The 71,248-nt window shown below is 43.4% G+C and overlaps 2 protein-coding genes across 3 annotated transcripts in view; both read right to left on the bottom strand.

Moving 5' to 3' along the window:
- The window catches only part of LOC122544334 (polyunsaturated fatty acid 5-lipoxygenase-like), a 34,122-nt gene extending 22,293 nt beyond the window's left edge, over positions 1-11,829 (bottom strand). The window contains exons 1-2 of one of the 2 annotated variants that reach the window (XM_043683513.1): positions 11,633-11,829; positions 963-1,161 (exon numbers count right to left, since the gene is read on the bottom strand). In XM_043683513.1, the coding sequence (XP_043539448.1) occupies positions 963-1,161; positions 11,633-11,815 (382 nt within the window). In that variant the 5' untranslated portion in view covers positions 11,816-11,829. Of the gene's footprint in view, positions 1-962; positions 1,162-6,923; positions 7,245-11,632 lie in introns of those variants that run through there. The other variant, XM_043683515.1, reaches the window with a different exon arrangement.
- Positions 11,830-20,575: 8,746 nt separating this feature from the next.
- LOC122544391 (polyunsaturated fatty acid 5-lipoxygenase-like) lies at positions 20,576-66,059 on the bottom strand. Its single transcript, XM_043683637.1, has 7 exons — positions 65,870-66,059; positions 59,388-59,583; positions 56,771-56,855; positions 52,744-52,850; positions 45,918-46,078; positions 35,804-36,007; positions 20,576-20,683 (listed from the first exon to the last, which is right to left on the bottom strand). Exons 1-7 carry the CDS (start codon positions 66,017-66,019, stop codon positions 20,576-20,578), a joined length of 1,011 nt encoding a protein of 336 aa, XP_043539572.1. The 5' UTR covers positions 66,020-66,059.
- Positions 66,060-71,248: the final 5,189 nt, after the last annotated feature.

The following is a 71,248-nucleotide window of genomic DNA, read 5'->3' as shown; positions in this document are numbered from 1 at the left end:
ATTTCCCCCCACCACCTCCCACCCAGTGATCTGGCTATGTTCCTTCCCTCCCAGGTCTTGAGCCCTCCAAAGCTCATGTGTCAACTCACACCTTTGATTTTGAAGTGCTTACCCTTGTTTTCAAACCCCTTCATGTCCTCGTGAGGTGCCAAACCATTTCTATCACCTTCTGCTACCTTCCAAGATCTCTGGGCTCCTCCAATTTTGCCGTCATGAGCATTCACTGATCTCTATCAATCTACCATTGGTGGCTATGTCATCAACTGCCTGGGGCCCTAAGCTCTGCAATTACCTCCATAAACCCATCTACATCTCACTCCCTCTTGGTTAAAGCCCTATGACCAAGGTTTTGATCCTCAATCCCAGGGGGTCTCTCAATACCTTGATAACACTCCTGTGAAGGCACGTGAGAATGTTTTGAATTGGAATTTTTACAGATACATCATCGAAAGCATCCTATCTGGATGCATCACAGTTTGGTAAGGCAACTGCTCTGTCCAACACTGCAAGAACTTAGAGTTGTGAACACAGCCCAGTCCTTTACACAAACCAGCCTTCCATCCATTGGCTCCATCTACACTTTCCTCTGCATCGGGAAAGCAGCCAATATCATTAAAGACCCCTCCCACCCCAGTTATACTCTCTTCCCCCTCTTCCATTGGGCAAAACTTTGAAAACATAGATTCAAGAACAGCTTCTTCCTTGGTGTCATCAGACTTATGAAGGGAGCTCTCACATATTAGAGTCAGTCCTCCTCCACACCTTCTCTGTAGCTTCAACACTATATTCTGCATTCTGTTCCATTACCCTGACGTAATTATGTAAGGTAGGATCTGTCTGGTTAGCACGTAAAACCATACTTTTCACATCTCAGTGCATGTGACAATAATAAATCAAATCAAAAGTTATTGGGACATCACGTCAAGCTTCAAACCCTCCACTATGCGGGGTCACACACGAACCTTTTCCTTCCCGGACGTGGATGATGTCCTCTTCGCTCATCCACCGGTAGCAGGGGAACTGTAGGATATCTCCTGAGGGGGTGCATACCGTCAAATAACGGCAAAACCAGTCATCTTCCACCAGGAACTTCACTTTCTCCAACTGCACCCACCAGATGGAGCCCAGATCCCGCTCACTTTTCACCTCGTATTCATCCACCTGGCCAAACCAATGAGAAGATATGTTACAATGAACGTAGGAGGAGGCCATTCAGCCCTTCGAACCTGCTCTGCTATTCAATATGATCATGGCTGATCCTCTGTCTCAAAGCCATATTCACAGCCATGTCCTTTGATGCATTTAATATCTAAGACAAAATGACCGATCTCTTTCTCGAATATCCTCAACATCCCAGCTCCCCCACCGCCCCCCCCCCCACCCCCGCAACCTTCCGTAGTAGCAAATTCCACAAGTTGACCTCTGTCTGAGTGAAGAAAAGTTTCCCCGTCTCTGTCTTAATCGGCCGACCCCATTTCCTGAAACAATGACCCCCTGATTCTCGACTCCCTGACTAGGGGACACTAAAAGAATATAGAGGAGTCAGGACAGTGCAAAAGAAAAAAAAAATGTAGATTTACAGAGGAACCTCGATTATCCGAATATTAATTAAGCGAATTTTGGATTATCTGAAGATTTCAAGGTCCCGCAAAAATGTTACATCAAAGAGGTAAGTGTATTCGATCTACCTGTACTGAAGGACATGTGAAAACACTGGCAAGAACATAGAAACACAAGCAGTTCAAGCATCAGCAACTGGATATTTTTTAGGTCATGGTTGTTACACAGCCCTTTGAAAAAGTAAGTGTTTTAGAGTATTCCCATCACTTTACCGTTCATGAAAAAAACGTCCGAGAACGTAAATGCATGTGCGAGGCGGTGCTTCTATCTTTCTAATGCAAGACTGTGTTCCTGGAAACCGACAAATGCTCTTGCAAACGTAGAAGCTGTTCAGGACCTTCAGGCTGTCTTCACCATTCCTTGCCAAATGCTAACCACTGCTGCATTTTTTAAAAAGTTTTCTCGTGTTATCATTGCTTTATTTTGTTCATCATGTGAAACCTGTGTCCTCACACACAATACATTAATATTATAGATTTAAACAAACTCTCTGGTAGAGCACAGTGTTCGATCAGCATGGTTTCCCTTGTTTAAGGGAAAATTGATTATCTGAATTATCAATTATCTGAAGGAAATACAGCCCGCCCACCTCATTCAGATAATCGAGGTTCCTCAGTATATGGATGGTGCTACCACTCAGTGGGGATGTTAGTGGACCTTGGAACAGAGGGAACTTTGAAAGATGAAGTCGTAACAAGCAATTTAGTCTGTCAAACTAAACTGTTCATGGCTGTTCATCCACCTCATAGGCCATTTCATCTCACTATCTCCAAGACCCTCGATGTCCTCGGTCTCCCAAAATCTGTCGATTCCAGAATGCAATGATTGACCAGCTGCGGTAAAGGATTTCAAACATTCACCAACCTCCCAGTGAAGATGTTCCTCCTTGTTATAGTATAAATTGGCTTGCCTTTTATTCCTAGGCTACGTCCCCTTGGTCTCTACCCTACAATCAGGGGAAATATCTGACATGTCCCCTGGTGAGATGACGTTCTGGCACACTGTATTTAATTTTGGCCTCCTTACTTGCGAAATGTGGTTGTCTTAGAAGTGTTGCAAATGGTTAATGTTGGAGCGGCATTAAACGCCACAAAATCTGATTGTGTCTCAACAGCTTTGCTGGAGAGAGGCAGATCGTCTGGTGCTCTTGTAGGTTGAAGACCTACATTTATAGGTCTCTCAATAGTCTTAGCAACAATGGCCTGGATATTCTACTGGGTAGGTGATTGTTGGAGCAATGCAGATTAGAGTCATACATGTATATACCTACAGAAGTTGGACTGCAATGGTTAAAACAGGGAGCTCAGCACCAATTCTCCAGGCCAGTCAGGGTTGGGCCATAAATGCTGACATTCACACTCCTTGGGAGAGTGAGGAAATCTGTGAGGAAAATGCATCAGGCTGTGTTGAGATTGGATTAAACCATGTCCTGTGATTTAACCAAGCACTAAACCAAGAGGCTGTGTGTTGGTCACAGGATGGTAGGTTCCATTACTTTGCTCTTGGCGATAGCATGCACAGTTGGTTCCCACAGAGCACGGAATATTCTAGAAGTCGGATGAGGTTGTTTTATTTTCCCTCTCAGCACAGTATCTGCCTGTTCAGCCTGCTGAATGTTTGTTTCATATGCCAAGCCAAACATCCTCTGACAAGCCGGTCTCTGTGTGACAATAAGGTGCGGCTTTACACTGTGCATAAGGGTCAGATGCTTTTCCACATTCCATTGATAAAGTTGCCATGCTCATTCAAGAGCCTGACAGTCATGCAAGTGCAAATGGGGCAATCGCACTGCTCACCCCCAGTATTCCACATTTCTGTGGCAGCCTTCACGATCTCAAGATGTCTCTGAGTGGTTGGTAGGCAGCTACATGACCAAACAGTAATGAAATAATGAGTTCTGTTCACAAAAATGACCCCGAGCTTCCAGCTGCCTGCCACTTTGACACACTGCCATGTTCTTGTCTTAACATTTCTGTCTCAGGCCTCCCGCAGTGCTCCAGTAAGACACAATGCAGGCTGGAAGAACAACACTTCATCTTTCACTCGAGGACCTTACAACCTTCAGGATTCAATATTGAGTTTAATAATTTTAGGTCCTGAACATATCTATTACCCAGTCCACACACCAGGCCATGTTATGACATGGAGAAAGTGAGGACTGCAGATGATGGAGATCAGAGTGGAGAGTGGGGTATTGGAAAAGCACAGCAGGTCAGACAGCACCTGAGGAGTGGAGAATCGGTGTTTCGGGCATAAGCCGGTCATCATTCCTGATGAAGGACTTCTGCCTGAAACGTCGATTCTCCTGCCTCTCGGTTGCTGCCTAACCTACTGTGTTACAACATGGTGTGAGGCCAACTATTTTCGCCCACTCACAGTTCCCATTAGCACCAATCTAGCTTCTCATCTTTCCTGGCTTATTCCTTTTGTCTGCCTATCCTTTATATTTCTCTCTGGGCTCCCTCTCCACCTGTCCACTCACTCCTTTCCCCACTCCCCTGTAATCAGCATAAACCCTGCCCTTTCCAAGCTGCTGCTTTCAGTTCTGACGAACGGTCACTCGATTTGAAACCTTAACTGGAAATGTCAGAGAGAACAGGCATTATGCTCAACCTATCCATGCCAACCAGGTTTCCGAAACTGAACTAGTCCCATTGGCCTGTGTTTAGCGCACATCTCTCTAAACCTTTCTTATCTTTATACCTATCTTTTAAATGCTGTCATTGTACCAGCCTCCACTATTTCCTCTGGCAGCTCATTCCATACACACACCCCCCTCTTGTGTTCTATCAGGTCCCTTTTATACCTTTGCCCTCTCCCCTTAAATCCATGCCATCTTGCTCGGACTCCCCCACCCTGGGGAAGCAAATCACAGGGCTTGGCAGCTCACCAACATGACCTGATAATGGTGGAGTAAATAAAATCAGGATCAGATAGAGAAGCTGAATTCTATTATTGCAATTTTCAATTTGAAAACATATACCCTTGAGCAGTAAGCCTGAGGCGGGAGGTATTTGCATCATCAAACAAACAACGCGATATTTACATTCCTGAAAAAGACTACATTCAGAGAAACTATTATTGGAAACATGCAGTCCCAGGTAAAGTTCAAATTTCATTCTCAGAATTCATTCAGCTAAAATTGACATTTATTTTAAATCAGAGCCAATCTTTCTCCTGATGCATGTCTCTCTTAAAATTGTGAGTAATGCCACCGCCATGCTCACGAGTTGAGTTTGAAATTGCACATTGCCATCTGTAAGCAATCCTTACTGTTATTCTTTCTTGGACATTTGAAACAAGGATCGTGTCCGTTACATGTGAAATTTGTCACCAGTTCTGAAACCATACACGGTTTCAGAACTGGTGACAAGACTGGGGGGCATATTTTTAAGATGAGAGGAGAGAGACTTAAAAAAGACATAAGGGGCAAATTTGGGGGCGGTTCGCACGTGGAATGAACTTCCTGGGGAAGTGGTGGATGCAACCACAGTTATAACATTTAAAAGACACTTAGATAAGTAACATGCAAAAGAAAGGTTTGGATGGAGATGCACCAGGAGCACACAGCAGGGACTAGTTTAGTTGGGATTACATTTGGCATGGACTGAATCATAGAATCCCTGCAGTGAACAAGCAGGCCATTCAGCCCATCAAGCCCACATTGACCCCCTGAAGAGAATCCCACCCAGACTCCCGACCCAGTCCTTGTAACCCTGCAGCAGGCAGCTGGGACTAGTTTAGTTGGGATTACGTTCGGCATGGACTGCTTTAACCAAAGGCTCTGTTTCTGTGGTGTGTTACTTTAGGAGAATGGTAGGAGAAAGTGAAGACGACAGAGGCTGGAGATCAGAGTCGTGAGTGTGGTGCTGGAAAAGCACAGCATGTCAGGCAACATCCGAGGAGCGGGAGAATCGACATTTCAGGCATAAGCCCTTTATCCAGAATGAGATTGGTCTCAGGCCTAACTGGATGTGTTGTAACTGCAAGTATAGGCTTGGAATAGAAACACTGTGAAACAAGAACGAATGTCATTTAAGGCCACACCTAGCATTGTTCGTACATAACGGTGATCAATACTAATTGCACTATGATGAATCAGACGTTCGGTATTGACCCTTCCTGAGGTCCCTTCCAGCAACTGGAACTGACCACTGTGATAGAGTCTGACCAAGGAACCATCATTTTCTCCTTTCTGTAAGTTAAGATGCCTTTCCCCACACATCAAATCCCAGTTTAGATAAAAGGTGTGTTGGGCATGGGGCGTGAACGTGGCTGGTGTGAGTCTACAATAGTTGAGCAACACCAAATGTTAGCTGCCTTTGGGTATGCTTCTGCTTAATCTCAAGAACCTGCCGGTGTTCTGTGCCAAATTGGCATCAGTACAACAGTGGAAACAAACTAAATGCTGATATGTTTTACAACAATCTCAGTAAGCAAAATCTGGGGATAGAGCTCACCCTTCCCTACGAAATGGAGATTGTAGACTTTCTGCATAAGCAAGAATCAATGAGCAATTTGCGATTATAGGTCTTGCTGCAGGCTGTTAAGGGAGTATTATATATAATTCATTAATTGGGAAAATAGCTCCTGCCTCCACAGGTCTTATTTTATAAAAAAAACTTTCAGTTCTTAATTTTCTACAGGAGACACCCCTCTCTCAAATTGAGTTCTCGTACGGTTAGAATGCAGATTAAATGTTCAATACTAAAAAGTGATATCATTATACTCACCAGCTTTTATGGCCACCATACAGCGAATACTTACACACTCAGTAGTCACACAGCACACTTAACACACGTTACACTCGTCACTCACACACCCACTCTCACAAACAGACACGCATGCAAATGTCTCTCTCTCACTTTCAAACACACAAATAGGCACACATACACGCACACAAAGCCTGCACACAGATACACATCCATCGCAAACACATGGCCACTCTCTCACACAATCACTCTTGCACACATACAGAAACACAGCCATTCTCTTTTTCACCTACACACAGCCACTCTCTCTCTCTCTCACACACACACACACACACACACACACGTATATACACATACCCACTCGCAAAGACATAAACAAGACTTCTGTCACACTCACTCATGCAAAATTCATGCACGATGTGCAGTACACACACACTTTCTCTCTTGCATATTATCTAAAAAGTTTCACTGACTACACAAATTCAACCCACACATTTCCTCTCTCTCTCTCATACACATGCACACTCATGCAGACACATACACTCTCTCTCTCATGCACACACACAAAAAAAAACTCTCACAGGCACTTACACTTCCACGCTCCAGATTATTCTGAAGCCACTTGTCCAGGCTGGTCCTCTGGCTTTTCCCTTTCTCTCCTATCAGAGTGACATAGATGTAATTGTTTGTTCCTGAGTAATAAGTTGTGCCTGTAGCCACTGTGACCCTGTAGGTGATCATCTTTTCACAAAGGTTTGGAGGGGAACAGGAAAGAAAGAGTATTGCTGGTTGTGGGAGACGCAGCTTTGGAGTGAATCAGCCAGAGGGCAGGGCTAGTTCACGGGTCGTCAGCGCTGGATAATGTCACAGAGCTAGGTTTCCTTTAGCAAGGCTATTAAACACTGAACAAATACTAGGTGTGTTTCAAACTGCATACCTGTTGTTATAGGCGTGTGCTTAGTTCAGTAACATGAGACGCTCTCCCAAATTGCCTGAGCGCGGGATTAACCCTTGCGATTTAAAAGGCTACCAGCTGCCAGACAGCAGAGGGCCCCTTTGGATATATAGTGACATTTCTCTGTGTGTGGACCAACATCCTCATGTTTTCCCCTCTGTTAATGTCAATGCTTCAAATTTACAGGATGCGTATCTATTGCATGTCATTTTTAAGATGTGGCTGTCACTGGCAAGGCATTCATTTGTTGCCTGTCCTTAACAGCTTTGAGAAAGTGGCAGTCAGCAACACCCCCCTGGAAAGTCTGCAGTGTATCTGAATGGAATGGTTTGTGAGGTTCCTCTGGGTTAAGAGTCGGTTCTGCCTTAACGGAAATGCATACTTGTTGATTGCCTCACTCCAACATTGCAAATGAATGGTTATGCAAGTCGCACATTTGGGAAAGTGACACTTGGTTTGACCATTGTATTTCTTTCTTGTAATTAAGTTAAAGGGGGGGGTGGACTTGATTGGAAAATTGGAAACAGCCCTGGCGGAAATGCAAGTTGCAATAAACCACATTAAGAGTGACGGTGACCTGTTGCTGTAATAAATTCAGAATTGCAGTGAGAGTACGTAGCTTTTATATATATATATGTGTGTGTGTGTGTCGAGGCTAGCATTTGTTTTGCATCCCCAATTCCCTTCAGGAAGGATATTATTAAATTGGAGAAGGTGCAGAAAAGATTTACAAGGATATTACCAAGACTGGAGAATTTGAGTTAAAAGGAGAGGTTGCACTGGCTGGGACTTTTTTCAGTGGAGTGTAGGAGGTTAAGGGGTGACCTCATTGAATTGTATAAAATCATGCATGGGCTAAGATAAGGTTTCAAAACTAGAGGGTATAACTTTAAGGTAAAAGGGAAAGTTTTAAAAGGGGCAATTTTTTTTCACACAGAGGGTCTAGATTAGATTACTTACAGTGTGGAAACAGGCCCTTCAGCCCAATAAGTTCATACACACCCTCCGAAGAGCAACCCACCCAGACCCATTCCCCTACACCTAACACTACGGACAATTTAGCATAGCCAATTCACCTAACCTGCACATTTTTTTGGACTTTGGGAGGAAACTGGAGTACCCGGAGGAAACCCACACAGACACGGGGAGAATGTGCAAACTCCACACAGACAGTTGCCTGAGGCTGTGGAATGAACCGTCAGCGAAAGTGGCAGATCCAGATACAACATTTTAAAAGACATTGGTCAGATACATGAATTGGAAATGCTTAGAGGGATATGGGCCAAATGCAGGCAAAAGGGATTGGTTCCGTTTGGGAAACCTGGTAGGCGTGATTGAGTTGGACTACTCCTTTTATGTGTGCCTGCTGGACACACTTTCCTCATTCCTGAAGAAGGGCTTATGCCCAAAACGTTGATTCTCCTGTTCCTTGGATGCTGCCTGACCTGCTGCGCTTTTCCAGCAACATATTTTGAGCTCTGATCTCCAGCATCTGCCGTCCTCACTTTCTCCTTGGACTACTCTATAGCTGGATAATTTGAAAGGGTTACTTCAGAGTTAACCACATTGCAAAGAACTTGGAAAATTGTGGGATTGGATGCAGTTAGCAAGTAAGGGGAGGGATGAAATCATAAATAAATTCATAGAACTCGGTGTGACAGATTTTGGGGATCAAATGTCCTCAGTTTCTTGTGCTTGATATTTTTGTCAGAATCAAAGAAAATATTTGAGAACTGCACCTGAATTCAGAGTTCTCTGAGAAATGATGGTCACTGTCACAGCCACCTTAGATTCAGACAATACAGTTCTTGGAACATCGTTAATCCAACCTCTTGTGATCCATCCAGCTCTCACAATTCCCAGTGGAGCTCCTCACTAAGGTGGATATATCAATGTGACTCACTTAATCACTCAGAGAGGCCTGTCCTGTTAAAGGCCACAAAATCAAAAGCCCAGTGACAATTTTGGAAGATAAAGGACATGTAGCAGAAACCGAAAACTCGAGAGATCAACCAATCGTCATGACAACAATACTTTTTGTAATCCACCGGGGCTCCCTGTAGATGATGGTCAAATGGACAAAAACTGCTTCCCTCTCAGGATGGAGTTTGTGTTGTTAAAGATGAGGAGGTCAGAATTCAACATTGGATAGAATATTTTCATGAGGACACAGGAGCAGAAGAAGGCCATTCAGCCCATCAAGTCTGCATTATCATTCAGTGAGATCATAGCTGGCCTGATAATCCTCAATTCCACTTTCCTTCCTTTTCCCCATAACCCTTAATTGGCTTATCAATTAAAAATCTGTCTATCTCAGCCTTGAATATACATAGCAACCCAGCTTTGACAGCCCTCAGCTGTAAATAATTTCACAACCTTCTAAGAGGAGAAATTCTTCATCATTTCTGTTTTAAATGAACATACCAATTTTCTGAGACTATATTGTCTGGTCCAAGACTCTCCCATAAGGATTAAGTCCCCTAAAAATCTTGCATATTCCAACGAGGTCACCTCTCATTCTTCTAAACCTCAACACATACAGGCAAAGTCTACTAAACCTCTCCTCATAAGACAGTCTCTCCAAACCCAGGATCTCCCTTGTAATCCAACAACACTTCAACCTTAAAGCGATGGTAGCAGCTGACATTGGGTGAGTAATCCAGGAGCTTAGAGTCACAGAGTGTGGTGCTGGAAAAGCACAGCCAGTCAGGCAGCATCCGAGGAGCAGGAGAATCGACGTTTCGAGCATAAGCTCTTCCTCAGGAACCTCAGGCTACTATTAAATGGATATGAGTTAGAATCTCACCATGGCAGATGGTGAAATTTGAGTTCACTAAAATCTGAAGGGGAGAAATTGTGATTGCATATCTGTTGTTACTGTCATTAAAAAAAAACAACCCATCTGGTTCACCATTGTCCTCTTGAACAGGAAATCAGCCATCCTTACCTGGTCTTGCCTATATGAGACTGAGTCTGAACTACCCTCTGGGCAAATGTGGAAGGGCAATAAATAGCGCGAAATGCTCAAATCCCACATAACACAGTCACTCCAGACTATCAGAAACCAAAACAGAAAATGCTGGAAAAACTCAGCAGGTCTGCGAGCATCTGTGGAGAGAAAGCAGAATTAACATTTCTGGTTGAGCGCCACTTCTTCAAAACTCCAGGCAATACCCCAGCTCCCTGTGGCTCTACACTGATGACAGGGCTGTGAGCAGCGATCATGCAATCTGTGGCTCTCTCCCGGTGGACCAGCTGATGTCTTCCAAGCTGAAGGACCCCCTGCTCACTCCAAGCACTCATCCTACAGAAGTAAAGCATGCCCTTCCATGTTCATGGTGGAATATCCTGGGTCAAGCAGTCTCACTGCCAGAAGGAAGAAGATCTCTTTCCAAACCCTTCAGGTCAACCATCCAGAGCAGTTACAGGGTTTGGTGTGCTTGTCCATGTTACAGTCATACAGTCATGGAGTTGTTCAGCATGGAAACGGATCCTTCGCTCTGACCCGACCATGCCAACCAGTTATCCCAACGTAATCTAGTCCCACTTGCCAGCACCTGGCCCATATCCCTCCAAACCCTTCCATTTATATACCCATCCAGATGCCTTTTAAATGTAGTCATTGTACCAACCTCCACCGCTTCCTCTGGCAGCTCATTCCATCCACACATCATGCTCTGTGTGAAAAAGATGCCCCTTAGGTCCCTTTTAAGTCTTTCCCCTCTCACCTCAAAGCTATACCCTCTAGTTCTGGACTTCCTTATGCTGGGGGAAAAGACCTTGTCTATTTCCCCTATCCATGTCCCTCATGATTTTATAAGCCTCTATAACGTCACCCCTCAGCTTCCATTGCTCGAGGGAAAACAGCCCTAGCCTATTCAGCCTCTCCCTGCATCTCAAATCCTCCGACCCTGGCAACATCCTTGTAAATCTTTTCTGCACCCTTTCAAGTTTCACAACATCCTACCCATAGCAAGGCAACCAATAAGTATTCTAAAAGTAGCCTAATTAATGTCTTGTATAACTGCAATATCACCCCTCAGCTAGGGAAAACAGCCCCAACCTAGTCAACCTCTCCATATAGCTCAAACCCTCTAACAGCAGCAATGTCCTTGTAAGTCTTTTCTGCGCCCTCTTAAGTTTAACACACTTTCCCTGTAGCATTTAACAACATCTTTCCTATGTTGGCCATATGGACGACTTTGTTAGTTTATAGAAAGGGAAGTGGGTGAGTCCCTCACTTTACAGGAATTAACACAGGCTGACTTCAACCCAGACTTTTTTCACATGAACCGCCTCAGGTGTAGAATGCTCCACAATTGGTGCAAGGTTTATGATTTCATACCTTTTCTTGCGTGACTGAGCCTGTCCCTCCTCCTGTTGCTTTGCACTGTGTTTTGCTTTTGGATGTCGGGCTTTCCTCAGTTTTGCACCTTTCTCCAGCAGCCTCCATGTTAGAGAATCGATTGCTTAAGGCTGATAACCTCAGTACAGTGCCGCAGGAGCGCTGCGTAGTCAGAGGTGCCATCCTTTGATTAGATTAAATTCTCTACAGTGTGGAAACAGGTCCTTCGGCCCAACAAGTCCACACCAACCCTCCGAAGAGCAACCCACCCAGACCCATTCACCTACATTGACTCCTGACTAATGCACCTGACACTACGGGCAATTTAGCACGACCAATTCACCTAACCTGCACATCCTTGGACTGTGGGAGGAAACCGGAGCAGCAAGGCTCCACCCAGGAAGAAGTAAAAGATACCGCGGCAGCAAATATCGGAAGAAGAGGATGGACTAATCTCCTGAGTCCCAAGCCAGCATTTCTCAATCAACGGATGCCCATAACGAATGATTTTGTGATGAATTTAATCGAGGTTTAGAGGATCTTGCTATCAGTTACACTGCTTCTGACTTTACAGGAGGGACTAAACTTCAAAAATTACTTAATTGGACGCAAAGTATCCTGTCATTGTGGGAGGAGTTATTTAGATGAAGGTCATTTTCTCAGTCTCATCGCACCCCCCCCCCCTCTCCAAGAACACATGGACCTTTACAGCACCCCACCCTTTGAGCTTTCCATTGTGCTGTCGAAATAGCCTGTCCCGAACTCTACACCGAGAAGGACAAGGTCAGCAGGTGCAGACGAACAGCACTCCCATGCAAGTTCTCCTCCAAGCCCCTCACCATCGTGACTTGGAAATATATCCTTCAGTGTCACTGGGTCCCTAACCTACATGCATTGTGGCAGCTGTAATTGGCTTCTCCACAGACACTTTAAGGACACTGAGGGATGGTTAATAAATGTTGGCCTTGCCTGCGGTGCCCACATTCAGGTAAACAACAAAAGAACACAATGCTATCCCTCAATTACCTTGTATTCACCCTCAGACATCCTCTCTCTCTCTCTCTCTGCGCAGTTTCCTGGTTATGCTGAAGCAGTTACAAGCTGGAAGAACAGTGTAGTGATTGCAGTGAGGTTGATCTTGTAGAATATGAGTTCCCTGATTGGGACTGTTAATCTGGTCCAATCAGGGAGCCCTGGCTGACAGGTACAGGAAGGGAATAGAGGGATATGCATCCTGTAAGTGAAGACAGTTTTAATATAGAAGGGCAAAATATGGCGGCGCAGGCTTAGAAGACTGAAGGGCCTGCTTCCGTGCTGTATTGTTCTTTGTTCTTTTTTGTGTCAGGGGTTCTGCTCACTCTAGGAGCCAGCTCTGAACTAGCTGCGTCAGTGTCATAATAAAGAGTGACTTGGTGATGGGATACCGGCCTTAATGGAGTTATTTCAAACAGGATCTCATTTTTCGCCTGGGGGCTCAATATCGAGTTCAATAATTTTAGAACCAAAACATCTCCTTCCACGTCTTTTACCGACCCTGACACCCCTGGCCCTGTCACGATGTGGTCATTTTTCTCATTTCCCCTCCTCCCCACCACATCACAGATCCAACCATCCAACTCGGCACCGCCATCTTGACCTGTCCTACATGTCCACCTTCCTTCCCACCTATCCGCTCCATCCTCCTCTATGACCTATTACCTTTACCCCCACCTCCGTCTACCTATCGCATTCTCAGTTACCTTCCAACCAGCCCCACTCCCTCCCATTTATCTCTCAGCACTCTTGGCCCACAAGGCTCATTCATGATGATGGGCTTATGACCGAAACATCGATCCTCCTGCTCCTCGGATGCTGCCTGACCGGCTGTGCTTTTCCAGCACCACACTCTTGACTCTGATCTCCAGCATCTGCAGTTCATTTTCTCCCCATGATGCGGTCTGCTTTCAGCGCAGCCAGCCCATTTTCATCCACTTATGATCCCTGTTTTCTCCTTCCTTAGCTATTATCCATCCCTCTGTCTGCCTGACTTATACTCTCTCTCTGCACTCTGTGACCACCTATCTGAAATTTCCACCTGAAATCCCAGTAAGAAATACAAGGAGGAGGGTGGGAGGCTGCAAACCCTATTGCAGCCACAAGCCAGAACTGGAGGCTGGAGATCAATGAGAAGCTAACAGCCCCAGACTGGGCCACAGGCGCCCTCTGCTGCTCATCAGAAAACGTGCAATTTCCACCACAGCAACAATTGAATTCTCCCCCACCACACCTCCAGGCAGTCTTCCAGAACACAACTGCTCAACGCATGACAAAGTACTTTTATCCCTCCACATATCCTCTTTTGCAGGTTTTGTTAAATCTGCACCTATTCTTCTCAATACAAGTGGACATGATTCGGAGATGCCGGTGTTGGACTGGGGTGTACAAAGTTAAAAATCACACAACACCAGGTTATAGTCCAACAGGTTTAATTGGAAGCTAGTGTGCTTCCAATTAAACCTGTTGGACTATAACCTGGTGTTGTGTGATTTTTAACTTAATACAAGTGGAGACAGCCTTCATGATATCACAGCCTATCATCTATCTCAATTCCACTTTCTCATGTTACTTTCGTACTTTGTGATGATACTAGTCTCCAGAAACAACCAATTATCCATTTACGTCAAGAGCACACTCACTGACTGATGGTTGTCTAGGGAAGTGAATTCCAAAGTCACACCACATTCTGAAGTGAAGGAATTCTCATTCCAGCCATACCTGGCCTGATCTTTACCCTGAATCTTTGCCCCTAGTTCAATGCTCCAGCAGTCCCTGCACCAGCCTCCGCTCTGGGGTACGCTTTCTCACACTGGCCTCCGTGACTCCATTCCCCGCCCCAGCCTCCCCCCCCCAGGGACTCCAGACTCCATTCCCTGCCCCGGCCTTCCTCCGAGGATTGCATTCCCTGCCCCCGGTCTTCCTCCTGGGACTTATTCCCCGCCCGCCCATTCCCCCCAGGACTCCATTCCCCCCTCTGACCTTCCCCCGGGACTCCATTTTGAACATAAACTTTTCATTAGGAATCCTGATGGTTTACAATATAGGAAAATAATGTGTCCACTTTAATAGGAAGAATATCAAAGCAGCAGATTATTTAGAGAGGAGAGATATTGCAGTACTCAGGTTTGCAGAGAGAGGCCTGGTCCATGAATCCCATAAGGTGAGGTTCAGCTGGTGATTGAGATGATAGATGGTAGATATCAAAATATGGGAACAGTGGGGGTTTTTAGCTACATTTTATACTATTGGTGAGACTACCTTTTGAATATTGTGTACAGTATGTAAAAGGCTGAGATGCAGAACTAATTGGACAGCTCTTTCAAAGACCTGGCTCGTATATGATGGGCTGAATGGCCTCCTTTCTATGCTGTTAGATTCTATAATTTTACTGGGAGGAAATGTGTCCCAAGTTGGGTTGGTGTGTGAGCTGAAGGGGAACTCGGATGTGATAATGTTGAGACTCACCTGTGGTCCTTGTCCTCACTGTAGTCAAAATGTATTTTGTGACACTTAAGGAAAGTTCAAACTTAAAATTTGTTCAGGTGTGAGTCTAAATTCACTTACCGGTATTTTTATTATCTCCAAGTCCAACTTCAGTGAGGTCTTTAATCCAGGCCTGAAGTTCAGGGACATCTTGAATTTCACTTTCTGTCTTATAGTGGTACATGGCAATTTCGGTGACTAGCCTGAAATTTATATTTGAATGTGTTAAGGATCAGGAATGAAAAAGTGTTCAAAGACTTGACCTGTCAGGTTTTTAAAATTCATACTGAGGATGTGTACAAAAATGGCCCTCTACCTAGGTCCTACCGAGAAGCACATAAAGTTTCAAAGAGCAGGTGCTGTAGTGGACGATGAATACAACTTGTCTCACAAACACATGAGTTACAGTAGACCCTTGTTTGCAAATCCATACAGAAATTAAAAAGATAAATCTGATAGTGAACAGGGTAAGGATCACAATGAGGTTGTGTACTCGTCAGAATATTGAAAATGAGAGAGTGGAGGTTAAGTCAAACGATATCTTTTTCTTAACAGGTGACATGTGAAGGTGGATTGTTCAGAAAGTAACAATGTGTCCTTTGTGAGGGTGCATAGTGTGTCTTCAGAAAATGCCATACAAGTAAGAGGAGTTTATGATGAACCAATAGCTTCAAATGTATTTACGAATAAAAAAGATCAGGGCTTTGAAGGCTATAGAAAGTTTGTGATCACTGGTTTATATTTTTAATCAAGCAAAGAGAATAATACCCTTAGAGACATAGGGGAAGCTTAGTTTCCGATGATAGTCACTGACAGAGAACTCTTTAAAGAGTGTTTGTTATTTAAGAATGGCTGGGAGTTGGATGTTGGTGGTGTTTCCCTGCTCTGTTACATCAACACAAGTTAAGATGTGGTTCAATTTTCGATGTTATAGTTGTGGCAATTGTTTGCTATTGTAGTGTTCTCTATTTCATAACAGAAAGTGATCCACCTGGATAGAAAGGACTGACTTTTCACAAAGCTGTCTCAACTCTCCACACCCTGGGCAGGCAGGATGCAGAAATCCAAATCTATTTCCCAACTGACCCAATTTTGCCAATCGGGCACAGGCTACAGAGAGTTGATTCTGATTCTGATAGCTGTGATTCACAAGGCAGGGAGCCCACCCTCTCACTCAAACCAGCTATTTAAACTTAGCAATGAGTTAGGGTGGCATGGTGGCTCAGTGCCTCACAGCGCCAGGGATCCCGGTTCAATTCCATCCTTGAGCCACTGTCTGTATGGAGTTTGCACATTCTCCCTATGTCTGTGTGGGTTTCTTCTGGGTGCTCTGGTTTCCTCCCACAGTCCAAAGATGTGTGAGTTAATTCGATTGGCCATGCTAGACTGGCCTGTGGCGTCCAGGGACACGCAAGCTGGGTTGGTTAGCCATGGGAAAATGCAGAGTTACAGGCATAAGGTCAGGGGGTATCTCTGGATGGGATGCAGTTCAGAAAGATCAGTGTGGACTTGGAGGGTTGAATGGCCTGCTTCTACAATGTAGAGATTCTATGATCATCATTGTATGAGTTCAAACAGACTCCCTTTAGGTGGTATCAAGACATTTAATCCATAATTTGAGAGTCACAAATTGACTGGATAGACATAAATGCTATTGAAGGGTACAAAAGATCCATTTAAGCGTCAAAATCTGAAGCGTTTATAATTTTGTCCCATTAAAAGCTGAAAAGATACCTGCTGGATTTTTTTTTAACAAAAACCCTCTGCTAGCCAGCTTTGTTTGGAAGGTGTAGGTTATATTTTAAAAACTCTGCATCTATTCCATGACGTTGCAGTAAAAGATCCTTATTGATACTTCCCTACAAATATTATTGCAGCATTATAGACATCAAATCGCAATGTTTTTCAGCAGGGATTCTAGGTTCACAGTTGACTAATGGTTTAAAGAGAATCTTAAAGGATTTAATATGACACATTAACAGGAATTGGTTTATATAAGAGATTAACCATTTAAGATTTAGAGGCTCTGAGCAGGTTTTATGAATATTTTCACTGTCAAGAATGGATAAATAATGCTGTACTAGGTTTCTAGATGTTTTCCGTTTTTCATCTCCCCATAGCTTCTGAGGTCTGTCCATAGTGAATACTGGTTGTTCTTAGTAAAGCCTGCAAGTCAACTGTATTCTTTGAGTGACAGAGATAAGCAGCCAAGTCACGGTCAATTGCCTTCACAACTGTAGTGATCGGAACAAGGTTGGCCAGGTGGATCGCATTGAGCGTGAGTTCCCTGATTGGGGCTGTTATCCCTGACCAAAAAGGGAGCCCTTGCTGACAGATCAAAAACAGGAGTGTCAGGGATTCTCCTCACCCTGGGGATGGGCTCTAAGATAACTGGTCAAAGTCCATGTACTGTACATGTGAAAGTGAAGGGTGACTTTGTGACAGGATAACGACCTCCACGGTGTTGTTTCAACAACTCATGTGAAATTGCTGAGGAAGATTACATTCACTGTGCAATGAGTACAAGCCCAACCTGCTCAATCTCTTCAATTAGGAAAACCCCTCCACATTCATGATTAATTTGGTGAACTTTCTTTGGACTGCCTCCCATATTTCCTTAGATAAGGGGACCAAAACTATTCTCAGTATTCAAAATTTTGTCTGCCTTGTATCGCTTTCGCAAGACCTCCTTATTTTCATATTCCTTTCAATTTTTACAACTACAGAGGAACCTCGATTATCCGAAGGACACGGGCGGGCAATATTTCATTTGGTTGATTGAATTCCGGATAATCGAATGCCAGATAACATAGTTTAGCCGAGCAACGGGACCTTGCGATCTTGCCAAATAATCTGATATTTGGATAATTGAATGCAGGATAATCGAAGTTCCTCTGTGTACTAATTTACTTAGCTCTGCTAGTGTTTTTCTTTGTATAACCACCAAAATTCTATGTTTTCTTATATTATTCAATTTATATATTTACTCAAAATTTAGGCTGTCTCATCTTATCTTCTATATCAAACAGCAAATTATTCCCTTTGGGGGCAATATGTCTTAGGAGTTTCAGCTGGACTCTTAACAATATCCAGGAAAATTATAACCTAGTTTAAAAAGCCAGTTGTATTTTACACTATCTAGAAGAATATCCATGTCTGGCCTTCTTCCTTTAGGTGATGGTCTTTTTGGACTCTGTAGGTCCACATTCCATGTCCAGGAATCTAGCTCCCTCTAAAGTTGAGGGAAATTAGTCAAGATTTTTTAAAAATTCATTCACGGGGTGAGGACGTCACTGACTAGGCCAGCATTTATTGCCCAGGGGGCAGTTAAGAGTTAACTACACAGCTTTGGGTCTGGAGTCACACGTAGGCCAGACCAGGTAAGGATGGCAGCTTTCTTCCCTGAAGGGCATTAGTGATCCAGATGGGTTTTTCCTACAATTGTTAATGGATTCATGGTCATCATTAGACTCTTAATTCCAGATTTTTTACTGAATTCAAATTCCACTGCCTGCCATGGCAGGATTCGAACCCAGGTCCACCTGGACATTATCTGGGTCTCCGGATTACCAGTCCGGTGATAATCCCACTTAGGCCATCGCCTCCCCTGGCTGCAATAGCTTCAGGTCAGGAGTTAGAATTGAAAAGAAAATGTACCACACGGTCAGGTCGCCTGACATTCCACATGGGAGTTGAGCATAAGAGAACTGACTTTGTTGCGTTCAGCAGAATTAGTGATCATTGAGGGGATTTGAGTGTGCCAGAGTATTGACGAGAGTATTTCCCACACTGGAAGAACCTAAGTTATTACTTACTTGTGAATCACTCTCTCTCAGAGCAGGCCATCATTCTTGTAAATAGTACCCCTTCAGTTCTGTGACTCCACAGTCCTTCAGGTTTTCTGGCAGACACAGCGACCGGTAGGTCAGCCTTTGGAAGGATTTTGAACACAGCAAATGAAATAGTCTTCTTTGACACCAAACATCTTTAGAAAACAAGAGACAGATTAAATCCCATTTATTGGCAGCACCAGGAGTGATGAAGGATTGTTTGGATCATTTTCCTGGGAAATTGCAAGAATGAAGACAATAGCATGAGAAGATAAATGCAGAAGATATAGTGAAAGAGATGGGGCAGGCACGGTGGCACAGTGGCACAGTGGTTAGCATTGCTGCTTCACAGCGCCAGAGACCTGGGTTCAATTCCCACCTCAGGCGACTCTCTGTGTAGAGTTTGCACATTCTCCCAGTGTCTGTGTGGGTTTCCTGTGGGTGCTCCGGTTTCCTCTCACAATCCAAAAATGTGCAGGTTAGGTGAATTGGCCATGCTAAATTGCCCATAGCGTTAGGTGTGGGGGAATGGGTCTGGGTGGGTTGCGCGTCGGTGTGGACTTGTGGGCCGAAGGGCCTGTTTCCACACTGTAAGTAATCTAAAAAAAACGATTTAGCATGAAACAACCTTGTACCTATATCACACACTGTAGCCACGAAGGCAAACAGAAATGGTACAAGGCACTCACGCGTAACCCAATCGCTTATCATCTGCTTCGTCACAGGGTAACTTAACCTGATTACAAAGCTGAGAAATAAAGGGGCAGAAACCTGTGATGGTGAGTCAGCCATGGCTCAGTGGGTAGCACGAGCACCTGAATCAGACAGTGATGGGTTAAATCTCACTCCAGAGGTTTGGATATAAAATTCTAGGCAGACTCTCCCAGTTCCCAGAACTGAGGGAGTGCTGGAATGTCCGACATACCAGTACAATCTTTTAGATGAAATATTAAACTCAGGTTGCACCTGCCCTGTCAGGGGCTGTTGAAGATCCCATGACCATGATTTTTGAGAAGAGCAGGTGATTTAACCTTGGTGTTCGGGATAATGCTAATAACTCAGTCATTGACATGCACCCATGCTCAAACAGGCCTGAATTCCTAGGGCTATTCTAAGTCCTATTAAAACTCTGGACAAAGCCAGAATTATATGACGATTCTGCACAGCACTTTTACGTTGAGTTAATCATTTAGCTTGTGCTTTAGGCCAATACTGCTACCTCCATTTTGAGATCCCAGTGTGATGGGATGTGTCTGTACATTCATCATCCCTGAGTCTGCTTTCTCTTTTTTCGTCAATGAAGCACTTTATCACTTGATGTAACACTCCTTTATTTACATCTGCATTTAGTGGGTTTCTCAAATACAGCTGTCTAGTGTCTAAGACTTCCCCCCTCACAAGTTCATTCTAGACTTGAGTCTCTCACTTACTGATATCAGAGTGATATCATCAGTTATATCATCACGATTTACATAAATCTTATTATACCACAGGTTACACTTAAAGTCAAACATCATTGATTAGAAAATCATCTTAGTGAGCACTAAATGAATTTGAATACATTTGAAATACAATTAAGGAGTCATAAGGGAGATTATGTAAAGCAGAACTTACTTGGCAGATAAATCCACCATCGCCTTTCAGTTTCAATCTCACATGGGTTGTTGATGTGCATCATGTACTTCACATGAGGAGCCAGAAGCTGAAACATAATATTTATAATATTGAAATATTGTGATTAATCTTTGGAATTCCCAATCTGCCAGGTGTTTGGTCACTGAGTAAACCCAAGGCTGAGATCCATAGACCTTTGGGCTCTAGGACAATCAAGGGATATGGTGATAGAGTGGGAAGGTGGAATAGAAGATCGACCATGATCTTACTGAATGGCAGGGGAGGCTAAAGGGGCTGAATGGACTACTCCTACTCATGTTTCTTATGAACTTACATACACATTACCTCGTAAAATTGGTTTACTGGGATGATGGCAATTCATAATTGTATTTGGTGCATTCAGCTGATTGAAGGCATGGATCAGCTGACAACTAATTTTTTTATTCATTTACAGGAGATGGACATCACCAACTAGAAACCATGTACTGGCCATCCCTAATTGCCCCTCTAAAATGTTGTGAGATGCCTTGTGGAACTACTACATTCCATGTATCTCCATTAACTGGAAGTGTGTCATGATTCTATGGTCAAAATGCAAATGCGGTCTTGGCTGTAGTCAGAGGCACCATCCCCTCTGACTTTTCTTTGTTTACGAGCCCTCTGGACTGCATTGTACAGCACACCCTTGTGCATACTTGGCTCTGCCCCTCTGCAGTTTTAGAGAAAGAGGGAGAGATGGTGGCACAGTATTAATCTCACTGGAGTATTAATCCTGAACAACAGGCTAACAGTCTGGGATATGGGTTCGGATTCCATCATGATATCAATTTTTTATTTTAAATTAGCCTAATGGTGACCACATAACCACAGTCTATTGTTGGATAAAACCATCTGGTTCAGCATACTCATTTAGGGAAGGAGATCTGCACAGTCTGGTCTAATCTGACTCCAGATCTACAGCAATGTGGTTGACACTGAACTGGTCTTTGGGATGGGCAAGAAATGCTGAACTAGCCAGAAACACCCAAATTCTATGAATGAACGATGAAACATCTTGAGTTGATAAGTGGCGAGTATTATTACCGCCGCCCAAGTGTCAGGCAAAGAAAGTCTCCAAATGGCAGAATATGACCCCTTGCCATTCAGTGGCATTGCTGTCACTGAATCTCCCACTGTCAACATCCTGGGACATCACCATTGACCAGAAACTCAACTGGACCCCCCACATAAACACTGGCTTCGAAAGCAGGTCAGAGAATATGAGTGTTGCACAGAGTAACTTACCTCCTGACTCCCTAAAGACTGTCTATCATCTACAAGACACAAGTCAGGAGTGTGCCTGGATGATTGCAACCCCAACAACACACAAGAAACTCAACACTGTCTAGGATGAAGCAGCCCGCTTGATTGGCTGTACATCCACCAACCCTCAACATTCACTCCTGTTCCCACTGCCACGGCCCAGGACAGGAGGAATATATCAGAATTCAATAACCAGCAGCTGGAGTTATAGCGGGGCGTTGTGTGAGTTCAGTGGGACTGCTGTGTTCAGTTTAGATTTAGAGTCACTGTGCTTGGATTGGGTTTGGATCCTGATGTTCTCCAATCAAGACTGCTGTGTTCAGGGTAATTTCATTATAATTATTTTGAATCAATCTATTCAGACAGCTGGGACAGAAACCTGCATGTTCTGGCTCAGAGGTAGGGATGTCAGCACTGTGTCACAAGAATTACATAGTGAGTCATAGAGACACAGCACAGCACAGCACAGAAACAAACTTTTCAGTTCAACTCGTCCATGCCGACCAGATATCCTGGATAAATCTAGTCCCATTTCCCAGCACTTGGCCCATATCCCTCTAAACTCTTCCTATTCATATACAGATGCCTTTTAAATATTTTACTGGTACTAGCCTCCACCACTTCCTCTGGCAGCTCAATTCATACACGCATCACCCACTGTGCGAAAAAGTTGCCCCTTAGGTCCCTTTAAAATATTTCCACTCTCCCCTTAAACCTATGCCCTCTAGTTTTGGACTCCCCCACCCCAGAGAAAAGACCCTGTCTATTTATCCTATCCATACCCCTCATGATTTTATAAACCTCAATAAGATCACCCCTCAGCTTCTGAGACTGCAGAGAAAACAATCCCAGCCTGTTCAGCTTCTCGCTGTAGTTCAAATCCTCCAACCTTGGCTACATCCTTGTAAATCTCTTTCAAGTTTCACAACATCCTTTCTATCAGCAGGAGGCCAGAATTGCACACAGTATTCCAAAAATGGCCTAACCAATGTCCTATACAGCTGCTGGTGATTATTGAATTGTCTTTTCAAGCCAACATAGAATCTTACTTTAGGAGGCAATAGTCTAGTGGCATTATCTCTGGACTATTAATTCAGAAACTCGGCTAATGTTCTGGAGACCTGGGATTCAAGCCTGCCATGGCAGAAAGTGAATTCAATAAGGGGCAGGCATGGTGGCACAGTGGTTAGCACTGCTGCCTCACAGCGCCAGAGACCCGGGTTCAATTCCCGCCTCAGGCAACTGACTGTGTGGAGTTTGCACATCCCCCCCGTGTCTGCGTGGGTTTCCTCCGGGTGCTCCGGTTTCCTCCCACAGTCCAAAAACGTGCAGATTAGGTGAATTGGCCATGCTAAATTGCCCGTAATGTTAGGTGAAGGGGTAAATGTGGGGGAATGGGTCTGGGCGGGTTGCGCTTCGGCAGGTTGGTGTGGACTTGTTGGGCCGAAGGGCTGTTTCCACACTGTAAGTAATCTAATCTAATAAAAATAATCTGAATTAAGGGTCTAATGGTGACCACAGAGCCACTACTGATTGTCTGAAAAACCAATCTGGTTCATTAATGTCCTTTAGGGAAGGAACTCTGCTGCCCTGACCCGATCTGACCTACATATGACTCCAGGCCCACAGCAACGTGGTTGATTCGTAACTGCCCTCTGGGCAATTAGGGATGGGCAATAAATGCTGGATCAATGGTGCTGGAAGAGCACAGCAGTTCAGGCAGCATCCGAGGAGCTTCAGCAAAATCGACGTTTCGGGCAAAAGCCCTTCATCAGGATGCTGGGGCCTAGTTTGAGTCACCCAAATCCCGTAAGTGAATAAAAATATGCTCTGCAGCCAGATTGCAAATGATCCCTGGTAGGATAGAGCTGGGGGCTCAAAGCTGAAACCATTTATCACCTTAGCGAAAGAAACAAGCAGAAGCCCAACCAATCAACTGGACTAACTGACTGCCAGAGAAACACATTGCAGTTGTAACCACACCAGGCATTGGAAATCAGATGGGCAGTTAAAATTGCTAACATCCCACACTCTTCCCAGAAACAGCAAATCTGCTGTTGTAACTAAACTTTGGGGCAGCTGCTGCCAAGACGTAGTGGGGAAAGTCTGTCATCGAAGGTCTTTCTATCGAAATTAAATGGGGGTCCATTCAGTAGTTGGATCCTCCCAGTGCCTCCAGCATGTGTAAATGTAATCTTGCAAAGAAATATCTTGGGTTTGTTTGCTGGATAGAGTCAAACTCCAAGGTCTGTTTGTTTCCCCAGATGCTATTGTACAGAACTAATCTGCTTCAGTGACTGTGTGTATATAGGGGCCGCACGGCGGCTCAGTGTTTAGCACTGCTGCCTCACAGCACCAGGGACCCGGGTTCAATTCCCACCTCTGTGTGGAGTTTGCACATTCTCCCCGTGTCTGTGTGGGTTTCCTCCCACGATCCAAAGATGTGCAGGTTAGGTGAATTAACCATGCTAAATTGCCCATAGTGTCAGGTGCAGAGGTAAATGTAAATGTAAGGGAAGGGGTCTGGGTGGGTTGCTCTTCAGATGGCCGGTGTGGACTTGTTGGGCTGAAGGGCCTGTTTACACACTGTAGGGAATCTAAGAAAAAAAAATCTCTATGTATAATTTTGAGACTAAAAAAAATACTTGAAACAGCTGATCTTTTTCATGTATTTGCTGATCAAACAAAAATTGTTGGTCAGTTTCTTCATTCTTCAAATGCAGGGCTATTAATTTTATTCATTCATGGGATGTGGGTGCCATTGGCGAGGCCAGCTTTTATTGCCCATCCCTAATTGCCTAGGGGACAGTTAGAATCAACCACATTGCTGTGGGTCTGGAGTCCATGTAGGCCAGATTGGGTGAAGATGGTAGTTTCCTTTGGAAAGGAATGAAAGGACATTAATGAACCAGATGGGTTTTTTCTTGACAATTAACAATGGTTTCTTGGTCATGATTAGACTTTTAATTCCATATACTTGTTTGGTTGAATTCAAAAGAGGAGAAAGTGAGGACTGCAGATGCTGGAGATCAAAGCTGAAAATGTTTTGCTGGAAAAGCGCAGCAGGTCAGGCAGCATCCAAGGAGCAGGAAAATCGACGTTTCGGGCTGCTTGGATGCTGCCTGACCTGCTGCGCTTTTCCAGCAACACATTTTCAGCAGTGGTTGAATTTAAACTTGACTATCTACCATGGTGGGATTCCAAGCCAGGGTCTCAGAACATTACCTGGATTTCTGGATTAATGGTCTATCAATAATACCACTAGGCCAACTGATGTATGAAAAGGGATTGGATCGGTTAGGATTAGGTTTACTGGAGTTTAGAAGAATGTGGGGAGGGATCTCATAGAAGCCTATAAAATTCTAAATAAAAACAGAAGTTGCTGGAAAAGCTCAGCAGGTCTGGCAGCATCTGTGAAAAAAAGTTAGAGTTAACATTTCAGGTCTGTTGACTCTTCCTTAGAACTGATGGAAAATGTCAGTTTATATGCAGAAGATGGGGTGGAGGTAGGGGTAATAAGTAAACGATAAGTGGAGATAGAGCCCAAAGAGAGAGAACAGTTGGACACACAAAGGGGTTGATAATGATCTGGCTGGAAAGGTGAAAAGCTGTTAATGGAGACCGTTTGTGGTTACCAATAGATAGTGTGTAATGGCAGACTACACGATAACAAGGTCTGGTGTGTGAGGTTGGAGGCTAGGACATTTCAGGCCCTAAAATTATTGAACTCAACATTGAGTCCAGAGGGCTGCAGTGTTCCCATGTGGAAAATAAGGTGTTGTTCTTGCAACTTGCGCTGAGCTTTGCTGGAGCACTGCAGCAAGCCTGAGATAGAGATGTTGACCAGGGAACAGGGTGTTGTCTTAAAGTGGCAGGTAACTGGAAGTTCAGGGTCTTTTTTGCGGGCAAAAAGTGGGTGTTCTGCAAAGTGGTCACCCAGCCTCTGATTCATTTCAGTGTACAGGAGACCACATTATGAGCAGTGAATACAGGAGACTAGATTGTCTGAAATGTAGGTAAAGTGCTGCTTCACCTGAAAGGTGTGTTTGGGAGAAGGTAATTGGGCAGGTGCTATTCTTTGGTGGTTACAGGGGGAGATACCTTGCGGCTGTGGGGGGCTGTTGGGAGTGAAGGAAGAGCTGACCAGGGTGTCCTGGAAGGAACAGTCCCTGCGGAGTGTAAAATTCTAACCGGACTAAACAGGATATAAACAGGAAAGACGTTCTCAATGACCAGGGAGTCCAGAAATGTGGTTACATCTAAAGATTCAGGGAGTGAGATGAAGAGAAATGTCTTCACCCAGAGAGTAGGGAGCCTGTGGAATTCTCTGCCATAGAAAATAGTTGAGGCCAAAACATTGAATGTTTTCAAGAAAAAAATTAGATACAATCCTTAGGGCTAAAGGGGGTCAAAGGGTACTGGGAGATAGCGGAACTGGGTACTGAATTGGATAACCAGCCCTGATCATAACGAATAGCAGTGCAGACTTGAAGGGCCAAAAGATTTAATCCTGTTCCTATTTTCTACGTTTCTAAGATGTAGACTGAAAGAGATAAGTCAGCTAAACAGTACAAGCAGTGTTCAGTCCACAGATGTGTGAGTTAAATTGTTTGGAGAATGCTGAATAGGCAGGAAATACATGACAAATAGTGAGAGACTGGGAAGTATACAGCAACAGAAAAACATAGGAGAGAATGTCCTCAGATTACTCAAAGTAGCCTGGTAGCTGGATAAGGTGGTCAACAAGATGTGCAGAATATTTTCCTTAATTAGCCATGTCCGAGAGTATAAGAGCTGGGACGTTGTATGGGAAATTTATAAAACATGGTCAAGCCACATCTGGACTGCTGCACTATAGGAAACATGTGGAGCGCACTTGATATGGTTGAAGAGGAGATTTACCAAGATGTTGTCTGGACTGGGGAATTTTAGTAATGAGGAAAAGTTTGATGGATTTGCGTTATCCTTGGAATAGAGGTGACAAAGAGCAGAACAAATGGAAGTGCGAAAAATTGAGGGATCGAGAGAGAATGGATAGCCGTTAACTGTTTTCTCTCTCCAAAGCTGCTGCCAGACCTGCTGAGTTTCCACAGCATTCCCTGTGTTTGTCTCAGATACCAGTAGTCATAGCATTTTGCTATTACTTGGCTAGGAAAGGGTAGGTGGGAACATGGGGTTAAGGCCACAATCTTAGTGAATGGCCAAGTGGGTTCAAGGGGCTGAATGGCCTATTCCCATCTCAATGTGATGTTCACATGACCTATTCCCCCATGGCTGAAGGGTCAATAAAGAGAGAGCATTAATTTAGAGCAAGAGCTTGCTGGCTTTGGGGGGATTCAAGGGGAAACATTTTGTTGCACGTTCTGGAATTCACTGCTTAAAGGCTGGTGGGAGCAGAAATGTTCCTAACATTTAACAAGTAATGGGATAACCAAGTGAACTGCCCTAACCCACATGATTGCAAACCAAGAGCTGAAAAGTGGGATTAGACTGGATGGCTCCTTATCTGATGGAAAGGACACAATGGGCTGAATGGCCCCTTTCCCTACTGTAAATTCTTTTGATTCTATGATGCACAGATCAGGATTCGATGACATTCCCACCATCAGTTCAGCCGCTATCACCAGCTGCAATTTCCCTGAATTAAAATGAAGCTACATTCTTCCTCATGCTGCATACCTTGGAAATGGGGTGCAAGGACGGCAGTTGCCTCAGAGTGGCCAAGCTGAATGTCTCAGCGATCAGCTGAGTTTTCAGAAGGTGGGAGACCAGCTCAAAATGTTGAAAATCACAGCTCCGCACCCACACTGTTGCCATCACAAACCAATAGCTCAGTCGACTGGACCAAGTCTGTGTGCACTAAGGATATATACGATTTCAAATCACTCTGAGCTGAGGGCTCGAGTGAACGATAAGTTCAACTGGTTAAATTAACCTGGTCAGGTAACACACAATTGATGGTCTGCTATTTGGGAAGTACGTGTGACATCAAATTCACACCCTTTGGAAAACATTAGGTTGACAAACTTCTCAACAATATTTCACATGTTATTATTCAGTGATGTGGCACGGTGACTCAGTGGTTTGCACTGCTGCCTCACAGTGCCAAGGACTCAGGTTCAATTCCTACCTTAGGGGACTGCCTGTGTGGAGTTTGCACATTCACCAAGTGTCTGCGTGGGATTGCTCTGGTTTCCATCTGCAATCCACAATGTGCAGGGCAGGTGAATTGGCCATGCTAAATTGCCCCATGGTGTTAGGTACATTGGTCAGAGGTAAATGTAGAGAAATAGGTCTGGATGGGTTACTCTTTGGAGGGTTATGTGGACTTGTTGGGCCAAATGGTCTCAGTCGAGCTCAGCGTCCAAGGGAAGGAAAATGGGATTTTCTTCTCCCGGGGTCTGCTTCAGCTGTAAGCAACAAGAAAGATTAATATGGAGAATAAAAGACACTCGGTGTCATGCAAAAAACAAACTGCATTTATGTAACACCGGCAAATGAGGTAAAATGTCCCCAGCTACCCTCACTGGACTGCTTACCAATCAAACATTTGAGCATGATTCACATATGGAGATGTTAGGGCAGGTCCTGAAGCGTGGTCAAAGAAATAGATTTTAGGAAGCATTTTAACAGAGGAGAGGAATGGAAAGGGTGTTAGTAAGAGAATTGCCAAGTTTTGAGTCTAAGCAGACGGAGGTACTGCCTCCAATGAATAAATATTTGAAATTGGGATCTACCTGAGACGGGAGTTGCAGGAGCTCAGAAATTTTTAATGTTTTCCGCACTGGAGGAGGTTACAGGGAGATGGAGGTATCAGATCATGCAGGGCTGGAAAACAGGATGCAAATTTTAAAATTGCAAATGTGAAAACAGTGACCATGAAGGGTGATGGGTGAATAGAACTCTGCGAGTTAGGTTAGAGGTAATCTGCGATCTGTAAATAAACGGATTAGATTCTCTACAAATCAGATTAGATTCCCTACAGCGTGGAAACAGACCATTTGGCCCAACAAGTCCACATAACCCTCCAAAGAGTAACCCATCCAGAACTATTTCTCTACATTTACCTCTGACCAATGTACCTAACACCATGGGGCAATTTAGCATGGCCAATTCACCTGCCCTGCACATTGTGGATTGCAGATGGAAACCAGAGCAATCCCACGCAGACACTTGGTGAATGTGCAAACTCCACACAGGCAGTCCCCTAAGGTAGGAATTGAACCTGAGTCCTTGGCACTGTGAGGCAGCAGTGCAAACCACTGAGTCACCGTGCCACATCACTGAATAATAACATGTGAAATATTGTTGAGAAGTTTGTCAACCTAATGTTTTCCAAAGGGTGTGAATTTGATGTCACACGTACTTCCCAAATAGCAGACCATCAATTGTGTGTTACCTGACCAGGTTAATTTAACCAGTTGAACTTATCGTTCACTCGAGCCCTCAGCTCAGAGTGATTTGAAATCGTATATATCCTTAGTGCACACAGACTTGGTCCAGTCGACTGAGCTATTGGTTTGTGATGGCAACAGTGTGGGTTTTAACTCCATCGTTGTAGGTCAGACCTCAAACAGTGACAGGATAGAATACAGAAAAATGATAGCATGCTTGGTGGTGTGATGAAAAGATAACAATCTCTTCTTCAAAGTCAGCAAAACCAAAGATCTGGTCATTGACTTCAAGAAGCAAGGTGGAGGGCACATCCCTGTAACATCAATGATGCTGAGGTGGTGATGGTCGTGAGTGTCAAGTTCCCAGGGATAACCTTCACCAATGATCTGCCCTGGTCCACCCATGTTGATGCAGCTATCACAAAAGCACAACAAAACCTCTACTTCCTCAGGAGACTAAGGAAATCTGGCATGTCCATAAAGACCCTTAGCAATTTTCATAGATGCACCATAGAAAGCATTCAATCTGGATGTGTCACGACTTAGCATGACAACAGCTCTGCCCAGGTCTGTAAGAAACTACAGACAGTTGTGAACATAGCCCAGTCCATCTCCAACCTCCCTTCCATTGACTCCATCTACACTCAGGAAGGCAGCCAACATAATCATAGAGCCCTCCCACCCCAGTTACAATCTTTTCCAATCTCTTCCGTCATGCGGAAGATACAAAATACACACCAACAAAGTCAAAAACTGTTTCTTCCCCGCTGTTATTAGACTTATGAGTGGACCTCTCAAATTTTAAATTTAATATTGATCTCAACTCTTTGTGGACCTTCTCTGCAGCTGTAACATTGTATTCTTTGTTCTATTACCCTAATGACTTTATATGTACGATCTGCCTGTACTGCATGCAAAATGAAACTTTTCACTTTATCTAGGTACATGTGATGATAAATCAAATCAAATCATATCAAGTCCTGTATCAGCTAAGGTCACCACGAAGGTCCCATCTTCTCAACCTCGCCCCTTGCCTGAGGTGTGGTGACCCTCAGGTTAAACCCCCACCAGTTGTCTCTCTCTAATGTAAAAGTGGGACTTTGGAGACTTTTACTTTAACTTCATAGACTTGGTTCTAAATTAAAGGGTCCTCACTCCTGGAAGTTTTCAGGCCACCAGAAATATCTCAGATTAAAATGTACTTACTCAGTAGACTATAGCAAAAACGATTCCCTTGAGTTAAACAATCTCAGGACATACAGTCATAGAGTCATAGAGATGTACAGCATGGAAACAGACCCTTCGGTCCAACCCGTCCATGCCGATCAGAAATCCCAACCCAATCTAGTCCTACCTGCCAGCACCCGGCCCATATCCCTCCAAACCCTTCCTATTCATATACCCATCCCAATGCCTCTTAAGTGTTGCAATTGTACTAGCCTCCACCACTACCTCTGGTAGCTCATTCCAGACAATTTCTCATTAAAGAATTTTGGAGAATATTTTGTTTGTGCGTTTTTAGGCATTAAGCGTGAATCCACAACTCTTACAATGACCACTTAATAATATTTTATGATAAGGATCAATCCTAAATTAAATTATAGTGATGGCTGCAACAATTAAGATGTTGATTGATGAAATTTTCAATTCACCTAGAAATAAACGTGATATTTATAGATCCAATTCAAAAGAAATTGGGAATAATAAAGGAACAATATGTAAAAATGTAATAAAGTCTTCAAAGTCGTAGAGTCATACAGTCATAGAGATGTACAGTACGGAAACAGATCCTTTGCTCCAACTCATCCATGCTGACCTGATATCCTAAACTAATCTTGTCCCATTTGCCAGCACTTGGCCCATATCCCTCTAAACCCTTCCTATTCATATACCCATCTAGATGCCTTTTAAATGCTGTAATTGTACCAGCCTCCACCAGTTCCTCTGGCAGCTCATTCCATACACGCACTACCCTTTGCGTGAAAAAGTTGCTCCTTAGGTCTTTTTTATATTTTCCCCTCTCACGCTAAACCTATGCCCCCTACTTCTGGACTCCCCCACCCCAGGGAAAAGACCCTGTCTATTTATCCTATCCATGCCCCTCATGATTTTATAAACCTCTGTAAGGTCACCCCTCAGCCTCCAATGCTCCAGGGAAAACAGCCCCAGCCTATTCAGCCTCTCCTGCTTTTCCTGCTCCTTGGATGCTGCCTGACCTGCTGTGCTTTTCCAGCACCACTCTAATCTTGACTCAAATCGTCCAACCCTGGCAAAATCCTTGTAAATCTTTTCTGAAACCTTTCAAGTTTCACAACATCCTCCTGACAGGAGGGAGACCAGAATTGCATGCAATATTCCAAAAGTGGCCTCACCAATGTCCTGTACAGCCACAACATGACTTTCTAACTCCTATACTCAATACTCTGACCAATAAAGGAAAACATACCAAAACCTTCTTCACTGTGCTATCAAGATGCAACTCTACTTTCAAGGAACTATGAACCTGCATTCCAAGGTCTCTTTATTCAGTAACACTCCATAGGACCTTACCATTAAGTATACAAGTCCTGCACTGATTTGCTTTTCCAAAATGCAGCACCTTGCATTTATCTAAATTAAACTCCACCTGCTACTCCTCAGCCAACTGGCCCATCTTATCAAGATCCCGTTGTACTTTGAGTTCCACTACACCTCCAATTTTGGTGTCATCTGCAAACTTACTAACTATACCTCCTATGTTCACATCCAAGTCATTTATATAAAGCAGTGGACCCATCACCAATCCTTGTGGCACTCCACGTGTCACAGGCCTGAAAAGCAACCCACCACCACCACCACCCTGTGTCATCCACCTTTGAGACAGTTCTGTATCCAAATGGCTAGCTATCCCTGCGTTCCATGAGATCTAACCTTGCTAACCAGTCTACTGTAAGGAACCTTGTCGAATGCCTTACTGAAATCCATGTAGATCACATCCACTGCTCTTTCCTCATCAATCCTCTTTGGTACTTCTTCAAAAAACTCAATCAAGTTCATGAGACATTATTTCCTATGCACAAAGCCATGTTGTCATCCCTAATCAGTCCTTACCTTTCCAAATACATGTAAATCCTGTCCCTCAGGATTCCCTCCAACAACTTGCCCACCACTGAGGTCAGGCTTACTGGTCTATAGTTCCCTGGCTTTTCCTTATCACCTTTCTTAAATAGTGGTATCATGTTAGCCAATCTCCAGTCTTTCAGCACCTCACCTGTGACCATTCGATGATACAAATATCTCAGCAAGAGGCCTAGCAATCACTTCCCTAGTTTCTCACAGAATTTTAGGGTACACTTATGTAAACTCCTACTGCCTTTATACTCTTCTAAGGATTCACTTGATCTCTACTGTCCATACCTGACATTTATTTTTCTTAACGAAAACCTCAATTTTTCTAGTCATCCAGCATTCCCTACACCTATCAGCCTTTCCTTTCACCCTAACAGGAATATACTGTCTCTACCATGTCACTTTTGAAGGCTTCACATCCTCCATCCCCTTACCTGCGAACATCTGCCCCCAATCAGCTCCTGAAAGTTCCTCCCCAATACCGTCAAAATTGGCCTTCCTCCAATTCAGAAATGCAAGCTTCAGATCTGGTCCATCCTTCTCTATCACTGTTCCAGAACTAATGGAATTATGGTCGCTGACCCTAAAGTTCTCCCCCACGACATCCCAGTCACTTGCCCTGCCCCATTTCCCAAGAGTAGGTCAAGTTTTGCACCTTATCTAGTAGATACATCCACATACCGAATCAGAAACTTTTCTTGTACACATTCAACAAATTCCTCTCCATCCAAACTCCCAAAACTTTGGCAGTCTCAGTCCATATCTGGAAAGCAAAATTCCCCTACCACAACCACCCCACCACTGGAACAGACACCTGAAATCTCCCCACAGATTTATCTCTCAACTTCCTACTGATCACTAGGGGGTCCATAATACAATCCCAACAAGGTGATCTTCCCCTTCCCATTTCTCAGCTCCACCCAAACAACTTCCCTGGATGTTTTCCCAGGAGTATCCTCCCAAGCACAGCACCTCATCAAAAGTGATACTCCCCCTCCTCTCCTGCACTACCACCTCCCCAATCACCCCAAAGCATCCGTATTCTGGAACACCAAGCCACCAATCCTGTCCATCCCTAAACCACATCTCTGCAACTGCCATGATATCCCAGTCCTGTGCTCCCAACCATTTCCTGAGTTCATCTTCCCTCCCTGACAGGTTTGTCGCATTGAAACAATGCAGTCCAATTCATCAGTCCTACCCTGTTCTCTGCCATGTTCTTGCCCACGCCAACATTCAACTGGGGTTTCCTTTCCCAACTGCACCAGCCTCAGACCATCTCCCTCCCCACTATCTCCTTGGGCCCCATGCCCACCCCCCACCTTACTGGTTCAAATCCTCCCAAGCAGCTCCAGCAAATCTCTCTGCCAGCACACCTGTCCCCCTCCAATTCAGGTGCAATCTGTCCTGCTTGTGCAGGTCACTTCGATCCCAGAAGAGATTCCAATGATCCAGAAATGTGAACACTTCTCCTCTGCACTATTTTGGTGTTGTCTGATTTTTGACTTTGTCCAACCTAGTCCAAAACCAGCACCTTCAAATCACTCTCACCCCTGACAATCAATAGCATTATATTTGAATGAATCCCTCCATTATCAGCATGTTAGTAGTTAGCTCTGACCAGAAACTGAACCGGATGAGGTATATAAATAACGTAGCTACAAGAACAGGTCAGAAGGCTGGGAACTCAGCAGCAACTAACTCACTTCCCAAAGCCTGACCACTAAATACAAGGCACCTGACTTGTCTGGACGAGTGCAGCTCTAACAAAACTCAAGAAATTTGACTCTGCTCGGAGAGGCTGAGAGCCAAGTTCGGTACTCATAAGGATGGCCTCAACCAAGACCTGGGGTTCATGTCACACTACAGGTGGCCCCACTACCCTATACACTCTCTCTTTCATTCACACACATGCGAGGTACACACACACACACACTCACACCCACGAGCACACCCTTTTGCAGGCTTATACTCTGTCTCACACACACACAAACTCTACCAAACACATGCACACACACACTCACTCTCTCCCACTCCACACACATTCCCTCTCTCTCTCTCTCTCTTTCCCCCCCAATCTCCCCTCCCTTACACGCATATAAGTCTATGGGGTGAATTTGCATTTGCAGAATTGTATTTACAGATACATTCTATTTTGCTCAAAAAGCACACAATCTGCAGGCAGTCACTTTATGTGACATTTTATAAATTCCTGCTTTGAAAATAGAACCAGTCTGACTCAAGATTGAAATACAGACAGACTCTAACCTCACACATTTAATGCATTGCCTGAGCAGAGATGTCACTTTTTTTTATAAAACCTTAAGTTATCTCAGGAATGTAACTTGAAAGAAGTTCAGAAGTTCTGGGATTTACATATTAATGAACCGAAACCTGCAATCCACTTTAAAAGATGAAAGACTTAACAACAATCTAGGTTTGTTCAATATATCGTATCAGTTGCGTGACACTATGATTTTGTGCCATAAATTTTGTCTCTTATGAACCTGCCCCACTAGCTACCTGATTGAAGGAGCTACGCTCCAAAAGCTAGTGTTTCCAAATAAACCTGTTGGACTATAACCTGGCATTGTGTGATTTTTAACTCTGCAAATATATCGCCATTCCTTCACTGTCATTGGGTCAAAATCTTGGAACTCCCATCCTAAGACCATCCTAATACCCATTTTCCTTCCCTCGGACGCTGAACTCACCCCAAAGACTGCATCAGTTCAAGAAAGCAGATCACTAAGGGTAAATAGGGATGGACAGTAAAGGCTGGCTTAGCCAGATATGCTCATTTCCTATAAATGAATTTTAAAATCTTGAAGTAGTGCAGATGAAATTTACCACGATGTTGCCTGGACTGGAGAATTTTAATGTTGGGGAAAAATTGGATGGGCAGGGGTTGTTTTCCTTGGACCAGAGGAGGATAGGAGGGGGGAATCCAGTTTGATGTATAAAAAGGATGAGGAACCTAGATAAAATGGATAGGAAAGGCTTGTTCGTCATGGCTGAAGGGGCAGTAAGGAAGGGACGTGGTTTTAAGGTGAGATGTCAGTGAGTTACAGTGATTTCAAGGGGAAACGTCACGTTATGGTGTCTGGAATTTACTGCTTAAAAGGATAGTAGAGGCAGAAATGTTCATAACATTTAACAAGTATTAGGATAATCAAGTGAAGTGCCCTAACCCACATGATTACAAACCACGAGCTGAAAGGTGGGATTAGACTGGATGGCTCCTTATCGGATAGAAAGGACACAATGGGCCGAATGGCTCCTTTCCTTACTGTAAATTCTTTTGATTCTACGATGCACAGATTCCCACCATCAGTTCAGCCACTGTCACCAGCTGCAATTTCCCTGAATTAAAATGGAGCTACATTTTTCCTCACGCTTCGTACCTTGTAAATGGGGTGCAAAGACGGCAGTTGCCTCAGAGTGGCCAAGCTGAATGTCTCAGCCATCAGGTAAGTCTTCAGAAGGTGGGAGACCAACTTAAAGTGTTGAAAGTCACAGCTCCGCACCCACATCTTGGCCAGCATCCAGTCGAGCTCAGCGTCCGAGGGAAGGAAAATGGGATTGTCTTCTCCCGGGGTCTGCTTCAGCTGTAAGCAACAAGAATGATTAATATGGAGCATCAGGAAGCTCCTGTATACATGCATTAGCAGAGAAGGGAATGTTGGTTGGTTTTAAGATGGGAATTCCAGAGCTTGGGATCCAGACAGAATGGCCTTCTGTAGGTAAGCTAAATCAGAGATGCAGCTGAGGCCAGAGTTGGAGAACAATGGAGATCTTGAATGCTTCTCAGGCTGGATGAGGTTACAATGATAGGGAGACACAAGGCTATTGGAAACAAGGATAAGAACTTTAACGTTGAGGTTTCATCAGATTGACCATGATGGTGTTATAATGGGTGAACAGGACTCGGTGTGAGTTGGGACATTGATGTGTAACTAAACAGACAAAACACGTTAACTAAATTAAGTTGATTGAGAACAACTTTGGAAGGATGCTTTTCCAAAAGGAGTTGGTTATTATCACAGTTGTGAAAAGTCAGGGTACTTTTCACACACAGGGCACCAACAATGTATCAGTCCTTGTACTTGATTGTTCTATTCAGTTTGTACAGCAACAAATGTACATTTGCTCTCTGAGGAATTGAACCAATGCTTTATCCTGATGTCTGTTTTTAAGTAGAACATACTTCTAACTCTCTAACGCTACTTCTGATGACTCATACATTGACCACAGATTTGAAAATTGCACATGTCATGCACTTTTTAAGAAAGGTGACAGAGAGAAACCAAGGAGTTACAGACCAGTTAGCCTAACATCTGTGGTGGGGAAATTGTTGGAGTCTGTAATCAAGGATAGGGTACCTGATCATCTTAAAAAAGTTCAATTTAGTCAGGGAGAGTCAGCATGGATTCAGGAAGGGTAGGTCAGGCCTGACAAACCTGACAGATGTTTTGAAGAGGTGACAAAAGTGGTGGACAGAGGTGAGTCAAAGAATGTTGGTTATGTGGACTTCCAGAAGGCTTCTGATAAAGTGCCACTTAACAGACACAGTTAGCCGAGGTGGAAGCCCACAGAAGTTAGGGTAAATTACTGATGTGGATAGGAAATTGGTTAAAAAGAACAAAGAACAAAGAAAATTTCCAGCCCAGGAACAGACCCTTTGGCCGTGAGCCAATCCAAATCTACCGTCTAAACCTGTCGCCCAATTCCTAAGCATCTGTATCTCTCTGCTCCTCACCTACTCACGCATCTGTCCAGACGCATCTTAAATTAATCTACTGTACCTGCCTCTACTACCTCTGCTGGCAACGCATTCCAGGCACCTACCACCCTCTGTGTAAAGTACTTGCTATGTGTATCCCCCTTAAACTTTTCACTTCTCACCTTGAAAGAGTGACCTCTCGTTATTGAATCCATCACCCTGGGAAAAAGCTTATCTCTATTCACCCTGTCTATATCCTTCAAGAGTTTGTAGTCCTCAGCCAGCTTCCCCCAATCTCCTTTTTTCTAATGACAACAATCCTAACCTACTCAACCTCTCTTCATAGCTAGCACCTTCCACACCAGGCAACATCCTCGTAAACCTTCTCTGCACCCTCTCCAAAGCGTCCACATCCTTTTGGTAATATGGCGACCAGAACTGTACACAGTATTCCAAATGCGGCCAAATCAATGTCTTGTACAATTTTAACATGACCTGCCAGCTCTTATACTCAATACCCCGTCCGATGAAGGCAAGCTTACCATATGCCTTCTTGACCACTCTACCCACCTGTGCAGCGACCTTTAGGGTACAATGGACCTGAACTCCCAGATCTCTCTGCCCATCAGCTTTTCCCAATGCTCTTCCATTTACTGTATAATTCACTCTAGAATTACACGTCCCAAAATGCATTACCTCACATTTGCCTGGATTGAACTCCATCTGTCACTTCTCCGCCCAACTCTCCAGTCTATCTACATTCTCCTGTATTCTTTGACAGTCCCCTATCCTTTCTGCTACGCCACCAACCTTCGTGTCATCTGCAAACTTGCTGGTTATACCAACAGTGCCCTCTTCCAGATCATTTATGTATATCACAGACAACAGTGGCCCCAGCACTGACCCCTGTGGAACACCACTAGTCACCTTTCTCCATTTCGAGAAACTCCCTTCAACTACTACTCTCTGTCTCCTGTTGCTCAACCAGTCTTTATCCACCTAGCTAGAACACACTGCACACCATATGACTTCACTTTCTCCATTAGTTTACCATGGGAAACCTTATCAAACGTCTTACTAAAGTCCATATATATGCCATCTACTGCCCTTCCTTCATCTATCAACTTGGTCACTTCCTCAAAGAACTCCATTAACTTGGTAAGGCACGATCTCCCCCGCACAAAACAATGTTGCCTATCACTGATAAGCCCATTCTTTTCCGAATATAAATAGATTTTATCCCTCAGTACCTTCTCCAGCAACTTTCCCACCACTGACGTCAGGCTCACTGGGTCTGTAGTTACCTGGAAGATCCCTACTACCCTTCTTGTACGGGGGTCAACATGAGCAACCCTCCAGCTCTCCCGCACCTCACCTGTATTTAAGGATGCTACAAAGATACCTGTCAGGGCCCCAGCTATTTCCTCTCTCGCCTCTCTTAGCATCCAGTCCTGGGGATTTGTCCTTTAATAACCTTTAGCCTACCCAACACATCTTCCCTACTTATGTCAACGTGATCCAGAGTAATCAAACTTCGATCTCTAATCTCAGCATTCATCATTTCCCTTTCCTCAGTGAACACTGATGCAAAGTAACCATTCAGAATCTCACCCATTTTCTCAGGTTCGACACACAGCCTTCCTTCCTTATCCTTTAGTGGACCAATCCTTTCTCTAGTTACCAGCTTGCTTCTTACATAAGAATAAAAGGCTTTGGAATACTCCTTAATTCTGCTCACTAAAGCTATTTCATGACCCCTTTTAGCCTGCTTGATTCCACGTTTAAGACTTGTCCTACTCTCCCGATATTCCTCCAGGGTCCATTCTGTTCTTAGCTGCCTGGACCTTATGTACGCTTCCCTTTTCCTCTTGGCTTGACGTATGATTTCTCCTGTCATCCACGGTTCATGAATTTTGACTTTCCTATCCTTTGCTTTCAACGGGACATGCCTATCCTGCACTTTCTTCAACCTATCTTTGAAAGCCTCCCACATATCAAATGTGGACTTCCCTTCAAATAGCTGCTCCCAATCCACATTACCCAGCTCCTGTCTAATTTTGATATTATTTGCCCTGGCACAATTTAGTACTTTTCCCTTAGGGCCACTCTCATCTTTGACTAAGAGTATTCTAAAACTTATAGAATTGTGGTCAGTATTCCCAAAGAAATCCCCCGCTGCAGCTCCTACCACCTGGCCTGGCTCATTCCCCAACACCAGGTCCAATATCGCCCTTTCCCTCGTCAGACTATTGACACACTGCTCTAGAAAACTCTCCTGGATGCTTCTTACAAATCCTTCCCCATCCAGACCTCTGGAGTTTTTGCTACTGCTGTTGGGGAGGTTTTAAACTAATGAGGCATAGGGTTGTGTATCCCAGTCAATGTTGGGAAAATTAAAATCTCCCATCACCACCACCCTGTTGCCTCTACATCTTCCCATAATCTGTTTACCTATTTGTTCTTCCAGCTCATGCTCACTGTTGGGAGACTTGTGTTACAGCCCCAACAATGTAACTGCACCCTTCTTAGTTCTCAGCTCTACCCATAATGCCTCACTACTGAAGCCCTCCATAGTGCCCTCCTTTAGCACAGCAGTGATATCATCCCTGATCAGCAATGCAACACCTCCCCCCCCTCCCCCCCCCCACTTTTACTTCCCTCCCTGTCTTGTCTGAAGCATCTATAGTCTGGAACATTTAGTTGCCAATCATGCCCTTCCTTCAGCCAAGTCTCTGTGGTTGCAATAAAGTCATACTCCCAGGCATCAATTCAAGCCCCGGGTTCATCTGCCTTGTCCACTATATTCCTTGCATTAAAGTATGCACTTCAGGCCAGCCAGTTCTTTTGCATTCATCTGCTCTCTGCCTATTCTTCCCATTATTAACGCTAATTTCATGATTCTTACTTTCTCCAGTTTCCACTTCGCTGTCTACTTGTCTTCTCTTCTGGTTCCCAGCCCCCTGCCACATTAGTTTAAAACCTCCACAACAGCAGTAGCAAAAACTCCCCCAAGGACATTAGTTCCAGTCTGGTTCAGGTGTCGACCATCCAATTTGTAATAGTCCCACCTTCCCCAGAGCCGGTCCCAATGTCCAACAATTCTGAACCCCCTTCCTTCTACACCATCCCTCAAGCCACGTGTTCATCCTGCCTATTCTTTCATTTCTACGCTGGCTAGCATGTGGCACTGATCCGGAGATCACTACTTTTGAGGTCCTTCTTTTTAACTTCCCTCCTAGCTCCCTGAATTCTGGTTTCAGCATCTCATTTCGTTTTTTACTTATATCGTTGGTGCCTATATGCACCAAGACAACTAGCTGTTCACCCTCCCCTTTTAGAATGCTCTGCAGCTGATTGGTGACATCCCTGACCTGACCACCTGGGAGATAACATACCATCCGAGAGTCCTGTTTTCGGTCACAGGACCACCTATCTACTCCCCTTACAGTGGAATCTCTATGACTATGGCCCTATGAGTCTTTTTCCTGCCCTTCTGAACAGCAGTGACCGCCATGGTGCCATGATCTTGGCAACTGCTGCCCTCCCCCAGTAAGCCGTATCCAAAATGGTATACCTGTTGAGTGGCAAGAAATAGGGAATTGGAATAATGGCTAAACACTTGAATTGGCAGGCCTTAGTTTTTCATAATATTCATCAATGACTTGGATAATGGCATTAAAGTCAAGGACCCAAATTTACTGACCACAAAACTGGGCAGCATTGACAACACATAAAACTACACATATATCGATCAATGAGGTGTATGGGCAAAGGTGTGGCTAATGGATTTTAATATAAACAACTGTAATTTAAAAAAAAAATTCAAGTGGGCATCTTTGGCTGATGGGAATGTATTGCCTGTCCCGAGTTGCCCTTGAGAAAGTGGTGTTGAGCTTCTTGATCCATTGCAGTCCATCTCGAATTAGAAATAGAATCCTACAGAGTGGAAACAGGCCCTTCGGTCCAACAAGTCCTCAACAATCGTCTGAACAGCATCCTAGCCAGATCCACTACCCCATCCCACCTTTACCCCTGACTAATGCAGCTAACCGATACATCCCAGAACACTATGGGCAATTTAGCATGGGCAAACCATCTGCTGTGGTTTGACCCACAATGCTGTTTAGGAGGGAATTCTAGGATTTTGACCCAGCAACAATGAAAGAATGGCGATATATTTCCCAGTCAGGATGGTGAGTGGCTTGAAGGTGTACTGAAGGGGTACGTATATCTGCTACCCTTGTTCTCCTAGATGGAAGTGGTCATGAGTTTAGAAGGTGCTGTCTGAAGATCCTTGTTGAATTTCTACAGTGCATCTTGTAGATGGTACACACTGCTGCTACTGAGTGTCAGTTATGGAGGGAGTGGATACTTTGTGCACCTAGTGCCAATTACGCAAGCTGCTTTGACCTGGATGGTGTCAAGCTTCTGCAGTGTTGTTGGAGTTGCACACATCCAGGCAAGTGAGGAGTATTCCATCCCACTCCTGACTTGTGCCTTGTAGATGGTGGGCAAGATTTTGGGAGACAGGAGGTGATTCGCCACAATATTCCCAGCCTCTGACTTGCTCTTGTAGCCACTGTGTTCATGTGGTGATTTCAGTTGAGTTTCTAGTCAATGATAACCCCCAGGATGTTGATAGTGGGGGATTCAGTGATGGTAACACCATTGAATGTCAAGGGTCAGCGGTTAGATTGTCTCTTATTGGTGATGGTCATAGCCTGGTCTTTGTGTGGCATGAATATTACTTGCCACTTGTCAGCCCAAACCTGGAAATTGTCCAGATCTTACTGCATTTGAACATGGACTGCTTCACATTCTGATGAGTTGTGAATGGTGCTGAACATTGCACAATCATCGGCAACCATCTCCACTTCTGACTTTATGATGGTGTGTGTGTGTGTGGGCCTAAGACACTAACCTGAGGAACTCCTGGAGAGATGTCCTAAAGCTGGGATGACTGACCTCCAACAACCACAATCATCTTTCTATGTGCCAGATATGACACCAGCCACTGGAGAGTTTGCCCCTGATACCCACTGATTTCAGTTTTGCTTGGGCTTCTTGATGCCACACTCAATCAAATGCAGCCTTAGTGTCAAGTGGTGTCACTGTCACCTAACCTGTGGAATTCAGCTCTTTTGTCCATATTTCAACCAAGGCTGTATTGAGGTCAGGAGCTGCATGGCCCTGCTGGAACCCAATCTGGGTGTCACTTCGCAAGTGCTGCTTGATAGCACTATTGATGATACCTTCCACCACTTGACTGATGATCAAGAGCAGACACATGGGGCAGTAATTGGTAGGGTTGAACTTGTTTTACTTTTTACATACAGGACAATCCTGGGTATTTTCCACATTGTTGGGTAGATGCCAGTGGTGTAACTGTACTGGAACAGCTTGGCTAGGGGAGCAACAAGTTCCGGAGCACAAATCTCTAGCACTACTGCCAGAATGTTGTCAAGGCCTGTAGCCTTTGCAATATCCAGTACCTCCAACTGTTTCTTGATATCAATCCTTTTAACAATAAAGGACATGATTCCATTTGCCCTCTTAATTACCTGTGGCACCTGCAGACCAACCTTCTGTGATTCATACACAAGGACACCCAGGTCCATCTGCATAGCTGCATGCTGCAACTTTTTACCATTCAAATAGTAGCCCATTTTACTGTTAGTCCTACGAAAATGGATAACTTCACATTTATTCATGATGTGGAGGTGTCGGTGTTGGACAAAGTTAAAAATCACATAACTCCAGGTTATAGTCCAACAGGTTTATTTGGAAGTACAAGCTTTTGCAGTGCTGCTCCTTCATCAGGTGGCTAGTGCAAGTAACTACCTAATGAAGGAGCAGTGCTCCGAAAGCTAGTGCTTCCAAATAAACCTGCTGGACTATAACCTGGAATTTTAACTTTGTCCAGCCCAGTCCAACACCAGCACCTCCAAAACATTAAAAATCTTTTGAACCAAGAATATAATCATATTACGAAGATACAGTGTCAGATATAATATTGCCAGGAAGATTTAACTTCAGGCATGAGCCAAATAAAACAGAGTTGAATATCTTGAAGAAAAATAATTCTTAATATACAAAATTGCCTCCAAATTCCCCACAAAATCAGAAGCTGAACAAAGAGATTAATGAGGCAAAATAGTGTATAATAGTAGAAAAGCCTAAAGTGTTCCTTGAGGTGTGCAAACTTCTGAGGGGCATTGACAGAGTAGATAAGGAGAAGCATCTCCCTTCAGTAGAGGGGTCAATAACCAGGCAGCATAGTTTTAAGGTAAGGAATGGTAGGTTTATAAGGGATTCATGAAGAAATTATTTCACACAGAGGATGATGGGGATCTCAAACTCATTGCCTGAAAAGGTTGTAGGTGCAGGAACCATCATAACATTTAGGAAGTATTTATTTTAAAGCTTGTAAAGTCATGGCATACAAGGCTAACGGCTAAGTGCTGGGAAATGGGATTAAAGTAGATAGGTGCTTGATGATTGGGGTGGACACAATGGAATGAAGGATTATTTTTGCGCTATCATACTGTATGGCTGTGACCATGTGGGTGAATGTACAAGATTTCCATGGCTCTGTGTGAAGACAGACAGTGGAATTCTCCCTGCTTTTCTTGCTGATACTTAACCTCTAATGAAGAGCAATAGCAACAGATTAACTGATCTTTCTTTCATTGCTAATCTATATGGCACTGCCATGCGAAATTAAAATGCATTATTTGCCTACAAGGCAACTGAGATTGCACCTCCAAAAGTAACTTCTTGGGTGCACGGCTCTTTGGAATGTGAAAATGGTACCTAAATGCCATTGTTAGTTATGTTGTCAGACTGATCATCCTACATCCCAAAACTTCATAGGACAGTTACAGCACAGATAAAAGCCATTCAGTCTGTTTCCTGTGCTGACTCTACAAAAGCAAGTCACCTTGTCACACTCCCCACAACTTCCTGCTCTCGTCCCATAATCTTTTGTCTTTATGTAATGATCCAATTCCCTGCTGAGAGCCACAAATGAATCTATCTACCTCACACTCTCAGGCAATGCATTCCAGATCCTAAGCACTTCTGTTTCATACAGATCTTGCTCTTGTTGCAATTACTTCTTTTGCCTTTCATATTAAATCTGTGGCCGCTTGGTTCTCGATCCTCCCATCAATGGGAGCGGTTTGTCCCTGTCTACACTGTCCAGGCCCCATCTGATTTGGAACATCCTGAATCAATCTCCTCTCAGCCTTCTCTTGTCAAAAGGAAGTAGTGCATAGTTCTCTACTCTATCTACGTCACTGAAGTTCCTCATCCTGGGAAAGGATAGATGTCTTGTAAATTCTTGGAAATCTTTTTGCCAACTTCACTTGTGTTTTCACATCCCTGCTAAAGTCTAGGACTGAGAATACTCCATTTCAGGCAAAGCCAGTGTTCGCTGAAGGTTCACCATATCTTCCTTGATTTCATTTTCTGTTTCTATTTATAAAGCCTTGGACCCCAATTTTGCTGTCGCCTTTAGTGATTTATGCACACGATTCCCAGGTTCCTGTCTTCTGACACCCTCTTAAAGGCACATACTGTTTAATGTGCACTGTTGGGTGTTCAATCACAGTTTACCCATATTTACCACGTCAATTCTACTTGTTAAAATATATGTTGTGCATTTGGACTGTATCACTGTTCTGATGCACATCAAAGTCTATTGTTGTTTGTTCAAATTTAAGGCCTTATTCTCTTAGCAAGACTGCTGGAACCCACATTTCATCTAGTTACAGGTCTCTAGGCAGATTGATATTTAAAGTCTTTGAAAGTAGCATCTTTCTGGGCCATTTCAGACAGCAGTAAAGAGTCAACCACATTGGCTGTGAGTCTAGAGTCAAGCTTAGGCCAGACTAGATAAAGGCACCAGATTTCCTTCCCCTAAAGAATATTAATGAACTAATGAATTTTTATAACTGTGTATAAAAACATGATGATTGTTACTGAAACTACTTTCAATTCCAGATGTATTAATTGAATTTAAATTTCACCACCTGTGGAGGTGGAATTTGAACCTGTGTCCCCAGCGCTTTAACCTGATCCTCATCCAGAGACAGTACCACCACTCCACCTCCCCATTTTTAAACTATTTTCCCTAGTTGTAGCAGGAGACTACAAGAGGAAACATCCTCCACTCCACTCAAGCTCTTGTGTGTTTCAATAAAATTGCCTGTGCTAATCTCCAGTGGGTTTAGGCCAAACCGTTTCAAAACTCTGATCGTAAGATAAGACTTCCAACTCAGGAATGAGTCATATGGATCTTCTCCTAATTTCTTCTAAAGCAACTGTATCTTTCAGGGATGAGGAACTTCAATATGAAAATAGATTGAAGAAATTAGGACTATCCTCCCTGGAGAAAAAAACAGTAAATCGGACAGAGACTTTCAAAACCATGAGCAGCTGGATTGAGTAGATAGGGACAAACCGTTCCCATTTGTGAAAGGAATGAGAAGAAGAGGGTATAGATTTAAAATGAGTTGCAAAAGGTGCGAATATAACATGAGAAAAACGTTTTTTCTCAGTGAGTGGTTTGGGTATGGGTGTGGCGAAGAAAGGTTCCAATAAGTTACAAGAGGGCATTGGATGATTATCTGTATAGAAATAATGTACAAAGATGCGGAAAAAAGCAGATTGACACTTGGTAATGATGGTTATTTGAAGAGCCGGTGCAGACATGATGGGCAGAATGACCTCCATCAGTACCATAACACTTTGTCAATTCTGTGATAGATTGAAAATAAATGTATCTCCATTACTTGCTTCAGCGTGGAGTTCCTGAGAGACATCCTGACCATTTCATCTGTCACACAGAAGCTCGATGGGATTTTGTTGCATTTCTCTATCAGGACTGGGTTGAAGCCGTTCAAGAACTGGTTTTCAAAGAACCAATCCTCCTTCCAATGATCTTTTGCAAATACTGAGAAAGAGAAAAAAAAAGTTAATATTCCAGAAATACCAAGGTCCTGTTAACAACAATTTAAAGCTAACTCAGTAGAAGGCTTGGTGAACACAGGCAATCCCTCCACACCAGACAAGAACTCTGTGACTCAATATTAATAGTCAAACTTGTTTCTCCTCTGGTACACAGCAATATGTTTTGAGTAAACAATGGCCGCTTTTTGTCATTAATAGAAGAGGCTTGATTGATATCGAGAATAAGGATTCAGCACAACCTAGTGCAGAGAGCAACTTTTCAGTTTCATGTTCTATCTTGTGCTGTCTGAAGAATTTTGAAATTTACTGCAAATGCTGTGGTCCTCTCCGTTGGAACCATCTGAGATGCGTTGGATAGATTCACTGTCAGCAATCCTACTTATCGGTATCAGTCAGACTTACTGATAACAAGAGGGAAAGAAGCACACATCTTCAGCAGAAGAAAGACTCTGTATTGTTTAACACATTAGGTTTACACTTCATAGCTCGTTACATTACATTCGAGTTACATGAAAATCTCTTGGTTGCATTAAAGCTACATTTCATTGATAGTATCTGATGATTATTTAATTCCTTATTCCTATGAAAAAAAGCCAATACCTGTATTTATACATTGTGTTGTTTTAAAGGGATATAACAAAGGAAATGAGACTGCCACTTTGCACAAAGGTCATTCCCACAAACAGCAGTGTGATAATAACAAGATTATCTATGTTTTTAAAAGTTGTTTGAAGGACAAATATTGGGCTGAACACCTCAATTCAAGGAAGGAGATAGTCAGAAAGCAGCAAAGTACAGGCCACTTAGCTTAATATCTGCCATTGAAAAATATTATAATGCATTACTAAGGAAGTAGTAGCATGATTATGAGAAAATCATAATACAGGCAGGGTGAACATGGTTTTTGAAAGGGCAATTATGTTTGATAAATTTATAGGTGTTCTTTGAAGGTGTAACAAGCACGGGAGGTGGTGACATAGAGGGAACACCACTGGACTGGCAATCTAGAATCCCAGGTTAGTGTTGTAGGGACATGAGTTTAAATCTCACCATGGCAGCTAGCAAAATTTGAATTCAATAAAATCTCAAATTAAAAGTGAACACATTGTTGATTGTTACAAAAGCCTATCTGGTTAGCTAATGTCTTTTCAGGAAAGGAATCTGCCATCATTACCTGGTCTAACCTACATGTGACTCCAGACTCATAGTGATGTGGTTGACTCTGAAATGGTATAGAGAGCTAATCAGTTCAAAAATAATTAGAGATGGGTAATGAATGCCAGCTTTGCCTGTACCCACATCTAATGCAAGAATACAAAAAAAAAGAAATCGCTGAATGGGGAAATCAAAGGATACTGCATCATTTGCTTTCCAGAAGACTTCTGATAATGTGACACATAAAAGGTTGCCTTACAAGATCTGAGTTCATGGTGTTGGGGTGATATGTTAAAAGATTAATTCACTAATGGGAAATAAAGGGTCGGGATAAATGGTTATTTTTAGGTTAGTAAATCATAATAGATGGAGTCCCACATGGATCAGTTTAGGACCTCAACTATGCAGCGATTTGGTAGAACAGAACTTGATTATTGCTGAAAAAAGACATTTCAGCAAGGCTTTTCATCTTGCACTCATCAGGACAATTCATAAGAATATCATTAAATGTATGAGATGGAGGACTTATTGGTTGGCAAGTGGACTCTGATTAGTAGAGTTGTTGTGATAGAGAATGCAAAAGTAATGATGATTGGCAGTGATCTGCCAAATTTTAAGTTTTAAATCAAGCAAGTTGACTTTCCTTGGTCAAGGCATTCTCCTGAGAAAGGAACCAGTAAGAAGTTGTCAACTATTTTGTTGACCTGAAACAGGTCCTTATCCCGTACACAGAAGCATAGAATCATATAGTACAGAACAAGCCCTTGGACCCATCATATCCAAACTAATCCCACCTTTCAGCAGTTGCCTTTATTCTTGAATGTTATGACATTCAAACACTTTTTAAAGGTTGTGAAGTTTCCCATCTCAATTACCCTCCAAAGCCACTTTTTCAGATTCCCACCATCCTGTGGATGAAAACCATTTCTTCAAATCCCCTCTAAACTTCCTGCCTTTCACCTTAAAAGTTATGCCACCTTGTTAATGACCCTTCAACGAAGGGATGCCATCCACACTGTCCATACTAATCACTATCTTTCCATTACAATCAGGACCCTGCAAAGCTCAAACTTCTCTGCATCAAAAAGAAACAACCCGAGCTTATTCAGCCTCTCTTCATTGTTAAAATACTCCTGTCCAGGCAAATTCCGGGTGAATCTCCTCTTTCCCCTCAGTGCAATATATGCTCTTTCTGTCTGAGAATGACATTTACTTAAATGTTTAGAAACTTATTAATATTAATAAGTTGGATTAGGGGGTCAAACAATTGTATTGTAACCACATTTGCTGATGATACAAAGATTTTCAGGGAGGCAAGTTGTGCGGGGTTTAAAAAGAGTATACAAAGGGCCATAGATAAAGTTAGTGTCAAAAATGATGGTAAATGGAGTATAATGTGGGAAAATGTTAGGTGTTTTACTTTGACAAAAAGAATACTAAAACAGATTACTATTAACATAAATTTCTCAGTGGCCAGTGCCTTACTGGATGTCAACCAGGAAGGATCAGCGCAAAGAGATTCCTCTGGAAGACAACCACACTCAAGACTTGAATTGATACCTCTGAGGTTGCTGGACAGGTGGGGAAACTGTGCGGAACCACTCAAACTGCATACCTGACATGGAATATTCATTGTTAATATCAGGAGAGTTGAAGTTGTACTGAGTCACCTCAGAGTGGCACATGCTCTATGAAGTCGAGATTGTGGTACTGGAAAAGCAGAGCAGGATAGGCAGCATCAGAGGAACAGATTCTCCTGCTCCTCGGATGCTGCCTGACCTGCTCTGCTTTTCCAGCACCAAACTCGACTTTGATCTCCAGCATCTGCAGTCCTCACTTTCTCCTACATGCTCTATGGAGACAAGTTCAATTTGATTGTAATCTCTGCAGTTCACAAATCACAATGTTTTGTTATGCACTTTCAAAACTGTTATCAATAAAGTGCATTTTTGGAGCAAAAGAATCAAATATTCTTGGCAAGAAAGCTGATAAATATGCTCATTAGCACATCATCAGTTATGGTAACTTCCTACACATCTCGTTTTCTACATTCCAATTTCATTCAAAAATATTTCATTATCTATAAAGTACCTTGAGAAATCATGAGGTCATTAACAGTCCTATAGCAATGCAGATTCTTTCTTTCTAATTGGTTTCACTGGTGTAATAAATATTGTATTGTTGAAATTTTTGTAATACTATCTCAGAGTATGAGCTCTCCTAATTTGGGAAGGAATGACTTAGTGGTAGAGTCACTGGGTTATTAATTCCAGAGACTCATGCAATTTTCTGGTGCCAGGATTCAAATCCTGCTATGGTAGATATTATAATTAAAATTCAATAAATAGCTGGAATTAAAAAAGGCTAATGATGAGCATGAAACTATTGTAGGCTATTGCAAAAACACATCTGGTTCACTAATGTTCTTTAGGGAAGGAAACCGTCCTCCTTATCTGGTCTGACCTACATGGTTAACTCTTAGCTGCCTCTCAAAAAAAGAAATAAAAACCAGACAGACCACCTGGCATTGATGAAGGCACTAGAAACAACAATGGCAAACTCAGCCCTGCTGCAAAGTCACCCTTTCTAACAACTGGGAGCTAGGGTTAAAATTGGGACAGTTGTCTTACAGGTATGGAAAGTAACAGCCTGATATAGTTATAGACAAAATCCTAGACACCAACAACTCCACTGCTAGTGTGTTATAGACGAGGCCAGACCACTCAAAACATTCTTAAGCAGGCAGCCCAGACCATTTGTTGCGGTAAGTGTACAGTGAAAATTATCCGGAATAAGTTAGCAAGGTTGACTAGCAGGTTTTAAAACAGACAAAAAATTGGATGTAGGTTCGCTCACTGAGCTGGGAGGTTCATTTCCAGACGTTTCGTCACCTTACTAGGTAACATCTTCAGTAGGCCTCTGGCGAAGCAGTGTACATGATTCCTGTTTTCTATTTATATGTTTGGGTTTATTTGGGTTGGTAATGTCATTTCTTGTGGTAATGTCATTTCCGGTTCTTTTTCTCAGGGGGTGGTAGATGGGGTCTAACTAGATGTGTTTGTTGATAGAGTTCCGGTTGGAATGCCATGCTTCTAGGAATTCTCGGGAGTGTCTCTGTTTGGATTGTCCTAAGATGGATGCATCAGAACATTATTTCAATGAGCCAACACACACTGCAGCACAGAGGAACTATGCAGAGCAGAGGAAAATCACCTATACAGTGTATTCAAAGGGTCTGAGTGGGTTGCGCTTCGTCGGGTCGGTGTGGACTTGTTGGGCCGAAGAGCCTGTTTCCACACTGTAAGTAATCTAATCTAATAAAAAAAAAATGGGTACCCAATGAAAACAGTGTGATTTCTCAGCAACAAACCCAAACAAGCAGACAAAACACGTCCAGAAACCCTAGCCACTCTCCTCTACATCAAAGACTACTCAGACCCCTTGGCATCATGGTAATCCACAAACCCACAAACACACTAAAACAGCAGCTAATGAACTTGAAAGACCCTATACAGACAACAAGTAAAACTAATATCATTTACAAAATACCGTGCAAGAACTGCAACTAACACTACGTTGGACAAACAGGCAGAAAACTAGCCACCAGGATACATGAACACCAACTAACCACAAAACGACATGACTCTCTCTCACTAGTATCCTTACATACAGATAAGGAAGGACACCACATCGATTGGGACAACACATCCATCTTAGGACACTCCAAACAGAGACATCCCCACAGGAAATGACATCACCAACCCAAAGAAACCCAAACCTAAAAATAGAAAGCAGGAATCATGTACACTGCTTCACCTGAGGCCCACTGAAGACGTTACCCAGAAGGGTTATGAAATGTCTGGAAATGAACCTCGCAGCTCAGCAAGCGAATCTACATCCAGAGCCTGAGCTACAAATCTTCTCAAAACATGCTACGCCAAAAGTTTATTCACAAGATTACACAATGAAACACAAAGAACAGAATAAAGAACCACTACAGAACTCAGCCTATCCAAACTAGACTTAATTATGCTGTTCCAAATATACACAAAAGTCGCAATAAGCAAACCCCTTACACACAGAGCAAAAAAATGAAACAAAGGCTTACAGGTTGAAGTTAGAAGGGCAGAAGAAGAGATTTTAGCAGACTGTTTCCACAAAGCCCTTAGCTGAACTCCCCAGCTAGTTCTGGACTGAACTGCTCAGCTACAGACCTGGCTACACAGCTTTCCCACTGGTATACAGCAAAGGTGGTGCTACAATGGTATTCAATTGAGAGCAAATTGCCCTTGGAGTCCACTTACTCCAGATCCAAAGAAATCTCATGGCATCAGATTCAACATGTCAAGAAATCTCCCATTGATTAGTCACAACTTCTCAACTGATGAATCTGTCCTCCTGTATGATGAATAACACCTGGAGGAAGCTTTGGGGATGGCAGACATTGGATGGGAGTCTTGGCCCGAAACGTCGAATCTCCTGTTCCCTGGATGCTGCCTGACCTGCTGTGCTGTTCCAGCAATAAAGTTTCAACTTTGATCTCCAGCATCTGCAGACCTCACTTTCTCCTCGAAGACTGCTATCACCTAAAAGGTCAAGGGCAGCACATACATAGTGTTAGAAATGGGGAAAAGTGTTGTTTTGCAGATATAGAAAAAGCGTACAGAAAAGGGGTATAGCAAGAGAACTATTAACTCTGCAGATATTTAGGGAAGAGTATCTCTACCTTTCAGTGTATAATTGTGGTTAATTAAATACTAACTTTGGTGTGTAATTATTATAGCAAATAAGTTCTTTTTAAAAATTAGGTTTTCAGCAAAAAGCTGAGATAACCGAAATGCTTGGGCTATACAAAATGATACAAGTTAATGAAATGTCCGAGGATGGAATGTACCAGCAGAATTGATACAAAATGTTAAACCAGATCTTGATGTACTGTCGACAAAATAATGTGTGTGTCAGCACTTACAGAGAGGAAGGTTGCCAACCTGGGGAAGGGGGCAATGGGCATGGAGCATAGATGGGCAGAGGCAAAATACTAAGAGAGATTGGGTAATGCAGGAGTCGGGAGAGGTGACCTCACGCAGCTCAAAAGTATAACTGCGTAGTAGTTTGAATAATCATCACTTCAATTGCTTTCTGCAATTGGAGTCCTTTCTTGCAAGATCATAGAATAAATTGTCTTGTTTCCAGCTTTGGTGGTCTCGTCTAAAATTTATTGAATTTTGTTTCTAACAATAGGAACACCACCCCCTTCAATCCACTCATAATGCCAACTTGGAAATGTATTGCTGTTCAGCAGTGGTAATAGGTCAAAATACTGGAACTCCCTCCCTAACAGCATTGTGGCCTATATCCCATGACTGTAGTAGTTCAAAAAGGCAGCTCACCACCATATTCTCAAGGGGGAATTAAGGATGGATAACAAACCAGTGACACCCAAATCCTATGTTAGAATTTTTTAAAAACACTTTGTTTGCAAATCTCCATTACCTGCAATGGGATTGTTGACTTTCCAAAAGATGTGATCAAAGTGCTCAACAGAGGTCCAAGGGTGTTCTAAATTTTTCACAATCTCCTTCAGTCCCACTTCTGCAAAACTAAACAAATTGTGATTAAGGTTTATGAAACATGTTATTATTCAGGAATTTGAAAATGAAGGAAATGTGGATGTTAGCTTTTAGTTCTGTGAAGATGACTTGTTTAATTTTAAGCAAGGGTCAGAAAATCATTTGAAATAGTGAACTAGCCTTTCTAAGAGAGCATGTGACTTCAGCTAAGTACTGAAGCAACTACCTGCTAAGTTAATTGTCACATGTGGCAACCTTACACGTGTATAGGAAAATCGTCAGCCTGGAAATGGTCTCATTAACCAAGATATAACCATTAGGAAAGTGAAGAAAAAGCTATCATCATGTAAGGTGACATGCAATGCCTCCCCATGTGGTGTCAGGGTTGTGTTGGCTCACCGGTGGCTCGGCAGAGAGGAATGCCCAATAGTATATGCCTCCCAGATATTGGCTGATGCATAATGAAAATATAGCCAGATAGAGAAGGAAGGTTTGGCAGTCATCTTTGGTGTGAGAAAGTTCCACCAATAAGTTTGTAATAGTAATGAACCACAAACCCCTGCTAGGACTACTTAAAGAGGATAGGACCATGCTGCCCATAGCTTCAGGCCATACACAGCCATAGACTCTTAATTTGAGTACAATTACAAACTGGAAAATTGTCTGGGAGTCCAAGTAACAAATGCAGATACTTTGAACCACCTCCTACTGGCAGATACACCACTGGTGGAGCTGCCATTTCGAAGAATCCTTTCTGGACACACTTCCAGTCACTGCTGACAATATCAGACCGTGGACAAGAAAAGATCTGTCCTAGCAAAACTAAAGCAGCCGGTGGTGGGGGCCAACGCAACCAGAACTGAAACTGCTCAGAACCCAAGAAGACCAGATCATCACAGAGGATTGCATATTTTTATGAGGAGTAAGAGTGAATGTCCTGAATAAAGGTCGCCGCCAGACACTGCCTGAACTCCACCAGGGTCACTTGAGTGTTTCCAAAATGAAGATATTGACAAGTGATGTCTGGTAGCCAGGATTAGATGCTGACATGACCACTTTGGCCAGGCAGTGTCTGAAGTGCCGAAAAGGACAAAGTTTACTGTCAGCAGCCCTCCCACATTCACAAGAATGGCTGGGTAAAACCTGGACTCTGTTACTACACTGGTCCTTTCATCGGCTGTATGTTCTCAGTCATTGTGGACACCCATTCAAATTGATTGGATGCGCATAGAGTTCATTTGTCAAACATGGTGACAACAATTGAAAAGACGCGAGCATCGTTACCATCCATCATCCAATGGTCTGGCGGAAAGAGCAGTCCAAACTTAGAAGGCAGACTTAAAGAAACAGCCTACAGTTTCACTCGATGCCAAAACGTCTTGGTTCCTGTTTGATTATCAGGCCACCCTCAATGAACTACAGGGACAGCTCCAGCAGAGTTGCTAATGGGGAGAAGACTCCACACCAGGTTAAAACTGATCTTCCCAGACCTGGCGGGCAAAGGATTCAACAGCATCAGGAACCCCGAATGCCAGTCACAAGACTCCACTAACTGAAAGAGGCAGTTTACTTCAGGGGGCAAAGTTTGGTGTTGCAATCATGAGAATGGGTAAGAGGCATGTTAATGCGACGTAGGGTTTCATGATGTACAAAGTTCACTTAGGAGAGGTGGCCCTGAACAAGTATGCAGACCACGTGAAAGCTGCAACCTCGGAAATGGGGCAGTAGTGAAACATACTTGGCCTCTCAGAATCTCCGGCAAGGCTGTCAAAATCCCTGACTTCTCCCCCTCTGCCTAGCATCAATGAAATCGCGGAGGGTGAGATGGACATGGCAGGTATCACAGCGTCGATGCTGTTACCATCTGAAGATGATGATTTTCTTCCAAGGCGCTCCAGGTGCAAAATGCCAGCTATGGTCTGGTACACATCACCAGTAACTGAGGCAGAGTTGAAAGAACCAGATCCATTGCAAGAATGCCCCAGGAGAAGCTACAGGAAAAAGAATGGGCCTACTGTCAGGACTTAAGAGTGGGCGAGGATTTCTTGATCGGAATGGAGATCAGCCAGGCGGACCTCAGAATATAAGTTCCCTGACTGGGGCTGTAAACCTGGTCCAATCAGGGAGCCCTGGCTGATATAAGCAGGAGTGTCAGAGGGTCCTGGCCACTCTAGGAGCCAGCTCTAAGCTAGCTGGGTCAGTGTCTTGTACTATTGATGTGTAAATGAAGGGTGACACGGTGACAGAATACCGGCCTTCGTGGGGTTATTTCACACAGTATCAGATGCTGACTGACTGAGAACTCAGGAATACCTGGCCCTGTAACAAGTCCATTCCCAGCAACTATACAGAACATTAGTCAGAACTAGGTCACAACTTACTGAGCATTGGTTTTGGTACTAAATTTGCAAGTATACCTGTCATCAAAAATCACAGAATTACTGCAGTGCAGGAGGTGGCCATTCAGCCTGTCATTTCTGCACCAGCTTTCTGAATGAGTAATTCACTTTCTGTCTTTCCCCTACCTTCTCCTCACAACCCTGAACATTCTTCTTTGTTTAGATAACAATTCAAGTCTCTTTGAAAGCATAAACTGAGCTTGCCTCCACTACACACCCAGGCTGTGTATTCCTGATCTTCAGCAAAAATTACGTGAGGAAATTTTTACGTTAAAGTGCTTTTGCTTCTTTTGCAAAATGACTGTAAATTTGTGCCCTCTCACTCTTGATCCTTTTATGGATGGGAACTGTTTCTCTCTGTCAACTCTGTCCAGATCCCATCATGATTTTGAGCACTTTGATGAAATCTCCTCTCAACCTTCTCTTAATCAAGGAAAACAATGCAAACGTCTCCAATCTACCCATGTCACTGAAGTTCCTCTTCCCCAAAACAATTCTCGTGAATCTTTTCTGCAACCTCTCCAGTACCTCTAAAGTGCATTACCCAGAAATGGACAACATTTCATTTAAGTGCAAATATCTCTTTTGCACTTGTACTCCATATCCCCTCCATCATCACATGGTTTCTATGGAGCCTTTCTTCCAAGAATGTGATACTAACCTCTCTGCCACAGAGAGTTCAAACAGAGATCTTTCTCACAACTGAACCTCAAATCCACAGGGAGCTCACCAACGATCGAGTATCAATACACTTTAGCATTTTTGAGGGTAATTTCCTCCACCTAGGACACAAAGGGAGAAACCATTCAATCATGAGTCAGAGACATCTCTGTGTAAAAATTAAATCATTGAATTAGAACAGGAATTGTTTACATCAATGAAGATTAAAAATTCGATGGGAAAAACATTTTTGTTGTTCCCAAGAAATTGAAATTAGTTATCAGATTTTAAAACAGACTCAATATTGTCTCTTTAATATAAAATTGAGGCCTTCATGCAGTCCAATCGTGATATCTGCTCAAGATGGTGTCCGGGCCAGTTCTTGCATCCTTTCAATATAATTTCACATTCTTTCCTAAACATTCTCTTTTGATAAGGGTCCAACACTGGAGGCCTAATGATCTGATAAGATTGAATCAAATCAAATGAAAGTCTCAATCTGGAAGCAAGTGACTGCATGACTCTGTTTTAGATTTGCAGACATGATTTGCATGTACATTCTTTAATATATAGATGGACTATAATGCAAGTAACATTTGCACCACACAACTGCAAGAAAATAATCTAACATTTGCCCCATGATATTCAATGGGCGTTGACAACAACAGGAATTTCTGAAAATACTCAGCAGGTCTGGCTGCACCTGCGAAACAGAATTAGTGTTTCGAATCCAGTATGACTCTTTCAGAAATGATCTATTATGACTGTTTCTTTCTCCACAGTTCGTGCTAGACCTGCTGACTTTCACCAGCACTTTCTGGGTTTTGTTTTAAACTTAAGATTTCCAGCATCTGCAGTATTTTGCATTTATTTGAGATATTTGGCTATTACCGGCAGTGCAGCTGTTTCTCCCACAGTTCAGCTTGGCGATGCAACTGGAGCTGGGACACCATAGAATCATCGTGGAATCTCTTCGCTGTAAAGTTAGATGCACGTTATATACAGAATATGATACCCAATGGTGAATTATGAGATGATTGAGGAGCTTGGAGGTTTTTATATTTACAAGATCATAGATACATGGAAGTCAAATTCAGGGGTTTAGATTGCACCTGGAAGTCAAATTTAGGGGTTTAGATTGTTTATGGTAAGAATGATGGAAGTTCATGTATCAGCTGTATGCTGAACATGATGAAGGCATTTTGTGGTCAGGTGGGCGCAGCAGAACTGACTACTAGACTGTTTAAGAGCTACAATCAAGCATGCTGGAAATTTGGTCAAGCTAGTTGAAACTCTGACATCAGCTAAACTGTAGCCAGGATATGTTGCAACCTTTGCTTCCCTGTGTTGAACAAATTAGGGAAGTGTTATGGTGGTCTGTAGACGTGCTGACACCATTATTACCTTATTTGGAGTATGGAATGTGCTGTTTATGACTTGCTGTAAATATTTAGGAGTGTTTTTTAACCACTAAATTCCATTGGCTGGAATTGAAGGATATGATCAGGCTTTGCCCCCACCCACCACTACTGCATAAATGCTGCCCCCTCCACACTTCACATCAGCACTGATAAACAGTCATCCAGACTCCAAACATTAGCTTGCTATTTCTCCATCGATACTGCCTGACGCACTGTGATCACCAGCATTTTTTGTTTTCAGTACTAACACCAGTAATTTGCTCCTTGATCAATTCACTGGCTGAGGGGCAGAGATGTTTCTGAACAGAAACACATTTTCAGATAAGTTAACAGAGCAAAGAGATTTTCTTGGGATTTAAGGGCAACATGGTGGCTCAGTGGTTAGCACTGCTGCCTCACAGCGCCAGGGACCCGGGTTCAATTCTGGAGTTCAAACTGGAGTTTGCACATTCTCCCCATGTCTGCGTGAGCTCCCCATGGGAGCTCCGGTTTCCTCCCACAATCCAAAGATGTGCAGGTTCGGTGAATTAATAATGTTAAACTACCCGTAGTATTAGGTGTAGGGGAATGGATCTGGGTAGGTTGCTCTTTGGAGGGTCGGTGTGGACTTGTTGGGCCGAAGGGCCTGTTTCCACACTGTAGGGAATCTAATCAAGTCTGTCCCCAGATAAATCTTCAGAGAGAAGACCAAAAAAAAAACCACGTGACAAAGATCTACATGGAGAATAAAGTTAGGGAAGTTGAATCAAGTTGTATTTGATCCAAGCCAAACTTTTAGTTAGAATCCCTATACAGTGGGAAAGCAGGCTATTCAGCCCATTAAGTCCACACTAACCCTCCAAAGAGTGTCCCACCCAGACGCACCCCCTACTGGAACCCTACATTCCCCATGGCTAAGCCAGCTAGCCTGCACATCTTTGGACTTTGGAGCAAACTGTAGCACCCAGCAGAAACCCATGTAGACTCAGGGAGAAGGTGCAAACTCCATGCAAATAGCTGCCCAAGGCTGGAAGTGAACACAGGTCCTTGGAGCTGTGGGGTAGCGGTACTAATCACTGAGTCAAATGTGGATTAAGTAAAGTAAGGTAAAATGAAGTTAAATAGAGTGAGTTAAAGTTGAAGTTCAGATAAGTGAAAAGCAAATGTTTCATTGAATGCATGTTTTATATTAAGTATTGACACTTAAAGGATTAAATAAAGATGCGTGTTTTATATTAAGTATTGACACTTAAAGGATTAAATAAAGACGGGCTTGATTAATTAAATTCCCTGTCTTTTGTCTGTCACACAAGGGAAGAATACCTGGGTAAAAGGTTTGAATATTAATTTGAATGATTCAGCTGAGCAACACTCAATCCACACAAGCTGAATCTAATCATGGGATTAGAGTGGGGTCATATAAACTTCAATTTTGTTCTAGAAACTATGCTAATGCAATGCTCTGGCACATCTATGTAGCTCCAGTTTCCTCCCACAGTCCAAAAGTGTGCAGGTTAGGTGAATTGGCCATGCTAAATTGCCTGTAGTGTTAGGTGAAGGGGTAAATGTAAGGGAATGGATCTGAGTGGGTTGCTCTTCGGAGGGTTGTGTGGTCTTGTTGGGCCAAAGGGCCTGTTTCCACACTGTAAATAATCTAACCTAATCTAATCTATCTGAAGAGATGGACTTGTAGTAAAACTTGAAAAATTTTGCTATAAGCTTCAGGTACAGGAGCTTCATATGTCCACTTGCCCTATGTGGAGCAAAGTGCTGTTATGTGCTGGGAATGGAAGATTTGTCTTGAAAGGTGTTGTCTGTCTGATGTGGCATTAAACCAAAACCATGTCAGAGGAGTGTGAAAGATCATATGCCCCTTTTCGTGGAAGAGCAAAGGAGTTCTCTTTGGCATCCTGCCACTATCTATTGCTCCTTGACATTTGAGGACCTTCTTGTGTGTAAACTGGCTGCTGAATTTTCTACAACCATTATATTACACTTCATCAATTCACTGCTGGTCAAATGCTTTGGGAAGGGTTCTGTGTGGATGCATGTTACTTCTGTGGGTCAGCTTTGCTGCTCCCCAGCAACCTCTGGCTTTTCCGCCTTACCGGTTCCTTCCCTGAGGTCTATGTTATTGTCTGCTAGCCACTTGTAGCAGGGGAAATGGAAGAGGTTTCCCTCAGGAATCTCCACCATCGCACAGCAGCAGAACCAGCAATCTTGACCGATGAACGGAATTACTTGCAGCTCCACAAAATAAATGGTCCCAAGGTCCCGATTACTTGCAATTTCGTCGTGACCCACCTGGAAAGTAAATTACGCCAGAAGGATTAATTAGACCGCAATATGGGAAACATAAGTTCAATTATTCAAAGTGAGGGAGATGTTTACAAGTTTCAATTAGGCTGGAAGGTCCTGATTGTGGAACTGGCATCCTATTGTCAGGTTGGTTGCAAGCATAGGCAAGAGAAGTAAGGAGTCGAGAGTGTGGTGCTGGAAAAGCACAGCAGGTCAGGCAGCATCCGAGGAGCAGGATAATCGAAGCTTTGGGCATAAGCCCTTCATCAGAGAGAAGTAAGGAGGATGGGGTCAAAACTTCTTTTTCTCGTGACCCACAAGCAGTGCGAAAGACCTCTTTCAAGCAGTGGTCTCACTTCCATTTACTTGCCTGGCTTTGAGGCCCAAGAAACCCAACTAGCTTCAAGTGGACTTTAAACGGAGATAAAGAATGACGACACCTTCCCCTGCAATTCCAGAAGGTGTAATACCTGCCTGTTTACTTCTTTCCCACTATCCAAGGCCCCAAAACACACCTTCCAAGTGAAGCAACACTTTACCTGCACTTCACTCAATCTAGTCTACTGTATTTATTGTTCACAATGTGATCTCCACTACACTGATGAGACTTTTAACCACTCCTTTGTCTGTTCAGCTGTTTTTCTTTCTTTGGGCTTTATCTCCACCTATTGTTTACTCTCACCCTATCGCCATCCCACTTTCTGTATAAAAAAACTATTGTTTTCATAGCTACCACCATTTCTGAGGAAGAGTCATTGGACCTGAAATGTCAACTCTGATTTGTCTCCACAGATGCTGCCAGACCTGCTGAGCATTTATACCAATTGCTGTTTTTGTTAAATAATGAGAGAAACTGCTGATGCATGAGAGAGTGAAACCCTTGCCTAACAATAGCCAGGGAAAGGAACTGTGAAATCCTCATCAGTCACCTTGGTGGAGACTTGGCGTAGATGCCTCACCACCCACTTCACCTTCAACAACATAATCTACAAACAAACCAACGACACACCCTTGGGATCTCTGCTATCAGGATTCATAGCAGAAGCGGTAATGCAAAGACTAGAACAAACAGCCCTACCAACCATCAAACCAAAAATCTGGGTCCGCTACGTAGATGACACCTTTGTCATCACAAAATGAAACAAGATAGAAGAGACATTTAACATCATCAACAACACCCTCACAGGCATAACGTTCACCAAGGAGGAAGAAACCGACAACAAATTTGCATTCCTGGACGTCACAGTCGTAAGAAAAGACAAAGGACAACTACAAACCTGCGTACACAGAAAACCGACAAACACTGATCAAATACTTAACTACACCAGCAACCATCCCAACACACACAAACGAAGCTGTATCAGAACACTATTCCAATGAGCCACCACACACTGCAGCACGGACAAAAACAGAGGAGAACAACCTATACAACGTATTCAAGAAGAACGGATACTCAAAAAATACAGTCCGCAGATTCCTCAGGAACAAACCACGACAAGCGGACCTAACACAGCCAGAAACCCTAACCACCTTACTATACATCAAAGAAGTCTCAGAAATGACAGCCAGTCTACTAAGACCCCTCGGAATTCTAGTAGCACACAAACCCACCAACACTCTCAAACAAAAATGAAAGACCCAGTATATCCCATGGACAAAACCAACGTCATCTACAAAATTCCATGCAAGGACTGCCAACCATCTATCAACCCCTCAGAAAACGAACAGGAAATGACATCACCACAAACCCCAGGAACCCTATCCAGGACAAACATATAAATAGAAAGCAGGAGACAACAGCTTCACTTCACTTGGAGGTTGTCACTGATGATGCTACCTAGCCAAGTAATGAAACGTCTGGATATCAAATCTACAGCTCAGCGAGCAAACCTACACCCTATGCCAGATATTGTTAGTAAGATGGTTTCTTAAATCTCTTTTTCTGATGGACATTTGGCTTGTGAATTGCCCTGATGTTGTTTAATGTAGACAGTTTTTCTTTCTTCATTTATGGGACGTAGGCAGAGTTGGCTGGCGAGCATTTACTGCCAGTCCCCAGTTGCCCTTTAACTTAGACTTCCTAACATTTTTTGTGTTTCAACCTATTTTTTTAAACTTTGTTCCATTGCCTTTGATTTTCCTCACTGTTGCAGTATCTCATGTGCCCACCAACATTGGTGGTAATGTCCACTGTGAGCTGTGGGTGTTCCACTAGCTTTTTTGGTCTGTAACTATCCCTTGCCCAACAGGGATTTCCAATATGCTCGTAGAGCTTCCAATGTCTATTCACTCTGCAACTGAGGCTCAACTGGGTACTGGTCCTACGGTTTAACAGCATCGAATACAATCTAGAACTGCCAGTGTAACTCATTTCTAACTTCTAGTTCACATTTGATTCAGTGTCAATCTTACCAGTTCTGAATTTTTTTTCTATTGCCACACTGCATTTGGCCATCATGGTTCTACTGTAGGGTTCTCAAATATTCGATTTTCCCAGTTTGTACAAGCAACCTTTTGAAAGCTGTACATGCAGAGTTCTTCAGAGCTTAGAGGAATCTGCATTGCTGTTCACCATGTTGTATGATGATCAATTTGCTGAAGGATAGATTTGCTGCCACCAACCTCCTTTTAGGCTGGGGTTACCAGTTATTTTGGGCAAAATCTCTTTGTATTGAGAGTAGCTTCCATTGTGTTGTGGGACAGATTTCAAACAGATCTAGTGGCTCAAGATTGGGTATTCATCAGATGCTGTAGGCCATGAGCAGCAGCAGAATTGTACTCCAACACAATCTGCAACCAGTAACCTCATGGCCTGACAAAATCCCCATTCTATCATTACCATTTAACCAGGGATTAACCCAGGTTCAATGAAAAGTTCAAGGAGGCACATCAGAAGTAGCACCAGGTATACCTGAAAAAAGTGTCAACCTGCTGAAGGTACAGATAGAAGTTCTGCAGTCCTGCGTGAATGGTGGACAACTAAGCAAGTCACAATGACGAGGAAGTCCAGCATGTCATACGAAAGATAATGCTGCAACATTCTTCAATCTTAATTGCCAAACAGATGACCATCTCAACCTCCTCTGAAGGTAGCCAGTGTCACAGATGCCAGTTTCCAACCAAATTGTTTCACTCCACATGATATCAAGGAATGGCTGAAAGCACTGATATTGTAAAGGCTATTGTCCCTTCCAATATACCAGCAATTTATTGAAGTTAAATGCTCCAGAACGCTGCATGCCCATAGCCAGTTTGTTCTAGTGCCACATAGCCTTTTATTAGGTGGATCAGCCATGCTAAATATTGTTCCATAGTGTCCAGGGATCTGCATGTTAGGTGAGCTAGCCATGGGAGAAACCCCATGCAGGGATGGGGTGGTGAGGTGGTTCTGAGTGGCATGTTCTTTGGAGGGTCAGTGTACATTCAAAGGGCTGAATGGCCTCTTTCTGCACTGTAAGCATTATGATCTCTAAATCAGGTTGGCCAGATAGTGTAAGCGTGCACTTTGTTATTGGATGTTCATTAGAGTAATGTTTCTTCCCTGGGGTGTGTCATTCCTACATCATTTGTTACTGCTGTGTTACCTGTTGTTTTTCCATTTCCATTAATGGAAATATACAGTAGACCCCTGTATCTGGTGGCTGACTTGTGTCTGTGCAGGTGGTGAATTCACATCTTGCTCAGTCACCTGGCCTTGAGGTACAACCTCTCCAGTTATGTGTATGTTCCTGTGGCCATGATTTATATCTGGTCTTTCACTTTCACTGCATATGATTGCCATGGTGTGGAGATGCTGGTGTTGGACTGGGGAGGACAAAGTCACAAATCACACGACATCAGGTATAGCCCAACAGATTTATCTGAAATCACAAGCTTTCGGAGCAATACTCCTTCGCCTCTTTGGAGAGAGAGCACAGAGGGTTCACCACCATGTTGCCTGGTCTCGAGGGCATTGGCTGTGAGGAAAGGTTAAAAAGACTGGAATGGTTTTCACTGGAAAGCTGGCAACCAATTTCCTGCATTCGTTCCATATCCTTAAATGTTATGATATTTGAAGTACTGATCCAAATTTTTTTATAAGGTTTTAAGGTTTCCAGTCTCCACTACTTTTGTGGGCATTGCATTCCAGATTCCCATCATCTGCTGAGTGAAAAGGATTTTTCCCAAAATCCCCTCTGAATCCCCTGCCCCTTATCCTAAAGCTATGCCCCTCGTGATTGACCCATCAACTTAAAGGGAACAGCTGCTTTCTGTTCACCCTGTCCATACCATTCAATCGTATACACCTCAATCCTGTCCCTCCCTCAGTCTTCACTGCTCTGAAGAAGACAATCCAAGCCTATCTAGTCTCTCCTTATAGCTCAATTTCTCAATTCCAGGCAACATCCTGGTGAACCTCTTCTGTACCCCCTCTCGCGCTCTCACATTCTTCCTATAGGGAGGTGATCGGGACTGCACACGGTACTTCAGTTGCAGTCTGACCAACACTCTGTACAACTCTGACATTACCTCCTTGCTGTTGTATCCTATGCCGCAACTGATGAAACTAAGTGTCCCATATGCCTTCTTAACTATCCTATTCCCGTACTCTGCTGAATATGGATGTTACTGGCTTGGCAAGTATTTGCCCCCATTTCCCAGATGCTCATATGTTTAAAACCACAAACAAGATTTTCTTTTGCAATCTTTTGAATAAGTGTCTAACACCGATCAAAGTAGGGCAGAAAATTCCGTGGTACCTCTACATAATGGATAAAGACCGGCAACAATACAGAAAATACTTCACAAAATTCTTAAGTGGTAGGAGTTTCCGACACAACAGAATTTGAAAGAAGAAAAGGCAACCGAATCAAAGACAAGAGCGTGGGACAAATATAAAGATTGGGATGCAGTTGTTGAGATTGAATTGTTATGTTCACTGGCATGACCAACATTCGTCACTGTAAGAGAAAATAACTATATTTTTTTAAATTGGCCTTTCATCATACCAAAGTATAAGTTCTGGCTAATTTATTGGTAGCATGGTTATCTTAAAGTTACAAGATTCTGCATTCACTTTGTACTACAAAACTGAAGCAGAAAAACCAAGGCTGGAACTACAGTACAGCATTGAGGGAGAGCTGTGTTGTTAGTGCTGCTGCCTCCCAGATGAAATGATAAACAGAGGCCCCCATTCCTGCATGGATGGATGTGAAACCTCCTCTGGCATTATTTTGGAGATCAGCAAGCAGGATCTCCTTAATGCCCTGGTCAGTGTGTTCATCCTTCAATCAACATCACAACACCAACCTCGACCTTTACTGCCCCAGATTGCCTGAGCATTTTTGGATTTGCCACAATGTTAGTATTTCATGCTGATGGAAGGAAACTCACACCCAGGCTTTTATTGAGCATGCAATTTTGTCTGTAATTCCAGTGCTATTGCACAGTTGAAAATGTGTTGCTGGAAAAGCGCAGCAGGTCAGGCAGCATCCAAGGAACAGGAGAATCAACATTTCGGCAGTGTAAACTTCATTAGGTGTTAAGCATTTAGAACGTAGAACATAGAACATAGAACAATACAGCACAGAACAGGCCATTCGGCCCACGATGTTGTGCCAAACATTTGTCCTAGCTTAAGCACCTATCCATGTACCTATCCAATTGCCGCTTAACATGTAGTGTAAATGCATGTATTTATCTTTGAAATAATTTCTCCAGTGTACTGGCACAACCTAATGTAATGTCAATTACAATAGGCTGCTAAAGTCAGAGTCATACAGTATGGAAACAGAGCCTTCAACCCAACTTGTCCACGCCAACCAGGTTTCCTAACTGGAACTAGCCTCAACAGCCTGCATTTAGCCCATATAACTCAAATTTATGTTCCAATCCAAATGTTTTTTAAATGTTGTCATTGTACCCACCTCAACCACTTCCTTTGGCAGCTTGTTCCCCTATTTGTAAGAAAAAGTTGCTCCTTAGATCCCTTGTGAATTATACCCCCCTCACCTTAAACCTATGCCCTCTGGTTTTGGACTCTAACCCTGGGAAAAAGATCTTGTTATTCACCTTATCTATGCCCTCATGATTTTATAAAGCTCTACAATGTCACTCCACAGCCTTCTTCACTCCATGGAGAAAAGTCCCAGCCTCTTCAGCTTCTCGTGATAACTGAAACTGCTCCCTGTCCCCCCTCCAGTTACATCCTTGTAAATCTTTTTTGCACCCTTTCCAATTTAATAACATCCTGCCTACAGTACAATGCTGCTGTCTCTAAGATTCTCAAACCCCTTGTCGAATGTATACTCACAGATCCTTGCTTCAGATCACAATGCAGCCACCTGTTGACGCTGGCCTTGTGGCTCACTCCCTTCTCTCCGATCAAGGTGCAGTAAACATAACTCTGGGTTCCTGCACCCCCAATTGTCCCAGTCTCAATGGTCACTTTGTAGGCATTCATTTTAGCAGTGGGAGAAATTCAGATCTTTGATTGTGGCAAAACTGACTGACAAGGAAGCGGATGCAATGTTTATACATGAAGAAAAAAAGTGATTTTTCTGGGAAACCAGCTGACTTATAATCTGATAGAAAATTCCATTTATGATACAGGTCTTGACAGGCCTGAGTTTTTTTTACCTTAGATTCAATATTTCACATTTAGAGATTGGAGGAAACTTTGGTTCAAATTCCATACCCTTATTAAAAAGAGATAATACTAAGAAAATAATTAATAGTGACTAAGTCAAAGTGGCAAGGAAATCTATACGACTCTATGCCCAGTGCAAATGCCGATGCTCTGAACACCAAACATCAGTGCTAAATGTATATGCACTAACAGGGCAAGTGAACAGTGCTGACATGCAGCCCAGTCTGAACTGTGAGCAGGGTGCCTGAACACAAAGTGTTCCCACTGCAGATTTTCAATGCTAATTCCAGTGAGCCCTACAGTACAGACCTGTGCTTCCAGAGTAGTGCCAGCATGGTTATGAGGTGTTGCTGTCTACTGTATGCCAATGTCAATGGAAGGCAGATCCACATGGCTATGCTCATAGATTGTGACCAGAGTTACAATTTGGCTGTAGACATCACAGTTCTTTTTCCCCCCACAGCAAGCTGAGAACTGAATCTGCCAGGTACCTGCTCTGATTTCCATATTGAGTTTTCCAGATGTCTAGCTTGTTTCGTGTATTGAGTAAGGTAGGAGCCTAATGAGGCAAGTTTCTTTTATTCTGTTGTGACTTATGGACATCATCCCATCCCTAGTTACCTTGGGAAGCTGCAGATGAGCTGCCTTCTTAAACCACTCATTTTAGTTTTCCTAAATAAACACAGGGTGTAAATTCAAATCTGCTACAGTGGTGAGATACCCAAGCTTATGGGCAAGGGACTGTACCCCTGTTGCTGTGAGCAGCAATGCCCCATCAGATTGGTTGTCCTGTAAGACTGTCTCCTGTTCTGAGAGAATTCCAGATGGATTGAGAAGCTGTGAAGCATTTTGAGGCAGGAAGAGATGCAGCAGTAAACAAAAGTCCTTTCCATATTTCTGCCTGACTGAATTAGGTTTCCTTTTCACAAACAGTATGATTGGGGTGCCCAAGTTCCTAATTCACCCTGCTCCACGAGGAAGCTTCCTCCCAGTACCAAAGGGATTGTGACCATGGAGCACATCATGGTCTCACTGCCATCTCTCCATCAGTCCTGCCTACAGATGGCACTTCTCTAGATCCTTAAATCACCTGCTGTGGAAGATGGTAAGGAATTGATGAGTAATCTCAAGGTACTATCTATTTCTGAAGTAAAAGGCAGTTGAGTTCAATCAGGAATCCAAAATGAAATCTTAACACTTACTGCATTGACTACAGAGATGAGAGCGTTGACTGCAGAGGAGTGATTGCATCAAACAGATCTATCCTCTCTGTTCTTCAGAAGGATGAAACATGCACATTCTTTGTGGAGCACATGCTGAGGCTGTTCCTCAGAGAGTTAGGAGGTTGGGGTCATAGTCAAAGACACACCTTTGGTGCAACCAATGAATCAGGAATGCACAAGAGGCAGGATTTGGAGTTGCACAGAGACTTCAGAGAATTGTCAGACATGGGAGAGGTTCGAAAGGAAGTGAGGTTGTGGTGGGGCCAATGCAATGGGGACAGTGTGGGTCAGCGAACATCAGGGGTGGTGGGTGAAAGGGACTTGGTGCAAGTTGGAAGGAGGGTCTTGGATGACCTCAAGTTTAGGTGGGTTTGGAATACTCAAGTCTAAAAGAAAGAAAAGTAAGGATGAAGGTTACAGCAGTCAATGAGCTGAGACAGGGGCTTAGCTGGTGATAATACAGAGTTAGATATGGACAATTACAATGATGACCAGCTCAAGCGGTCATCACGGGCTTGAGCACGACCCCAAAGCTGCAAATAATCTGGTCCGGTTGGATGCAAGATCCCTGCATGGCTAAACAACGCAAGGCACAGAAACATAAGTGGGCCATTTATCCCATTGAGTCAGCTCCCTATTCAATGATATCATGGCCAATCTGATAATCAACTCAAATTTCCTGCTTTTTCCCAAAACCCTTGATTCCTTCTGACTGAAAATCTGTCTGTCTCAGCCTAGAGTATGCTTAATGACCGAGCCCAACAGTCCTCTTGATTGTCAATCGAGAGCTTGGCAGTTTCACTCCAACTTTTTATGAATGAATATTGTATGCAGTTTTGTTCTCCTTATTTAAGGAAGAACATAACAGGATCAGAGGTAGAGATTGGGCAGGTTTCCTGGATTGAACCTGGAATGCCTGGGTTGTCTTATGAGGTTAGGTCAAACAGGCTGGCTTGTTTCCACTAGAGGTTAGAAGAGTGAAAGGATATTTCCCATTGTGGGTCATTCCAGACCTGGGCGCACTCCCTTAAAATTCAGTAGGAGTGGTCAAACTTTCAGGATAGTGACAAGGAAAAAACCATTTCTCACTCAGGATTTTTTTGATCTTTTTTTTTCCATGGAATGGTGGAGGCTGAGTCATAGAGTCATACAGCACAGAAACAATTCATCCATGCTGACTGTCCAATTCATCCATGCTGACCAATTTCCCTCAACTAAACCAGTCCCATTTGTCTACAATTGGCCTATATCCCTCTAAGGAGAAAGTGAGGTCTGCAGATGCTGGAGATCAAAGTTGAAACTTTATTGCTGGAACAGCACAGCAGGTCAGGCAGCATCCCAGGAACAGGAGATTCGACGTTTCGGGCACAGGCCCTTCTTCAGGAATGAGCTGTATCCCTCCAAACCTTTCCCAGGCATGTAGCTATCTTTTAAATGTTGTAAATGTAGCTGTATCAACCACTTCCCCTGGCAGCTCGTTCCATACATAAATCACCCTCTGTGACAAAACATTGCCCCTCAGGTCCCTCTTAAATCTTTCCAATCTCATCTTAAACTGAAGCCCTCCAATTTTGGGTTCCCCTATCCTGGGGAAGACCTTTGCTATTCACCTTATCTATGCCCCCAAAACCTATTTGAGATCACCCCTCACTCTCCTACACTTCAGTGAAAAAAGCCCCAGCCTATTCAGCCTCTCCTTATAACTTGTGAGAAACAAAGATCACTCACTTCAATAATTTCAGTCCGAGACAAGATCTGAATCAGTGGTGTCATTTATTTTACTCTTGCAAGACGGTGAGGTGTCCACTGTCCACAAGGCAGGGACACACACACTGAATTCAACTAGTACACAACATTTATGTAATTTGGTTCCTATTCTTTCATCCCATTGCTCCTCCCCTGTTTACATCTCCCACCTAAGACCGACACCCATTACTCTTGTTCATCTCTTGCCTTATCCAGTCTTGTCTGTGACTAAATGCTTATTTCTGGCCTCACAAGGCCATTTGACCACATCCTGCTGTGGGCCATTCTCCCTTATTTGTTATGACCTTATGACCTCATGACTTCTTGATTGTGGTTTGTTCTTGTTTTTGCAGAAGCGGGAAAGATGCTTATAACTACTGTTTGTACAGGCATATCTAGCTTAAACCCCTCCCCTCAAAGCACCTTATCTATTTGTCTGTAACACCTATCATTCTTTGCAGGCACATTTCAGCTAATACAAAAACAATTATGTATTTCTTTCACATAGTTTTCATTCTTGTTGACTCAGCCCTTGGCTGAAACAATTATACACTGGTGCGAGTTCATTTACCTTGCGTAAGTAATCATAATTGCAGAAATAACACTAATTTACCTATATCCCACAATTTTCCCTTTTTTCTTTAATTATCATTTGTTACCTTCTCCATTTTTCTGATGTCACTTCCAAATTGACGAGCATTTTACCCAAAAATTCATTTATTTTGGAAATCTCCCTAAGGTCACTTATTCCTTCAATGTTTAACAGGTAGAGCACTTCTCCTTGTGGGCGGCACGGTGGCAAGCTCTGCTGCCTCACAGCGCCAGAGACCCGGGTTCAATTCCCGCCTCAGGCGACTGACTGTGTGGAGTTTGCACGTTCTCCCCGTGTCTGCGTGGGTTTCCTCCGGGTGCTCCGATTTCCTCCCACAGTCCAAAGATGTACAGGTTAGGTGAATTGGCCATACTAAATTGCCTGTAGTGTCAGATAAGGGGTAAATGTAAACGTTGGGGTAGGGGTATGGGTGGGTTGCGCTTCGGCAGGTCGGTGTGGACCTGTTGGGCCGAAGGGCCTGTTTCCACACAGTAATGTAATCTAAAAATGTAATCTCCGAATGCTCTTTAGGGGCATTTGTTTCATTAAGGTCGTCACAATCAGTCTCTGGGTTAGCCCTCGTATACAGGGTATGATTCTGTGAGAGACGATTTCGGTACAAATAGTTAAGATGTGCATGACCTCAGAGTCTAAGGGGAATAGAGCCATGGGGGTAGGGTAAAACATGCTTCTCTATAATAAAGGACGAGACACCTGCTGCTACAGAGTAGAAAAACAAGTCCTTGATTGATAAGACCACTAACTCTGACAGAGAAGAATAAGTCCTTGACTGATAAGACTACAGGGTAGAAAAACAACTCGGGAAACTGTTGCAGACTTTGTGAGAATGTGAACCTCGTGACTCTTTGGAGCTATAGAGGGGAGGGACTTGTACTGTATTTAATCAGAAACATTGTTAGCCTGGCGGGCCTTTTTTTTCAAGGGTGCCCAACTCTGCAGACTTGTTAATAAAACTTTGTTTTCCTGAATTTGTCTAGAGCGATTATTGAGAAGCGATTTTAGTTTCTCACAAACTTGGGGGCTCGTCCGATCAACACTCCGACTGCGAGGGGGGGCTGAGGAAGGACATCGGAGAAGGTGCACCCTGCCGAGTTCGGCAGTCCCTGATTCCTTGCTTGTCGCCCCGCGCGGCTTGAGCGAGTGATATCCGGAAGGCTCAGGAGAACAAAGGAGGGGTGTGGCCGAGGCAGTGGGGACGGTTAACGATCGAGTAATTTCGGTGCACCGAACCCAGGTAACAACAGACTTGCGGGGACCGTCTTTCCGGAGGACTGGGGACCTGCGGAGTGCCTGTAGATTTTTCTACAGAGACGTGGGACACAGGAATCCAAAGACCGGGGGTGCCTGCAAAGGGACCTGGGCGACCACAGGACTGAAGGTCCGGGAATTGGCTAAATAGTGATAGATTATCACGGGATAATACAGGAATCTCCGATTTTACAAAGTCCTCGGCAATGGGAA

This window comes from Chiloscyllium plagiosum, chromosome 48, assembly GCF_004010195.1.
Source record: "Chiloscyllium plagiosum isolate BGI_BamShark_2017 chromosome 48, ASM401019v2, whole genome shotgun sequence".
NCBI lineage: Eukaryota > Metazoa > Chordata > Chondrichthyes > Orectolobiformes > Hemiscylliidae > Chiloscyllium > Chiloscyllium plagiosum.
Note: the sequence above shows the minus strand (reverse complement) of the source record. Positions and strands in the feature narration are given on the sequence as shown.

Bases quoted from the DNA above. Each gene is read 5' to 3' on its own strand.
- LOC122544391 (XM_043683637.1), bottom strand. From the start codon at position 66,019: ATGAATGCCTACAAAGTGACCATTGAGACTGGGACAATTGGGGGTGCA. The intron at 59,584-65,869 runs GTGAGTATACAT...TTTACTTTCCAG, and splicing joins GTGATCTGAAGCAAGGATCT to GTGGGTCACGACGAAATTGC. The intron at 56,856-59,387 runs GTAAGGCGGAAA...CTAACTTTACAG, and splicing joins AGACCTCAGGGAAGGAACCG to CGAAGAGATTCCACGATGAT.